Raw genomic sequence first — 58,568 nt, forward strand, 5'->3', positions numbered from 1 at the left:
GAAACTCCAGAAGATGGTGGTGGCAGTTCTCACACTGTTGATGCTGGTGGCGGGGCCACTGAGGGCTGCGGCCGTAGTGGTGCTTGTTCTTCTCCTCCTTGTTTCTACCTCTCCCTACCTGGGTGTTAGGGGAGGAGGAAATGCAGAGAAAGACAGCTAGGAGCAGAGCTTCTTGTTAAGTGAGGCTGCCTGACCGACAGGGCAAAACAAAGAGGGTGAAGTCAGTTTTTTACAGGTGGCCGCTGTTGCAGATGGTCCTTCAGTCTATCTGAATAGACCGCTGTCGGAGCCCTCCGTGCCTCCCCCAGCTCCAGGGAGTTTGGCCGGCTGAGTCAAGCTCCACCTCTTCACTGATAAGAGATGTTGTGAAAGAAATGGAGAGTGGGCCTGCCCATCCTTCCCTTGGGAGTTGCTTTTAAGTTGATGCTCTTGCCTGGTGCTGCTTGCGCTACCTTGCAGCTGTGTCTGCAGCTCCTCTCAGTCCTTCTCATTCTGACCCGGACCTTGGCACCCTGGCTTCACTTGACTCCCTGGATTGGCCTCAGACCTGCTTCATTATGACAGCCCTCCTGGCTGATAGGTGGCCTGAAGCTGGCTCTGATTGCTGCCTCCAGACCTGCTCCTGATCCGGACTCGCTGACTGAACTCCGTGACACCCTATTGGCAAGGCAGTGCTCCTGCCTGTGTCACTGTCACCCTCAGCTCCTGGCCTCCATGCCTTCCCTGGCGGAGCAGCCTGCCCATGCTGCCCCCAGCACCATTCCTGTCATCTTACAGAGCTCTGCATTTCAAATGGAGAATCTGTTAGACATGAAGTGTATTTGCATGCCAACAGTGCTTGGCAGGGAAGAGGGATTTTTGTCCTGAAGAAATTTTCCAAATTTCAAAAATATTTTATCTTGCTGTAAACATCAGAATGTTCAGAATAGTTATTTTGGTGATAAATCCAAAGTAGGTGTCTTGGCTCAGGGCTTACAGCACTATTGGGAGACCACAGCTTATGTTTTTCTACCAGTGCATGATTAGTCAGCTCTACAAAATGCAGTAGTGCCAATGAATTATACTAAAGGAATCCTACACTATATTAGCCATAGTTTGAGGCAATTGGGTTGAAGAGTGACAATGGGAAAGTTAGGGTCAAACATGGATGTGCCAGATGACCAGTAGTACTAGGAGCTGTATATCCAACAGTTTTCCCAGTGAAAGCTCTTTTACATACTTTTTCTAGGTTCATTAATCTGTGATAACAGCACATGTTATATTGCTAAGAGCAATGCCTTTTATACCAGCCATAACCAGATGGTGCATCTCTAGATCAGAACCTGGAGATGCTGTTCAAAGTGGAAGTAGATAGGGATTTGAACAAATATGAAGTGGTGAGTGTCTTCTAGGAAAGCTAAGGTACTGGAAGATAGTCCATGAGGACAGGAGAAGGCTGCTTAGAGGCTGAACTTATTTAGCAATGACTAATTTGATTTTGCTACAGATCGCTCTGCTTCTGCTCTGGGTGTCACGTAACTGATGGTGGTCAGTTTAAAGGACAGACTGGCTGAAGGAAATTATCAGTTTTGACTGAAAATATATCTATGCCTGTGACAGAACTAATTTCACTTTAATCAGGACTCCCAGAGAACTCCCATCTAAACTAATCGTAACACGTTCCTAAACCCAGTGCAGATAAATGGATGAAATGCCCATATGCACCCTGACAGCTAGCCTACATCAGACACTGTAGCAATTTAAAATGTGTCTGATTTAATTTGCCATCAGGTGAGCAATTTCCTTGCAATGTACTTGTCTTTCTCTGCTCGTTTTCTAATCCCTTTCTAATCCTTCCTCTTTTCTATAATTGGCCAACTCTCCATGTGTTTTAACCTCTCCTGGCAAAAGAGCTGTCTGCTAGGAGATGCCTGCCACCAGGGAAAGCCATTCTATAGTTTCTGCCTTGGGTGATATAGACTGTAGATTTTCCCCCTCCCTCCAGATGTCATGCAAATACAGATCATATCCGGCAACCATTCTCAGCAATGGTTCAACTCTTCATTAGCGGTAACTTTTACATCAGTCCTGGAGTTTTCTCTGCTTCTTTCCTGATGTACTTTAGCTTTGCTATTGTACATCGCACATACGTATAAAGATCTGCATATCATATTTGCTTTGTAACTAATTTTTTTCATTCTATAACCATTGTGGAACAAAACAGAACACACAGCAAGCAAAGAAAACCTGTATTGTAACATATGAGTAACCGGGAGGAAGTGGTGCTTTTGGAAACACTGGCTCATTTTGGCAGGAAGCAAATGAGCAGGAATTTCAGTGATTCAGCTTTCAGTCAGGGAGGGATGATCAGAAAGAATGTGGAACAGGAAGAAGCTAGAAAAGGAATGGAGAGTATGAGGAATATGAAAGGAAAAATAGTTCTGGTGCATGTAATATGTAGTATTGAGGATAAATGTGGTATTTCTGTTACGATATTTCCAATCCATTGCTACAGTCCAGAGATTAAAGACACCAGTTTCTGTTTCAGGCAGGACTTGAGGTTCTCCTTTGGTATCTTCATTTACAAGTCTAAGTAATGACCACTTTTTCCAAAGTGAGGGGACCTCTGCAGTTCTCATTACCTGCAAGGGGATAATGAATGGTTCAGGCCATGAACTGCCAATGATAACCCTGAGCAGCTCCCTCCAGACAATGCACTGGGACTTTAACTGTAGGTTCCTAGTGTCAAAACCTTATAACTCCAAATGCTGATGTAAGAGAATGCTAATGGTAGTGAAAATTCTGGCTTAATTAGATGGCTTTAATTAAACCAGTGGTAACCTTTATGTGGGTACTCTTAAATATCAGTAACAATGGCCCATTGAGCTCAAATTGAACAGGAGCCAGTATAAAATAAACTGAAATGCACCACACGCAAACTGGAGGGAGTGACCACACTAGGCCTTAGCATGAGTTTAATTAAATTAGTAAAAGATTAAACCACTGCCATTTCTTATTTAGAGGAGCTTTCCACAGGTAGCTGAGGGGAATGGGGATCAAATGTGGGTGATTTGTTATCTCTGATGACTTTTTCACTTTATAATGAGTTTGAGGCACTTGTATATTTTGGAAAGTATTTAATGCAATTGCTGGTTGATAGCGTTCATAAAATGTCTCTGCCTTCATGAGAATAAACACATTAATTCACTGCAGTTCTGAAAGATAAAATACCAGTAAGTGAGCTACTCATCCACCTGGAGCCACTGCAGGTTCACAGAGGATGAACTTGCCTTGAATATTACTGTCTTTTGAGGAGAGGCTTTATAATGCAGATCATGTACAGGGTCAAAACCTCATCTAGTATCAGTCACTGTGTACTGAAATGAAGAGCATCTACAGCTATGGAGAATCTTGTCTTTCATTTTTAAAGCATACAATCTAAAAGCCCAGTTCTCAAAGTATTATCAACCGATGTTCATTCTTTCTAACAGTGTTCTCGAAAATGGTCAAAATAATTAACGTGTTCAGATAAACCAGTTTAGATATTTATTATGTGCTGACATGAATTCACAATAATTTAAAATGGATTGTAAGGAATGCTATCAACCAAGTGTTACCAAACTGTAAATTATTAGAATATTTGGGGACATTGATATAAATCACAATTCAGGCATTTTGAACTAGAACTGCATTGAATAACATTTGAAATACATTTAAGGAACAGAAAATGCTACAACTGAAAGCAATATGGGCAGACTTCTAGCAGGTTTTAAGTCGGGGCAGGATCTCAGTTTAGTAAAGAACTTCAGCTCACCTTAGGTGAGCCGGCACCTCCACGGCTCCCAAAGCCAGGTCCCTTGTGCCGGCTCCCAGAGGCCACCTAACCCCCCCACCCCTCTGCAGCGGGGGCAGGGGTGTCTTAGCAAACGGAAGCAGAGATCAGGCTTTCTTCAGGCTTTTGAAGGCCACGCCTAACTCGGAGAACAAAAAGAGAGATTCAAAAGGAGGTGTTAACGCTAGCAGCCAACATCTACATAATAATTGAGTGCTTCCAGCATTCACTGAAACGGAGAGATCAGGACCGTTTTTCACCTAAGGCGTCTGAAGCTCAACACTCCTCTGTCCTGTGAAAGTGCCAGAGAGGACCTGAAAAAGGACAGGCTTCTGTCACTTTCCATTAAAGCAAAAACACAGCGGGCACTAAGGTTTGCAAGATTCGTGTGGACAAAGAGAACAAGTAAGAGCGAAGCCTGACTAAGACGTGGTCCAGTGACATGGTAAAGCTGCTCTAAGTATCCATTTAATAAAACCACATCCATATGATTTACAAAGCTGAGCTAGTATCAGCTCCCCTGCTCTATTTTTTTCAAAGCATTTTGAAAGGTAACTTTCTCTCCACGGACTTTATGCTGGACCATGTATCGTGTCCTCCCTAGGCCAGCATAAAGCATAAATCCAATATAAACATTGCATTGTATCCTGTGGCAAGTTCAACAAAAAAAATCAGTTGCATACTGCCGCTGTTCTGGAGTGAATTTTACCGTCAGCTCATCTGGTAATGCACAAATCTGGTAGGAAGGAAAATGGAAGTACAGGCTGGAGTGTATCATGAAAAGAATTCTTGAACTGACATAGTCTGCAGCAGTTGGTATCAAGAAATAAGTTTTAATTAATGTTTATTAAATAATTGCTAGTAGGCTTTAAAAATTTCTTGGTTTGAAACAAGTGAATAAAATTCACATTTGTTCTAATAGTCTTGGTACTTAATAAATAGAGTGCCTCAGGAAACTGTGATCAATATTACAAGATGACATGGTCCGTTACGTGCGAGAGCCACGTTCTGGAGCAACATATTTCCTATGTTGGAATTATATTCAGAAAGTAGCACTAGACTGATGTATTTTACACCTTTGATAACACAGAGTTTTGACTGAAAACATACCAGTTGGTCCTGTGTTGGAAAGTAGTGCAGATCATCTTTCTGTTTTACAAATGAGTATTAACATTTGAAGGATGTACAGTAGGATACACATTTTAGACAGAAAGTGTCTGAGGGAATAGGAGAAAGGGAATAGGAGAAAGAGAATGTTCCAGCATAAATTATACCAGCAGAAAATAGAATTAAAAATGAAGATAAAAAAGGAAAATAAAGAAAGGGTTTGCCTTTCCTCAATCAGTGAAATCATTGAATCACAGAATCGTGGAGGTTGGCAGGGACCTCTGCAGATCATCTAATCCAACCCCACTGTTCAAAGCAGGGTCAGATACAGCAGGCTGCTTAGGACTGTGTCCAGAAGGATTCTGAACACCTCCAAGGACTGAGACTCCACAACTAATGGCAACCTGGTCGAATATACAATCACCATTATAATAAAAACATTTTTTTCTGATATTGCTGTACAGTGTGGTGACATCTCATGGCTCCTTGACCTGGTGACACAGATTCTCAACAATGGCAGGTCTTCTGCAGGCTAACAGACCCTGCCCCTGCCCCCACGAGGGGTCCCAGGCACTCCCTGCAGCTTGAGACCTGCAAAGCTGCATCCTCCTTCTGAACTGCCATCTGGAAGTTGTCCTAGAATAAAATAGGTGGGAACAGAAAAGAAAGTGGAGTAGCTATTCTGAAATAATCTCATTTGTGGAAGCATTTATTCTACAGTAAGAGTGTTTGGTATTTTTTTTTCTCCTGGTCTAGCATATTAAGTTTCCAAAACCCGCATGCTCTATCTACACTACTTCCCCCCCATGTGTTTTTCCACCTTACTGGCTTAATTGGCGAAGACAGTACAGTGTGGCTACCACAATGTCGCTCACTTTGTACTGGCTTTCCAAAGATGGTATAGTGGTTAAAGTACTGCTACCTTGTCTATGGTAAAGTTAACATCAGTTGAACTACTCCAGAGGTAAAAAAGACAGAAGATTTGGGAGTATAATATAGTCAAAGCCAACATGGGAGGTTAAACAGATGGCTGAGGTGAAATAAGATGAAATAAAACCAGGATTAGCAATAAAAGTTTTCACTTTGGATATATAAACCAAGGACTTCTTCACAATTTTAGACTAAGGGACCATTATCGACCCTTAAGACTGTAGTGACTATCAGTATGTTTATTAATAACAGGGCAATGATGACGTAAGTGATGCACAGTTTGCATGGTTATGTGCATTGCATACAGATTACTTCCCAGAATGTGGAAAGAAATGTTAAACAGCTTCTGCTAAAATATCTTCTAGGACTGCTTGCTGTATCACAACGCATGCTCCTTTGTTTAGTTTTATTTTTACTATTGCTTCAGGGTTTTTTTGAATGTATCAAGAGTCTTCTGCTAAAATATGTTAGAGATTTTTTTCCTCTTCCAAACATCGTCAACATATGTTATTAAATAAAAGGCTTATTTTTATTTTTTTTAATAATCCTTTCTTCCTCTCTGCACAAAGTCAGTCACCATTTTGAAGGAGGGTGTATTGAGGCTACGAAGAACGTGAAAAAAGAGCATGCAACAACCAGAGCCAGTGGAATATGCTTTACCTCAGGCTCAATCCTTGCTGAGCTTCTGCCCGAGTGTGGCTCCTAGCTGCGGCTGGACTCCGTAACCTCTGTGTTTCTTTCTTTGTGTATGCTTCATTGCCTTTTAGCTCTAGAGTATGTTCTTCCAGTTGCTGCAAGCTTTTGCAACAGTAAAGCTCTGGGAAGGAAACACTACACTTTGTTGTTGGGGTTGCCCTCTTCTGCCTCCTAGCAGGTCTGTACAGCCAGTCATGACGGCCAGCTTCAGGGTCTACCTAGTCCAGTGTCCCTGACTGTTACAAGCCAGTAGAGGAGGGTTAGGGAAAGAGTGTGAGAACAGTGCATACATTGAGGGTTAACTTCCTCCATGTACTCTTCCTTCCTTTCCTAGCCCTTGGCTCACAGGCTTTCTGAGCCTAAGGTGCTACACTTAGTTTTCATGTACGACAGCCCGTGATGGATTTTTGTTTCTTCCATTCATGTCTAATAATTTTGAATGATGTGCTCTGTAATGCGTGCAACCCCTTCTTAATGAGCTCACCCCTATGTTCAGTACTGGGGTACATTTTTTCCATTTTGGGACCCACAACTTTGCTGGAAAACAAGCTCCACAGAGTAATTATGACTCATCTGAAAAAAAACCCTATGTCTTTCTGGTCTTTTAAAAAATTCTGCTTTATAGCTTCATGTGCTTCCCTGTCATTCTTGCATTATGAAAACCAAGACGTAATCACTTATCTGCCTTCTTTGTGCCATCACAGTTTTACAAACCTTTATCATATTCTCAGCCATATGTTTTTTCAAGCTCTTGCCTTAGCCTATTTAATCTCTTTTCATAGAGAGCTGTTCCAAATTTCTGCTCATCTAGTTGCCTTTCTTTGTATCATTGCTATATCCTTTTGGAGATGGTAAGACTAGAAATGCACAGTATTCAAGATTTTTGGAGGCACAATGGACTTGTATTCAGCCAAATGCTGTCTTCTGTTTTGCTTTATATCCCTTCTATAGTGATACAGTGATTCCTACCATCTTATTTCCCATTTTGACTGCAACTGTGATTCCTACACACAGCGATTCCATATGTTTGGTGTTTTTTTTTTTTCTTCTAATAACTGATTGAGAGACTATTCTTGTAAATTATTTGCTTTTGTCTCCCTTTGAAAGTATTTTCAGGAATTTTGCCAGTGCTTGTCTGGGCACTTCCCAGACCCACGAACCTGATGACTGTTGGGTAATGTGAAGTTTAGTTGCTAATGGATGTGGAGTCATGCTTGTACTCTCATGCAAACTTTCCTGAAAGTACACTAAAGACATTTAGGAAGCAAATTAACTGAAGCCGGCTGCCAGCTCATGCAACTTCTCAACAGCAGAGGTAAAGATACTAGAAGAGAGTAGTTATCTTCAGAGGTGTTGAACATTAAGAGTGTCCTTGCTAATCTGGGTAGAAGGGCATGAGTATGCTGGAGAAAAAGCCCCAGCAGCAGAAGTGGTGTGACTTAGTATCCAGGATTTTACGGTTCATCAGCAGGACTCAAACTCGATGTAATCATATGTACAGATATAATATTAATAGTTAAAATAATTAGCAGTTACAAGTGGGGTTTTGGTACTAGGCAGGAATGATTTAAAAAAATAAAGTGCCCCTGCATTAATTTGTCAGTTGATACTTTGCCCCCACCCCCCTTCTCAAGAATTCTATAAAGAAAATAAATTCTAACAAATAATTGGGAACAAAGATTACAATTTTTTTTCCTCTTCTCTGTTCCAATGTAGACATTCACTATATTTTTAGAATAATGATTGTTAGAAATTAACATCTACAGAATATTGAGTCATTGAGTCTATGTATCTTATTCAAGCCATTTTAATCCACTTCTTCATCTTAGCTATCTCATAAAGAAAGCCAATATTTACTTACATAACTCAGGAGTACCCTGAGTGATAATTAATGCTTGTAAGAAGTAGTATGATTAAAATGAAGAGCTATGCACTTCCAAAGGATTATTAGTTTTATTTTCCTCATTATTACCATACCGAGCTATTGTAAATTACTAAAAGATAGCCAATTACTGTGGATTTTCTTGAGATTAGTTTGTAAGGTATTAAAAGGAGAGCGTTACACTGCAGAAAACTCATAATGAAGTTGTAAAAGTGAAATTACATCCCATGCCTTAAAATGGTATTGGACAACCTGGAAGCAAAAAAGTAAAAATAATTAATAAATGCTGATTAACATAAAAATGCGGTTATCTGTCTTTTCACTTGTAGCTACAGTGACTCATTTACCGCTTGCTGAAAATTCCCCATCTCTGCCTCAATTATTTTCGAGTCATATGCCAGAAATGTCTGTAATTTCTGGAAAAAGGTTATGGCCAATGATTATAAGCAACTGGGTTTCTGCCATTTAATGAGGGCCCTATTTGTCAGCTGAGCTGCTGAATCTGATTGTGTGGGAGCTCTTGCCGCCAAGTACGTAAGCACAGGTCAGCTCCTCTGGTCCAGCAGGTGATGAGCCTCTTGCTAAGCTCTGGTGACCCCCATGGCTGTGACCAGGCACGCATATGCCAGAGCGTGACTAACTGCAGCATGGCTGGATCAAGAGATGGCCGGCCCTGAGCTTCTGGCTCCAGGCTCTTATCCTCTGCATTGTAGGATACCTCCCTCAGTTAAATCTATCTGACTGCACGACTGTGCTCTAAAGTACGCTGTGAAATTAATCCGATTAAAACCAGCACTAACACCATCATTTTGGGAAAGTTTTTTTTTAAAAAATGGGTCATTTATTAAGCTGGCTTAGAATATGGCTGCACCTCAAGACTGTCCCCCTGAAGATTTAAAATAGCTTTGTTACTATCCACTTTACATGGTTATTTGGATTAATATTCTTGAGCTTCCCATGAATACAAAAGCCGAATTACACTGTGAAGAAAATTCATTTATTTCCACTGGCAGTAAGGAATAATTTCTTATGCATGAATTCTGCTTCTGATTTGACTGGCTTTCTAGACACTCCAATTTAGGTTCTTGATGAGTTGAGAATAAAAGATTTCCCTATTCTAAAATGAAAGATTAATTACAGAACAAAGACTGTCTATGAAGAAAAATGTTATTCCTCGTCCTTTACTGATGCTGAGAGAAAGTAATTAGTTAGGAGTCTAATCAAACCTTGAGTAGGATTTATAGGGAAGGTTAAACCACCTCTGCCCTTGTTGACACCTTGCTGTTCTGGGTGCTGGAAAAAGCTCTGGTTTAACTGAAACAATCCAGGAACCTAACAAGATCCTCTCCCTGTGACAGCAATCTCTGAAGTATTGGAAAGCATGATCTAGAGGCACATGGGATTCCACAACAGCTGAAAAAATCGTGCTATAAAGCTGCAAGCATAGCAGTGCCATGCAGGAAGAAATCGTGCTGTGAACTCAGCATGCTGGTGACTCTCACAAAGGCTCAACCAATGCAAAGGCTTGAGGTTTTTCGACTTCATTTAGGATATGCTTTGTTGGGATACGAAGCCAAGCCCAACAATGCTGTGAGTATTTCAGTGTTGACAGGCTGGAGAAATGGGCTGTCAGGGACATCATGGAGTTCAACAAGAAGTGCAAAGTCCTGTACCTAGAGAGGAACTACCCTCCACACTGATATATGCTGGAGGCCACCCAGATGGAAAATGACTTGGCAGAAAAGAATCTGGGGGTCTTGGTGGACACCAGGTTGAACATGAGCCAGCAACGTGCCCTTGTCTCAAAGACGACTAATAATATCCTGGGTTGCATTAGGCAAAGTCTTGCCAGCAGCTCGAGGGAGGTGATCCTTTCACGTTATTCAGTGCTGCTGAGGCCACACATGGAGTGCTGGGTCCCTCAGTACAAGAGACACGTGGACGCACTGGAGAGAGTCCAATGAATGGCCACAAAGATGACAAAGGGACTGGAGTACTTCTGCAAGGAAAGGCTGAGAAAGCTGGGACTGTTGAGCCTGGAGAAGGCTCAAGAGGACCTCATCGATCTATACAAATACCTGATGGGAAGACGGAGCCAGGTTCTTCTCAGTGGTGCTCAGTGACAGGACAAGAGGCAATGGGCACAAACTGAAACACAGGATGTTCCTTCTGAATGTCAGGAAACAGCTTTTCCCTGTGAGAGTGACTGAGCATTGGCACAGGTTGTCGGGGGAAGCTGTGCAATCTCAGAATCCTAGACTATCTTGAGTTGGAAGGGACACATAACGATCATCAAGTCCAACTTCCTTCTCCTTGCAGGACTACCTAAGACTAAAGCATATGACAAAGAGCATCAGTGAGGTGTCCCTTGAGCTCTGACAGGTTCTGTGCTGTGACTGCTTCCCCGGGGAGCCTGTTCTGGTGGCTGACCACCCTCTCTGTGAACTTTTCCCTAATGTCCCATCTGAACTTCCCCCGATGCAGCTTCATTCTATTTCGTGTCCTATTGCCGGTCACCAGAGAGGAGTCTCCACCCCTGGAGATACTCAAAAGCCAGGCATGGTCTTGGGCAACCTGGTCTAGGTGGCCCAGCTTGAGCAGGGAGCTTGGACAAGAGACCTCCAGAGGTTCCTTCCAACCTCAACCCTCCCGTGATATGACGGAAATTCCCACTGCGAGAGGGCGGGTGTATGTCACATCCCATGGCGGGCCTCACGGTACCGTGTCTGTTAACCCATTCCTGCTGCTCCCCTCAGCCTTCGCGCTCCCCCGGGGCAGCCTGCCCCCGGCCAAAGCCCTACTCAAACCCCCGCCACGCAAGAAACCACCCTCGCCCGCCGCCCCGTGTGGCCCCATCCCGGCGGTGCGGCGCCGCGCCGGTCCCCGAGGGAAGGGCCACCCCCCGGGCCGCCTTCCGGGTGGCGCAGGCGGGCCCCGCCGCTCCCAGCCAGCGGGCCCCGGGCCGCCCCCGCCCCCGCGGGCCTCCCGCCGACCCCCCAGTGGCCGCCTCCGCCGCCCGGGGGCGGGGTTGGGGCCGCCCGACGCCGTTCAAACGGGCCAACCGCCAGGCGCGGAGGGAGGGCGGGCCGGCGCGCTGTCCCCGCCTGGGAGTTTAAAGCGCCATTTTGTGCCGTGCGGCGAGATATCGATCGCCGCTCCCCTCCCGGCGCGGAGGCGGCGGGGTGTGGTGGGGCGGCGAGCGTCCGGCGGCCGCCGCTGAGGTGCGGGCGGCGCCCCGGCAGCGTTCTGTGCAGCTCTCCCTTCTCGGCGTCTGTGCCGTCCCTCTGCCTCCATGACCCGCAGCTGGAAGCGGGCGGCGCTGGAGGGAAAAGCCGGGAACATGAACCAAGAGGCGGGGAGCGCCGCGGAGGCGGCCGCGGGAGCCCGGGCGGCGGTGACAGCGGCGGGGGCAGCCGGCGGCGGAGCGGAGCCCGCCGTTTGGGCGCTGGAAGGGGAGGCGGAGAAAGTTGTGTACTCGCGCTCGCAGGTCTCCTTCGCCGGCACCAAGGCGCTGGGCGACGCCCTCAAGCTGTTCATGCCCAAGTCCACGGAGTTCATGAGCTCCGACTCGGAGCTGTGGAACTTCCTCTGCAGCCTCAAGCACGAGTTCTCCCCGGTCATCCTTCGCAGCAAGGACGTCTACGGATACGCCTCCTGCCGCGCCGTCGTCCCCGACCCGCCGCCGCCCTCGGCGGAGCGGCCCCGCCGCCGCGTCGGCAAGCGGCGCGTCCTGGTCGCCGCCGCCAGGCGCCGGGCAGCGGCAGCGGGCGGCAGCGCCAAGCGGCGGCGGCGGCGCCGCAGGAGGGAACGGGGGAGGCAGCAGCAAGCGGCACCGGCGTCCGGCGGGGGCGAGGCGGAGGCGGCGGTGGCGGCGGCAGCGGCGCCGGCCGAGGAGGCGGACAGTGAGCGGGATAGCCCGGCGGTAGCCGCCTGGGAGCCCTTCGGCGGGAAGTCGCTGGAGGAGATCTGGAAGGCGGCCACCCCCCGCCTCACTACCTTCCCCACCATCCGGGTGCGGGGCAGCGTTTGGAGCCAGCGGAGCCTGGTGGCGGCGCGGCGGTGGGCGCAGCGGGTCCTCGGCGTGGACCTGTCTCCCGTGGTGCGGGTGCGCCGCTTCCCCGTGGCGCCGTCCTGAGGCTGCGGGAGCGGGGGCAGGCCGGCGCCTCACCTTCGCCGCGGTACGGACAAAGGGACCAATATCAGTCACCTGTTTACATTGCTTTTGTCTGGATCTTGTTCTGCTGCTGCACTTTATGGCTCGCTCGGGCGGGGGCCGGGCCCCCCAGCCGCACGGGGGCGGCCCACCTGGCCCCGGGCCGGGCCGCAGCGCCCCTCGGCCCATCCCGGCCCACCGGCGCGCGGGGAGGCGCCAGCGACCGTCTGGCAGGTATCGTGCGTGGGGACCAAGTTCCACTTCCACTTTTTTCCTCCCCCATTGGGCTACCTCACTGGTCCAGAAGTCCACCCAAGAAGTTATTTTCCAAAGGAACTTACTTTCATGCTTGTATAATAAAGCACCATCATTGATTCTTCCTGTCCCTGTCCCCCCCCCCCCCCCCCCCCCCGCCCCCCTTTCCGATGGATTGTGTATGCTTTGTGGTGTTGCACTAGTATGTGCTCAGGGTATTTTGAATCCCAAGCATTCCCAAGTTTCAGTTTACTCTGATCAAGGATGCGTAAAGAATGGAGGTTCAGGACTTGTGGCTGTTATTGATGGTGCAAAAACCTGTTTTTTTTCTTAATTTCATGGGCTTAGTGATATATAAAGACGTATCGCACAGTATAATTGTTACACTTTTGTATCTGAAGTAATTTTAAAAGTTTTCTAGGAACTAAGTATTTGTTTCTATTGAGCACCTAAAAATAGAATCATCCTGGTATCTTATAACCCTGTTTACTTGAGGGAAGCTCATTTGGTCAACCTAAGTGAACTTAATAAAAGTCAAAGAGCAAGTGGCGTTTCAGTTCAATGAAACTGCACAGGGATGGGTTCCTCCATGAAGTCTGCTATCTAGGCGCTTAATGCAAACAAGCTTAGAGTTTGTGAAGAATGTAAGTGCTCATTGAAACAAGTATAGGTGTCTGAAGGTGAACTATGATACAATATTGGCCCTGTCAGCCAGAAGGTAGTAGCTCGCATGACGCAAGTACCACACTTAAGTGCCTCTCTCTGCAAAAAGAGCAAGACTTGATACTTGATTGCTTTGTAACAAAATAGTGCTGGTTATCCCGCAGTTTTGAGATGATTAATGATGGATAATCATATTCAACATAATTACTTGCACATAATTATTTTTATAAACCTCTCCTGGGTTTCACAGTAGTCTGATGTAAAATTCATGCTGTAGCTTGATTATTTTGACTGAAAAAAATACTGTCATGTCATTCCATGTGATAGGTGGTCTCCCTTTAAAATGGTGTAAGGGCTTTCTTTAGATCTTACACCTTGCAGTTGGTATGTGAGGAGCAAAATGTGTGTGTTAGAGAATTTTGTTTATTTATTCTTTTTAATGCTTGGAAGAAGAATAAGAAATGCTTGGGAATATATGGTTTATGTCCCTGTTATCTCAACAAATGAGACCAACTTACCAGTTTCCATGGTGGAATGAATAGCTTCGCATCTTGCTTATAGAATTGTTTGGTGACTATTTAAAAAATCTTTTCTGATGGCTGTTGAATCCTTGTACCCTGTTGTTAGCAGGCAATAAGACAGCTTGATGTGTAGAGGCTGCTTGTAAAAACCAGCTAGTGCTAACCTAAAGCAGCCAGCTGCTTCCAAAATCTGTTTATATTTAGTAGTTCTTAGCAAAGTTCTTCTTCCAGACTAACACTTAACCTAGTCTATATCTATCGGGCTTTTGAACTTGTTTACATAACACTAGACTGCCTGGTGATCGCTGCGGTAGTGTCAAGTCACATTTCAGAAGTGAATTTGGAAATGAAAGTTCAAAGGTGCATGTTGCTGTGCTGTTTATCTGGCTATAATACCTGCTTGAATGTAAAGGCAAAATTCTGTTTATATAAAACCCAGTAAGACAAGCTGCAGTGTGACCAAATGCCAAGGCTCCAAGTATTTCAGTTTTGACATTCCACTTCAGAAATGCAAATTAAGAGTATCATCCTTCGTTCTTGAGGTGTGTAGTTGATTTCAGTGCTGCTACTGTTAGACTGAGTTATCTTTTTAGTATTCTTTTGAAAGATCCGTGTAGAAAGAATGAAATGTAAGCAGTGCATATTCTCCACTTAACTTGTAAACAGGCGCAGGACAGGATAGATTGAACGTCAAGGGCAGAGTTAAGACTGCCGCAGGTATGATATGGGAAACACTGCGTTAGATCTGTGCTGTCTTGTTTGGAGGCTTATCTTGAAATGTTCTGTGTGGGTACAACTTTAACTCTGTTGTGTGGGCTGTATGCATAAGGCTTGCTTATTTGTCTCTTGGTTGTGCTTTGACTTCCTGGTTTTGAAATGGCAGCTTTATTGGGGGCTATAGTATGCTTTGCTCTGATACCCTGTTAGCAAGTTGGATTGAAGTTTCATTGCAGTCTAAACTCTTCTGGCAGCTGCATTTCCAGAGTCTTAACTGAGCTATTTCAGTCTGTGAAGTCAGTTAAGAGGGGGACATCTTTAGTCAGGTTTTCTGGCGAATTAACATGCTGAAATAGCTTAGCAAACGATCTGAGTACAGGACTGGGTGTGAAAGCTAACAGCTTACAGGGAGAGCGACAGTTAATTTCATGACTATGTTCATGGCAGTTTGTGGCAATCCAGGACAGGGTTGCCTGTATTCCAGCTTCCCCCCCTTTTCCCTCTCAAAGCTGCAACTCCTACCTGCCTCTCTGTCTTTGTGCTCATCTGAGGAAGCTAAGCAATCAGAAGACTATTCAATTCTACGTTTGGGCGGGTTGATTCCTGCTGACTTCTGCTCCACCTTCTAGCTGTAGACCAGAGCTGAGGAAGGTAGGAAAGGAGCGCGCAGACCTGCAGCAATATTGTTAGGTGTTTTTAAGTATGGAAGCTTTAGGTTTTATTTTACATAACGGGCTAATAATACTGCTGTATTTTACCTGTATGTATGCTGTTGGAGAAAGCGTAATGGATTAGGTGGACTTGTGGTATGACTCCGTGCGTCTGTTCCTAGACGCACACACTAAGCATTGTGAGAGGTGTGATCTGCCTGATTTAACTCCATGGTTCTGTCATATGGGGCTGCTTCTGAGACTGATGAAACGCAGGCCCAGAATAAGTCCAGTGTACAATGCCCAATCTAGTTCAGTCAGCACGGATGGTTTCATATTAAACAGGAATCTTGTGGTAGCCTCTGTTGCCAGATTTCTTAGTAGCTGGTTCCCTCCCTTATAAGCTTCCTTCATACAGTGACTTGTGTATTGGAAGTTGTGCTATTTCCTTTATCAAATCCGAATTTTCATCCAGTTGCTCAAAAATTATTGAACTTCAAAATGCCACAGTACCAAAAAGAGTTGTGTGATGGCCCCAGAGGTCGGAGAGAGAGTTGAGATGACCATTGTGTCTTAACGTGTTGCCTAGTGTAGGCTTTATGTTCAAGAGACAGTGCTTTCCTCTTAGTCATTGTACAAATTTTTTGTTCAGGACTGAAGCTCATAAAAGGAGAAAGCAGTGCCTTGCAAAAATTTCCGTGTACTCTAATGTTGCTTAGAAGTTTTCACATCAAAAGGATCAAAGTGTAAACTGGTCCTTGAAACCATCTGTTGCTAGCCTGTAAACAACAAACTCTGGATATGCCCAAACCTTATGCAGAGCATTGTTGTATGTTATTTGCCAAAGACAAGACTTGTGGTATTTGGGTTTTGCTCTGAATGGGTAGGGGATGTTGTGTGTATCTGTATTTCCTTGCCTCTCAGAAGCAAAGGGCGGAGTGAGTCCAGTTTGTAGATTGCAGCTTTGATGCCAAATAATTTTTCACTCACTGCTGCTTCAGTAAGGCAGAGTCCTGGGCTCTTCATGCTGTTTGAAACAATTGACTTACACTAACTTATGATGGATCTGTGCTGTAGTTTAAGTCCAAGGTTTCCATGCACCTGAAACCAGTAGTACTGGAAGCATCTTCTTCCTTTTGGCCCAGTGGACTGAAATGAAAAACTTTCTGATTTGTGCGTATGAGTCAAAAACACTGATTTTGGGTTGAACAGAATGTTTTGTTTGACTTTGAAATGCTCCAGCTTTGCTTGTGTCTACAAATACAGGAAATGTGGAAGCAAAGGACTACATTCACAAGACCGAATTGCCTCACAGAAATGAGGCAATTTATGTCAAGATAGTTGATCAAGGTCCTGGACTTCTAGAGACCCAGATTCCAGTGCCCCCTCTGTCTCACTTGGTGGAGGAACTTTGAAGCTCTCTGTCCTGAGTAGTAGGTTACAACAGCTTGTACCATTTCACCCTGTATAATAAATATTCACTAAGCTAGAGAAAACTTGTGGATATCATGGGATTTAGGGAACACCTTGGTTCTTAATCTGTTTTTTATTTTATGTAAGCGTAACTGCCTTAACTAAAGAAAGACTGAGGCAGACCCATTGCAGAGTATTCTGTGGTAGGGGGACTGCTCAGGCACTGACCCCAAATGTGTGCTGCTCCTGATGGTTTATTCCCAAACTATCATGATGCATCCAATGTGTATTGTAGTAGGACTATGTAGGAGAATTTTGGAGTACTTCTTTTCCCTAATCAAGGCAAAGCCATTTTTCCATACTGTAAAAATAATGCATATTTCCTCCACATTAGTGCCTAAATGTAGAATTGCCAAAAAATTCTTCTGTTGTTGCTGCCATTTTCTTTTGTAAAAAGACCTGAAAATATTTTTGAGGGTTGATATCAAGTATAGTCTCATTTAATCTATTTACTGTGAAGCTCCTGAGGAAGCTAAGTAGGGCTTGACGTTATAGGAGATGGAAGAAATGAGCTTTCCTTCATGCAGTTCCTTTTTTACTCAAACGGGTTTGCAAGATACCCAGCCAAATGGAAAAGCGTGTGGTTCCCTGTACTCTCCACTGGCCTTTAAGGAAGCATCCATTCCAGTTCTTTTTCAACCTCCTTATTTCAGCTTAGAAAAGATGAGGCTTGATAGTGTCCAAGTTAAAACCCTGCCAGCAGGAAAGGCCTATCCCTTGAACTGCTCTGATCATTCTGTGTTTTTCTCCCCATTGCTGCTTCAGGAATGCAGACAGTCTGTACCCGCCCTCTTTTCCTAGGCTGGTTTTGAGGAGAGAGGCAGAGTGAATGGTCTAGAGTAGATGGGAGGTGAAATTCTTGCTCTGAAACAGTTTTTCTTCTCTTTTTTTTTTTTCTTTTGTGTGTAGCTGGTTGCTGCTTTCCACCTCCTCAGTCTTCACTCTCTTTACCTTCACCCATCTTTAATTGCCTGTTACTTTGTGTAACTGAGCAGCCTGTTTTACCTGCTTACGTTGCCCATGACAAATCAACTTCTTGGAGAGTGACATGTGAAGATGGAGAGGACATGTTCACAAGTACATGTACTTTTAATAAGTGTTATCCTAACCTCACATTTGGGCAGCAGTGGACTTTACGCAAAATACCAGGTGCTGTTTCCAAATGGATGGTATTTCTCGGATGAGAGGTAAGAAACCAGACTGAAAGAACCTGGTGTGATGATTCCTTGTGATTGAGTCTGCATGATCCAAGAAACCTGTTCAAAGACTTTGAAAAGGAAGGAAAGTTTCTTTCCATCTCCCCATGAATCCATGCATGTACATTCTAGAATGAAGATGCTATGTTACTATAGTTTTTTTTAATTTCTTTTCCAGTTGAGCAGTTGAAATAACAACCATCCACTTTGTACGTCTCGGGATTGTTAAAGTAATTTATAACTGAACTTGTCCCATGGCTCTGTAAGATAACTGGTGAATAATTAGCATGTACTTATGAATTAACTGCATGGTGTCAGGTTGTGTAGGAAGCTGACACAATGCATTTCACCCTCTCTAAAGAGATGTCTGCTCAACCACTGGGAGTTGGTGGCATAGATGGGGACTAGGGATGCAAGCTTTTTTGAAACAGATCAGGGTTATGGCATGGTCTTGAGCTGTGCTTATCCTTCACTCTACCCAAGCTTCAATGTCAGGTTCAAAATAGCAATGAATTCCTAATGATGATGGGTATAATTATGTATAGCAAAGACTAAATGTTATAGATGATGCATACAAGAATTTATGAAAGCTTGTTACTAGTATTTGTGTGTATATGTATACACACACATGTACTCGCATCCCAAAGCAGCTCTGTCTTTAATAAGATGCGTTTGTTCTAGACTTTGTCCAATGCCATTGTATCCCATGAATATTCTAGAAATGCCCCACATTTCCATGCTTTCCAGGCTCAGCAAAACTGTCCCAAGGCCACAACAGTCCTTCCTGGAATTTACCTCATGTACTATCTAACCGTTATCCCATCCAGAAACTACTTCCCAGTAAGATTTCTGTGGGCTTCTGCCTTATGTCAAATGCATGAATACAAAAGCAGAATCTTTTGGCACCTTCAGCCTTGGGAGTCTGTGATGGGGATTTAGCTCCTCCAGAAGAACGGGTATCTGATTTTTCTTTTACTCTTCTGGTGGCAGTTTGACAGAGGAAGCCACCAGAGACAGAACATTTTAAAACTGATCTTTTTTCTTAGCTGGAAGTCTGAAGTGCTGTTCCTGCTGCTGTTGAGTGGCCTTCAGCAGAAGGGGTTCAAACAGCTCGGGCACAAAATGCCTTCCACTTAAGTACGTTTTTCAGGAAGAAACACAGAGCACCTATTCCTGTGAAGGCACAGAAATAGTGCCATGCTGATCCTGAATGGGCTTTGATGTGACTGTAAATGTCGGGTACAATTTTTTTCCCATAAAAATTCTCAGTACTTTGTACCTGAGCTTGTACTAGACAGCTTTTCTTTTCATCCTTAGACCTTTTAAGGACCTCAAAGTTTAAATCTTTTAAGTGCTGCCCATACTATTTTTCTTCCCAAAGATGCATCCATTGCTCTGGGAGTTGTGTGTGTAGAACATAAAATTCCGGTTGGAAGGGACTTGCAGAGGTTAACCTGGGCAAGCACAGATGAAAGATGTCTTGAAAAGTGGTCCTTTAAAGACACCCTAAGTACTCTTCTTAAAAAGACAGAGGAAAAAATAGGGAGAGAATTAATTAAGAAACAATGGGAAGAAAATATCCTGGGTTGAAATCCATAATGAAAGAAAATAAGAGGAGGCAGTCTTTGATACTGTAAAATCTGAACATTGTGACGACAGTGTCATTTGGAGCTTTTTGTCCTTAGCTCGGATGGTTAGATTAATGCTGCTGAACAGAAACGCGCCAATACTTATTTCTGGACAAATGGGAAGAGGTAGAGGAGAAAACGGAGGAAATTTTTGTTGTCAATTTTTATTTTCTTGGAATTGTTCCATCTGCTTTTCTGCCCTTGTTTTGCATTCCAGCCTTTCACTACAGCTCCATGTAATTTGACAGAATTCCTGAGTGCAATGAGCTGTTCTACAGAGACTATACCCTAGCTGCTCTTAAAATATGTTAGGTATTTGAATACTGATTAGATTCATCAAATGTGCTCGTTTATTAGCAATAAATGATGATCCTTTGTGTAACAACTGTGCGTAAATTACTTCTGTCTGCACATAAATTTCACCTTGTTGCCCAGTATCTAATGGAAACTGTTTCATCCATCTTTCCACCAGACCAGGTGTCTTTAATAATCCCTTGATGTTTGTATTTTTCTGAATTGGCTTAACATTTTTGTTGTCTGTTTCCTCATGTCCACTTTCCTCTTCCATATTTCTGTAGTATGTAAGAATCCCCTTCCTATTAAAAAAAAAAAGGTCATAATCGCAGTGATCACTTCCTACTTGGAACAATTTGAATGAAACAAAACCTCAAGGATTTTGGAGGGCTGCCTGAAATGATTCTGAAAAATAGAAGGTTGACAGACTTAATGAAAAATGTCCTATTTAGAAGAAAAAGAAAGCACAAAGCAGCCAGTTGCTTTTGCATGATTTATTTTGTTGACACTTTAATCAAAACATCTTTTATTTTTGCAGAAAGTCTTTCATTAAATGTTTGGAAACTTCATTTTCTGCCAGAAGTAGAAAAGATAACTGAGATGGAAGCTGCTTAGACCTTTTTTTTTCATTATTTAAGTAACTTCAGTGTTTATAAATGCAGAACAACGTATCAATGAGCACTGGGAACTCAATTTATTTTCAGTAATTTTCTCCATGGTTTTCTTGCCAGTAGTGCCTAGGCCAGGGTTTTGTAGGTACCTGCTTAAAGGGGTCGTTGAACAGATGAGCCGGGCACTGGCAGAGCAGGAGGGTCCTTGTGTTGGGCGCAGCTCTTGCATGCATGGTAGGGTGTTAGGATCGCTAGTTCTCCCTGCTGATGCTTGGTGTCCCCCCTCTCACAAGGGACCCCTTCCCTGAAGGAAGGCAGTATGAAAGGCTGTTGCCCCCCTACACTGCACAGGATTTTCTCTTGGGCACAGAGTGTAAAATACCATGTCAGAATTGCAGCTCTCTTTTGCCTCATTGGAATGCCACGTAATATCAGGAGTGCCAGACAAGGACATAATATTTCATGTCAGCAGTGTTGCTAATTAACGTGTAAATCATTTTGCTGAGTTTTTCCTGTCACAAGATTGGCTTAAAAAAATCAAAAGACTTATATATATATATGCCTGCAACTTTTGCGAGTCACTAAATTGCATGCCTTTCAAGATTTTCTTTGCCTCCAAGAAGGACAGAATCTCATTTTAATTTTGAATGGTAAATAAGTTTTCTCGGTCCAGGAATGAGGACAGTAAGAAAAACATCAAATACCATGATCCTGGCAATAAAATCCCAGAGTTGGCAGTCGTGGGTCAGAGAAGACAAGGCTTGGGAGGGAGCCAGAGCCTGCGTGTGAACAGGAGCAGCAGGCTGGAGACAGCTGTCTGGAATCCGTCTGGGCAGCAGGCACCCCAGAAGATGAGGGAATCATGCAGGGAAGCAGCTTTTTGCTGCTATGGGAGCCATAACATCAGAGCTTGTTTCCACTTAAAGGGGTTTCCTGTTAGAACTGCAGCTTGCAAACCCTGCCCATGAAGGTGAAAGTTAAAGACAGCTTCCCAGAGGGGAGTTACATGGGCAGAAAGGAGTTGCTGCATGTATGAAAGCATCTGTAGGAAAGGTTTTGTTGGCATGGTTATGAGGCTTGAGAACAGGTGTTTGGTGGTTTGTTTTGTTTTGTTTTTTTTTAAAAAATTGATGAAGCGCAAGGCTATTGGAAGGGGAGAGGACACAGGTACCAATGTAGGGAGCCACAGTTTGCATATCTCTAGGCATACTTTTGAACAACTGCAGTGAGGTCAAACCAGGATTTCCCACGTGTGAGGACCTGTGAGGAGGTGCAGATGATCTTTGATAGCAAAGTAGTCTTTTGCTGCTCCCATGAAAGCTGGGAGTGTTTATGGAAAGTCATTGTAAAGCCTGTAGGTTTGCAAAGCCTGGAGCACATCCCATTCCTGGCTCTAGGCTTCTTGTGCACTGAAGTCCCATCAAACATGCTAACCATGATTTTTAGGGCTAGCTGGAACATGGATTTGAGGACATACATATTAAAGAGGTTCAACCATATTATCTGTCCATTTTCTTTTCATTTTAGTAGCTGCGGTTTAGACACAAATCATCTGGGCTGTGCTTGGGAAGACCCAAGTTTCAGGACATCTTCTGGTGGACCACTTCAGTCTGTCTGGACTAGGCAAAAGAAAGCTTGGATGCATGTGATAGCATAATGCAAGTATTCAAGCTTTCACCACTCCAGGCAGATCTGGTGTTTAGCATTCAGAAGACAAGCATGGGTGGTAGGTGGTGCTGGAATTCAGCACAAACTCAGACCTAGGAGTGATGAACAGCATAGGCATAGCCAGAGAAAGGGCTGGCTGACCGTGGAGATCAGAATAACTTTTGAGGGTGTGATAGGTTTGATGGTATGTTACACCCTCTTAGTGGCTGGTGCCTGCTGCATGTGCTGGTGCAAATTACAGAGTCAGGTCCAAAGGCAAAGACTGCTGCTTGAGTAGTGACCTACTTAGGTGGAAAGCAGCATGTGGATGTGGTTACTAATACCACAGCTGGGTGTGAGTATTTTAAGTGAAGAGCTGCTATTCCTCCATGCATCTGATGATCTGCCCACACTTCAACTAATAATTTTTACCATCTTCCCTGGTACCTGTCAGAAGGATCCACATCATCTAGCTCAGGCGCAGCTATGTAAATGGATAGCATGTCCTCCAGCAGGTCCTGAAAAGCATCAGGCTCCCTTCCTTAGCTTTGCAGAGAATGTGGGCATTTGCTTTCAGATGTTCTTAGGCATGAATTAAATGCCTAAGGCTGTGTCTGCATAAATGTTTTGGTTCAAAGCTATAGTTCTGTTTTGAAGTGAACTCCCTGATTACCACCACTGCCCACGTGTTATTTGGTATGCAAAACTGTTTTGGTGTCTGTGAGTTAGCTTCCTTTAAGAGGAGACTGAATCAGAAGCTCAGTCCCAAGTGTAACACCAAATGTGCTCCAAACACTGATGAAGATACCAGGATCTGAACCAATGAGCAGGCTGCACAACCGCAAAGTCCTCCAGCATGTATTGAACATGCACAAGCTACTTGAAATCTCTCAAAACCACTAAACGCTTCTGCAACATCCTGAATGTGTCTCCTGCTGTACAAAGGACCTGCTGCATTTTCAGATTTCCTTGCAACGGCCAGGCCTCAGTTCCTTGTGTCTCTTCTGTTCCTTCTTAGTCTCCTACCTCATCTTCTTTCTCGGAAACCTTGACCTTCTTAGCCTGACTTCTGTTGCTTTCCCCAGCCATTGCCGTTCTTCTCTATTATTTTCCTTTTCCTACTGTTGTCTTCTGCAATGGTAACATCTGTGCCATCAGCATCCCATAAATAGAGCGGGTGTGCAACCAGAGGCCCTGAGAAACTGATGTGACCCATTATCTGTGCTTTGAGAGGGCTGGAAGTCTACCCAGCAGCAATATAACTCAGTGGCTGCACCAGGAGGCGGCTAGCTGCTGAATGGTGCCTTATTTAGTTGGGAGGATGATGGCCTAGCTTTTGAAGATCCAGACAAATGCCTGGGGTTGGCATGGCCAACAGGTCTCCAATGCAGACAGCTCGAATCAATCTTTGGGTGGGAGCAGACAGCCCAGCCTGTTCAGCACAGGAGAAGAATTTGGAGGGACATGCTTCTGATACTGCTCTGGGGCCACTGGACTTGACTGCAGAGCTGTGCAAGGACATATCTTTGGTCCTCTTCCCAACCCTGACTGGAGTCAGGGGGACAGCACCAATGGACCAGCTTCCAGCCTCAGGTGTGTGCTAGGTGACCAGCTCCAGGTGCTGTCCATCTGTGTCTAACCCCTGGAGTCACCCCTTCCCAGTTTCTGTGGCGTGACCCTATCACTCAGAAAATAATTATGTCCTCCAGGTCTGTGTATCAGGGCATGTCTCTGGATGTGTGAACACCCAGGGATCTTCGTACAAGTTTAGCTCGAGCAAAGTCAATCCCACGACTTCAGCTAAAAGGAATCTCAGGCTGTACAAGGGTGTGTTAAGAGGCCCTGTGTAGCTATGGGACCCGGCAGACCACAGAACTGCAAAACCAAGACAAAGTAGTTCAAGGGAAGCTGCTGAGAGACAGGGGTAAAGACAAGAGACCTGGCTGTGCTGCCTGGCTTGCCTTGTTTATAAGGACTGAAATATTTCCTGAGCGCATGGCTGCTTTTTTGCACAGATACCTGGGAAGAGCTTTTGGAATGGGTTTGGATTTGGGATTCAAATGCGGGATGAGGGAGGGCCTGGCCCAGGTGCTCAGGGCAGCCGTACGTGTGGGAATGGGCAGGAACCAGCTCATGGGCTCGCCCCCAGGCTGGAGAAGTGGAGGGACACTTGGCTGGTCTCTCCAGCAAAAGGCAGGCTGGCACCTTCCGCACTGCCATGAAGGACGTTCCTGAGCGTTCCCGTTCTTGCCCTGTTGGCTTTGCTGGAGCGATCACAGTGCCATTCCTTCACCTGCCCACCCTTTGCTATTTCAGCTGCCTCTTCCCTCTTTCACCCTTCCCCTTTCTAGTGAGGTGGAACCCAAAATGGGGGAGGAGCTGTTAAATACAGATTGTCTCACAAAGAGCCTGGAGACAGGAGCTTTCCCTTCGCCTTTCCATATCCCACAGAACTGATGCCAGCACTGTGGCTGCGTCCCAGACAGAATATACGTCCCTTGTTACTAGTGGCAACCATTTTCTGCTAGTCTAATTTTTGTCTTTTCAAAGAGTGGGAGGGGATAAAGTAGCATTTCTTGTTTGCTTGGGAAGCTCCAGTGTCCTTTACTTTCCTGCACAGATTGGTTCCCCCCCCCGCCCCTGCTTTTGCAGACCACAGTAATGGCCACTCGTTTATCAGCTTGGCTGCCCCTGGCACAGAGGGTTTTCCAGACACCTGCTGCAACCCTGTCTTTCCCTACACCGGTCGGTACCTGCGTGTGCGGCATGAGCCCCAGCTCTCCTGCCTTCTGTTAACCGGTCACTCAGCCATCCTCATTTTCTCTCTGCAGAATTATTTTGTCTAGCTTCTAGATAAAAATAATTTGGTTTTCTGGGGACAGATCCTAGAGAGATGTTCTCAAGAGAAAAACACTGAGCAGCAGAACAAATAACCAAAAGGGTACAATTTTGTGATAAAGTAATACCTTTGAATATACCTAGATGGTCTGAGAATAAAATGGTCAGACATTAAGGCAACAATTTTTGGGTTTCCAATTGTTTTTTTTTTTGTTTGTTTGGGGTTTTTCTTTCGTTTTCGTTTTTTTGTTTTTTGTTGTTGTTCTGCCTCTCACAGAATAGGCAAATTCTCACAGTGCTTGCATCCATAAAGCACTGGGTGTAGTGCACCTTGTGGAAAGGTTTTGACCAGTTTATTGGTCACAGACCAGAAAGACCAAACGCCACCATCTGATGTGATGTGAAATCAGCTGGAAGGCCGCATTATGAAGGGATTATATTGCTGGTGTATGGCTTCCCAGGGACTTTTTAGTTCTTGCCTCCCATGGTCTGCTGCTACAAGAAAACCAGAGCCCTGTTGCTTAGGCATAGTTTCTATTAATTCAGATGATTTATAGATAGCTGTTGGAATATGTTGAGTTTCTTGCACTGCTTGAAAACCTCATAACTAAAGCAGGGCTTAAAAAATTAGGGTGACATAATTCCCATTGCAGCCTATAAAGTCAGTTACTGGGAGCTATGGATATGTTTTGTTGTCAGACTTTTACACTCACACATGAACATTTTGATCTCTCTAAGTTAGCTTTTGTGCATCTCGGTGTTGTGCAGGAGGCGTGAAGCCTTGCTACAGAAATCCCGAGATGTCCTGGTGAGCCAGGTGAGGTGCTCGGAGGCTTGCCCGGCTCATTCTCCGCTGCCATGTGCCTCTGCTGCCGGCCCCTCACCAGGGGGGTGCTGGTTGCAGCACACTCTGAGGGGTTTTCCCTCTGAGCTCAGCCAAACCTGCTCCCACCCCAGTCCTGGCAAGATGACATGAGGCACCCCACAGCGTGGATGCATGGCTTTATAGGACAAATTTCTTCCTAACATGGAGTAGGCTTCAATGTATTTCATCTTCACCGACTTCACTTCCAGCATCAGCTGAGGCTGTGGCATCTATTTTCAAGATTAGAAGAAAAATTGTTGCGTAAATGCAACTCAAAGTGCCAAACCCACACCCCCTTAGAAACCAGGGACATTTTTAGTGGCTTGATATCTCTCACCTGGGATCCTTTCTTCTTTCCTAGTTGGAGGCTCCAGTTCAAGCATTGCTCTGCTTGCCACATCTCCCTCAGAATCTGGTTCAAGGTTGAACTAATGGGTTGGCACTCAGCGCCCCTGTCCCCTCCCCAAGTCTTTCCATGATGGTGGCCGCTCCACCATCTCACTTTTGAAACTGCCAGTTCCAGTCCCCTTTGGTTTTACTTTAAATCTGATCCCTTGCTTATTACCCAAACCCAACATATTTATACTGGGGTCACCAAGTATTCTCAGGGAAACAGCTTTTCCTCCTATCCCACAGATTTTTTCCGGGCTTGTATTTTGTCTGGGATTTTAGAAACACAGTTGGAATACGTATTTTCTTCTTGTCTGCCCCTCTCAGAACATGGTCACGGGAATCACCCGCTGCTCCCCAGCTGGACAGTGGTGAGAGGGTTCAGAATACAACACAGACAGCATGTCCCACATCCTATTCCTTTTCTTTTAAAGTCCTGTCCCTCAATGCATACCATTTTTGACCTTTTCCATTTCATGCTGTGCAATTGCAGTTTGGATGAGTCCTATCTCCATAGGTTTGGAAAGAAAAAAACAAATGTAGCCTGTGGGGCCCTTTCTTGTCCTCTTTCTTGGTTTGGCTCTTGTGTGCATATGTCTCTTGAGTTCTTCAGTTGGCAGACTCCTTCCAGCCAAGGCAGCACTGGTATTTGTTCAGGAGGTTTTCTGGGTGTTACCACACTCCTAAAGACTGTTCTTCAAAAGATGTATCACTGAATGATTCATTGCTCTTGCATCCTCCTTGGTTGTCGTTCTGTAGTTACTCAGCTTTCTACATGCTTGCTTTGTGCTTTTTAAATGTCTTTTCCACACTTAGGATGAATTTAGGGGCTCTCAGTGTGATGCATTGCCTTCTGTCTGCAGAGAAATGTCAGCGTGACAGGTGGCACTGGTTCAGAGAGAGGCATGAGATGTTCACCTGATCCGACTGCTCATTTTATCTCTCTCTGAGCTAAACACGGGGAAGCCACTGTAGTCACCCACAAGCTCTGGGGTTTGGGGGCATTGCAAGGAGGTGGAGAGGAAGGGTTCATTGCTATGGCAGTGCTTTCCCATAATTTATTACTAAAAAACTTGACTACACTTCTCAGCCAGTTTAAACAAAGTAAGAGATGTGATGGATTTATGCACTGGTGACACCAAAGAGCATAATTGTTCTTTTCTGTCTCGATTCCCAGTCCTTGTCCGTCCCCATGGTGTGACCCTTGATGCCTGCTGATGCACATCATCTCCTTCTGTCCAAGGCCAAATTCCTCAGCGCTGGAGATAACGTGTCCTTGGTCACTGGCTCTTGCCCGTGCTGGCCCTTCCCTTACTGGGAAGTCATTACTAGATATGACAGAGCCAAATCTGCCCTTCAAGAATATGGTTTTGCATGCATTAAGTTGGAACAAAGAAAAAAATAATTCACGGGAAAAGAACCACAACAGTACAGTATCTGCCAGCGCTCAGGGTGGTGAAAGGCAGGCTCCGGTGATGATAATCCTATGAGACAATATTGTATTTGGCACTCAGACACTTGTGTGATCTGTGTTTTGGGATTCCTTTATCAAGATGATGAAAAAGTTTCCAATCTAAAAGTAAAAAAACCTACAGAAACTGGGAGTAAAAACTCACCTTGTTTAATTTATGGCATGTCCATGTTTACATCCTCCATAAATCTTGGAGAAGAAGGAGCCATTCCTCGCTCTCCTGCTCACCTTTAATCCACAGTGTTCCTCCTCTGCAGACTTGAAGTTCTAGAGAAACAGCATTTATCTTCAGAATTATGTGTCGGTTTGTTGGTGGGAGAATTCTGCTGTTTTCTTAACTTCAAAGAAAATGAGTCACTGTGCAGTGGGAGGCTTGGACACGAGGTTGAACAAGAATGAATTTCTTGGTTTTGTGAACTACAGAGTACAAACCCCAACACCTTTTAGTAAGCATTTGTTCACAAAGCTTTTCATAGTCTTTTGCTGTAGTTGAAACACTAATAGTTCACATTGCCAACAAGAATTTCAGGCACTTGTCAAGATTTTATTTTGTAAGTGTACAATCATCTCAAATATAACCATGTATCTCCTTCCATTTACTGTTTTGCTATTTTGCTATTTTAATTATAAAGCATTCAAAACTAAATCAAAGCCTACTCTATAATTTTTTTAAATTAAAAAGTTAGAAATTTTTCATAAATTCAAAGCCTAAAAAACTTCAATATATATTTTACATATCAGCACACAAATAAAATACATTGTAGAACCTTTGTTATGTGTGAAATATTTTGACTCACATAGGTGGTGATGAATAGTGATAGATATATATGTATGTGTGCATGTATATGTATAAAAACAGATTTGGTATGTGGTGACTGTAGCACCTCCTTAATCAAATATGATTCAATTACAAGTCATGGTGCATTTACTCTCTGGAAATGGCATACTGCTTTAATAAATTAATTCTACAAATGTGTAAAAAATTCAGATTTCAGATTTTGTACACATTTGACAAGATGTTATGCATGGTCATTTCTGCTCTTTCTTCTCTATTAGAAAGTAAGTAGTAACTTACTCTCTTATTTTTCTATATAACCAGAGAAACATTCTTACATACAGAAAATCAGATTGTGAAATTCCCAAAGTTTGCAAGGAGTCCAAAAGGCAGACATAGCACTTGTAAACATGCTGAACTGACTTTAAAAGCCAATAAATTTCAATTTGTGTGTGTCCATTGAAATCCATGTATAACCTTGCTATGGCAACAGCATCGCTGGGGAGAATTAACATAGAGATAGACTTGGTATTACTTTATGTCTTGTTTCAGACTGCTCAAATAACAATAGCAACAGAATGGAAGTGCCCTTTGTGCCAAGAACAATAAAGTGGATGCACAGAGTCTGAGAATTCTTGGCAACAAATACCTCACACAAATTAGGCTGTAATATGAAGTATTTTTAGATTTGGATTCCTGTCATTGGATGTGCAAAGGATAAGGCTCATTGGAGCACGTCCCTAGTGATCTTTTCCCCTTTCTGGAAAAGAGCGCAATTCTTGGAAGTAGGGCCTACATTTCATTCCAGGAGAAATTCTTAGTCATTTTAGTAAAAAACTTTGGTTTTTTTTTTTTATTTCAGCACAGAAACTCAAAATGCAAATTGTGATATTCTGACAAACTCCAAAATGTGGTGAGCAACCGGTGAGAGAGAAGACTTTCTTTGAAGTCTCATGAGTTATCCAGTTATCCAAGGAAATCACGGTGTTCAGCATTTTTGATGAACCTTCAACAACAGGTCTGTGTGGGTGGTCATATGTTGCTACCATCTTGTGCCTCAAAATATTTTTTCACATTGTAGCACCAAGAGTTCTATTATTACGTGACACTAAATTTTCATTAAAAGAGGAGGGGGAGAAAGTCCACGTATAACCCTCACAACTGTGGAGCATGTGAATTCCAACCTCTTAAAAAAGAAGACAATTCTAATGCTTATCTGTTTTCAGGTCTTATGGTTAGATCAAGCACAAGATTTTCAGGATCTGAGTGGGGTTTTTTTGCATGGCATATTGTGCTTTACTTCCTTAAAAATAATTGTCTGCTTCTAGAAACAAGAGCTAGACTTAAGCATGCTTTTGCAAGGATTTCATTGTCTTAATTTTCTAATTGTTATGTTAACCACAACACAGCCATGGTTCCTGGGTAAGAAGGAGGATGATTTTGGTTCTGCTCTGCACAGAATTCTGTTCTTTTGCTACTGACATTAGTGACGAAAACCCCTCTGAATTCAGTGGAAGCAGGGTTGAACTAGTGACTCCTAACAAAGGCAGTATTGTTCAGCGTTGCAGGGGTCTGGGATGCTGGTGATGCCTTTTGTCTTTGTGCTCACTTCCTCTGGCCCATTAGGGCTGTGGCTTTTGGTTTTTCAGCTCCAGGGTGTATCTTTGCTATTGGGCATCAGTGATGTTTTGTGGGCTCTGGTGTCTACTGCACTATAAGGCAGATGTTCCAGGGATCCTTTCAAATGCAACATCTATTGCAGGGGAGTGGGGTCTCTTCTCCTAATTTAAATGCATGAAATCCAAGATTGGGTTTGCATTTCACTTTAGATTAGATTTGCATGATTTGTTGATTATTTTTGCCTGTTGTTTTTTTTTTTCCCCTAATGTCATCAATGAAAGATAACTTAAACCCCAAGAGGCTGCCTTAAGTACCTGAGTTGCTCTTGTCTTTCTTGATGCATCAATCAGCAGTGCTTTCCTTCATGCAGGATGCCAGCAGGCTTCATTTTCTGTGCTGAAACAGTAGTAAAATACCATAAAGAGAGGCTGGGAAATTGGGAATTATGGGAGGTATCAAGACCTCAGTCTTGTAAAAGGTCCCTGGAGGAGCACTGATCAGTTGTTCCAGAGACTGCATAAAAGCACTAACACCCTGGTTAAGTAGGTGCAAGCAAGTCACAGAGAGTATTCAGGCAACTGCAGCGAAGAGAGTGGACAGTCAGTGTTAAGACGATGGTGGCTATTTTTTGTAAGCACATGCATAAGCTTTCAAAATGCTTATTTTAAAATTTTGATATGCAATGATACTGATTTTGCAGGCTAAACTATTGAAATTAATTACCTTCTATTTTCGTTCCTTATAATTACTGTAAAGGTTACAGAGATATATTTGTTCCAAACCAGATTTTATTCTCATGCTCAAGTACGTGTTTAGATTAATTCTACCTGAAGTGGATGAACTATTTTGGTTTTATGAAGCAATCTGGTCAAATTTCCCAACTGGGCATTTTATGAAGAGGAATCTGAAACATCAAATGTGCTAGTCATCCCTTGATGAAGAGACCTTTCCCCTGCAGGGAAATCTGCATTTATTGTTGTTCATACCACATTTCAAAAGCACTTCAGCTATGAATTGCAAAGATATAGTTGAAATACTTTTTTAATTACTACTAGCATTTCTTTCAGTCTTTCAAAGATGGCAGCTAGTTTGTTGAAGTGTCGTCGTATCTGGGTGCATCTGCTACCAGTGGAAGATAAAAAAGTCTCTCTGCTTTGGTATTTCCAGGTTAGAAATTAATTTCTATATTTCATTCCCAATTTCTTTTGTCCTCTCTTTGCAAGACTGCATGGCAGCTAAGGAGGTCTTGTCCCCAGCTTCCCCCAGCTTCCCCCAGAGCCTGTGGGGAGCCATGGCTGTGGGCTGTGCTGGCTCACTCTCCCTGGATAGGTCTGGGTGTTGCGGCTGCACAAGACCAGCCCTTCTTTTCCACCCCAACCCATGGTCCCCAGGGATGCAGGGCGAGGCTGGAGCATCTCCACAGCTTGGGAAAGAACCCTCCCTGAAGCGGTGCAACTACTACTGCCCATGCCCTGCCTCTTCTGAGCACATCTGGCTCCAGTACCCAAGGTCAACACCCACCACTCTCTCCTTTTAAGCTGCCTGTGTTACAGAGCCTGTGTATTGTATCCTGCCTTGGGAGAGTTGGAGGAAGCGGTGTGAAACCTGTGTTTATAAAAGGATGTGAGATATAAACTAACACCCCCTTTCTGATATCTGAAGATTTATCTCTCGGTAAAATTCCTCAAGGGAGTGCTGCAAAAATTCAACCTCAGTGTTAATTAAGAACCCATAAACCACATTTATCGGAATTTACATATGGAAGAGAAGGTGGTATGATAAAAGAGATTTAACTATATAGCCCTCTCTGCAAGCATAAACACAGTTTCCGCTGTGTTTGTTCTAGACTGTCTACAAATGCATTTTAATACAGAAAAGGGATGCTTGGACCCCCGAACACAGCTCTGTGCCAGGGCTGAGCACTTTGTCAAGCACAGTGGCTGTTGCACACAGAGCAGTTTGCACACAAGGGCAGGAGCTACACCCATGACATGGAAGGCAAATCCAGGGCAGGATTTTGAGTGGGAAGAGCTGTGGTCAAAGATGGGAGATGAGCAGTTGGGTAGGAGGACGTAAAATTATTCTGAATGAGAAGGAAGCACTGCCTGAGCAGCAAGGATGAGCAAACAGGATAATTACCAGGAATTTACAGAACTGTTAGTGCAATCGTGGGATGGCCTTTGTTTGAGCAGAGAGAGGGTGGTGCAGGAGCCAGAAATAAGCTTCAGGTTAAGAGCTGTAATGATGGAAATTTTACTGGAGTTTTAATAGTCGTGGAGAAAGTGGGAAGGAGAAAAAAAATATGAAGTCAGTTTTGAGATATTAGGAGACCTTGCAGGAGAAGAGAGCAAGGAAAATACATGAGTCTGTCTGCTCACTCAGAGTTGTTAGTGCAGATATGATAGTTATAACTGAGGAAAAGGATTCAAATAAGCAGGTATAAAAGGAATAGTGGGATAACACCTCCATCAAAGATAACCCTGAAGGAGAAGTCAAAAGAAAAAACAGGAAGAAAATCTCAATGAGCAAAGGATACACCTGGCTGTTGAAGGCGAGGGAGAAGTAGGGAAAAATGAAAAAGCAGCGCTTGTTCTTAAGAAAGAGGTGGAGATGCTGCTTCAGTGCCCCAGAGAGGGGGAAGCTGGTAAGAGGAAGAAAAGAAAATCAAAATACTGGAAACAAAAGCCTTGAGGTTTTGAGAATCCTGGATATGAGGGGGAGGAGGGAGAGCAAGCAGCAAGCAGAACAGGAGGTGGAGCTGGGCAGGCAGCTAAGGCCTCCTAGGCTCCCAGGGAGGAGGAAAGAAACCCAGGAAAGAACTGGTTAGTGAGAGGCTGAGTGGAAGGGCAGGGGGGGAGTGGGGACAAGAGCTACAGGATTAGGTCTGGAACCATGGATTGCACTGGGATCGTAGCAGGAGGGAGGGCTGGTAGTAACATCCTCACACAAAGCCTTCTCTCTTTGTGTCTGAATGTGTCCATTTCTGTTTATTTGATTAAACTAAGCAGTTGATCTCATTATCGAGGTGATGAGTGGGTGCTGATGCATAGCCCTCAGGAGCGCATAGAGCCTATAGGAATAATTGGGTCAGTGGCCAAATTTTTTAAAAATCTCTAAAAGAAAAAGCAATGTGGTCCCAAAGGAAACTGTTTTCCCATTTCCTTTTTTTTTATCTTTCTTTTTTTCTTACTTGGTGAAAGACCAGAGGCAGAAACAAAATTCTATGCGTCTGATGAGAAGAGATTTATATGTATCTTATATATATATATATCTTATACATATATAAAAAATATCTGATTTCAGGTCTTCATAATTAACACTGGAGGAACAAAGCAACAGATTTTTCCTCCAGCTGCTGCTGCAGGAGACAAAGCCTTGCTATCCCCCATGGGAGAGTGCAGACCACACGCTGAGGAGCCGCATTTCCCTCCTGCCAAGAGGAATTTGACCCCGCAGCTCTCTGGTGACTCCCTAAGTGCTGGGCTGGTGAGTTTTCTGCCCACCACACTCTGTGCAAGGCACAAAGTCCCACCAGCGAGAACCGGTGTGTGTCTCTCCAGAGAGAGACAGGCAGGTTCACACCCACTGGCTGCCTCGTTCAGGTCATCATTCTTAATCAAATTCCTCTATCATGCACAACCGGACCCTGCAGGGTGGTGTTTGGGGGTAGCTCTCCCTCCCTGCTGGCAACCAAAGCTGGCCCACAGAAGAGCTGCTGGGACAGAAAGCAAGTGAGAAGAAAGAGGATGACTTTGGCCTGAGCATGGTGTAATGTTTGAAGACCAGGAAAACAGGTTACATTTGTTTTAGATGGGCTGATCTTTTTTAAGACAGCATGGTTATTTGGGATGGTCTAACACAAGCAGCCTCCCTGAAAGAGGCACGGGACTCCGTCACAGCTGTCATGCTGTGTCTGGTGGGTGCTGGGAGGCAGCTGGAGTGGTGCAGTTAGCAACATACGGAGGAGATGAAACCACCTAGATGCACACCTGGTTGGTGGGGCTTGGTGTCTTCCTTTAGGAAACACCACAGGTCCATTTGCTGAGCTTATGGTACTTTGGGGCAGCAAATATATATTCTGGTGTCTAAATGTGGTGCTCAGAAAAGAAGAAATTAAAGGAGATCCTAGATATTGCCCTGTGCCCTGCCTCCCTCACCGCTTTGAAGCTGCAGTCTGCCCGCAGGGAAGCAGGAGTCACTCCTCTGCACAGCTCTTTGCTGCCAGCGGCAAAGAGCTGCTGGGTCCCAATTCTCAAAGCAAGAGCACACCAGCAGCCCCACTTGCCAAAGAACCCCTCTGGGCAGTACCAGGGACCTCACACTGTCCCTGCAAGCCTCAGCCATGTTCCCCAGTGCAGCTGTTGCTCTTCAAGCGTGGTGTATTCCATGGGTTGCTTTGGACAGGTTTATGTAGACCTGCCAAGCGTCTCACCATGTGTGTGGCCCTGGCCCTTGCTGTTCCTCTCCAGCCCTGGTGAGGTGCATGTGCTTGGTGCCAAAGCTTCCCCATCACTCACCGACTCCACCACAGGCTTCCCCTTATCCCAGCTTCAAACTCCACGCCCAGGGCTGAGGCTCTTGGTCAGTTGTTCCATTTGGTCATATGAAGGTTTGAGCTCCCTGGCTCTCCGCTCCATCCCCGTTCAGTGGAGCTCAGTGCCACCTCTCCTACTGTGTGCTGCCCTGGGCTGACGCCGAGCCTGCCCACAGCGGCACTCAGCTGGTGCTGGCTAAGAGCTCAGTGTGTCTCATTGCTGAATTGAGGTCTGTTTAATACTTCTCTGCACTCAATGTGTAAATATTATGAGAAATCTGTAAAAAAGTCTGCTGAAAGCCACTTTACGCAGATGTTACCACAAATAGATTATTGTCCATTTATGGCCGAGAGAAAGACTTTGTAATTTACAGTGCATTTTATATCTCTCTGATTTCTGTGGCACTGGGAATAGCCAGCAAAAATCTATTAATAACAAAGAGGATGAGTTAGAATCTCTGTAACAGGAGAAAGAAGGATGGTGGAAGGGTGATTTATGATCACTCAAACAAAAGAATTTTATCTGTTTGCTCAAAGGTAGATTGTCTTCTTAAGAAAAAAATACTGCTATGTAAACAGGTGATAATTTATAATGAGGCAATTTAAACAGGTGATATGAATTACTTCTTCATGAAAGTACAAATACCATTTACTGCTGTCTTGGCAACAGTCTCATTAATGGTCCCATTTAATTAGCCCTGGCATATACTGCTTTAGGCCTTCCTTTACCCAGTCCACATGCTGCATGACCTCCTCCCAACAGCTTTATCTGGGGAGGTGGTTTTTGTACAACTGAAACTCCAAAATCCTGCCAACATTTAAAAGAATTGCAGCAGAAGAAAGCCCAGAGATTTTCTGATAACCTTAAAAGCAATGGGGAATGTAGCCTCACTCCAGGCATCAAACCCAACGTGGTGCTAGATCCAAGGGAAGCTCGTGGCTCAACTTTTGCTCATAAATTTGTGTGGTAAATCCAGGCTGTTAACGCTATGTAAACTGTATGTTAACAAATATGAACGCAGAGCCATAAACTTGGGCCGCCTTGTCCCTGGGAACATTGCAGCACTCACAGAGGAGCATAAGAGTTGGAATCAGTTGTGAATTTGGAGGGCTGAGGACACAGGGGACCAGCTGGGATGTACCTGACACAGCAGAAGGCCCTGGGCTCTGGTGAGTCTCAACCCCTCTGAGGGTTATGAACGTGGCAATGGTTTGGGTTTGTTCTTTATACTTAGTAAACTCCTATTTTATGAACACTCCTGGCTCGGGAATGTGTATCCAACTAAAAATAACTTGAAATGAATGTAAGCCAAAGTCAGCCCACCTGGCGGCTGCAAACACAGTTATCTCTTGTTCCTTCCTTCCTTCCTTCCTTCCTTCCTTCCTTCCTTCCTTCCTGCCTGTCTCCCCCAGCTCAATTTAACCAGAGCACAGGTGTCTTCCTGCACACCGGCGCTGGAAAGATGAAGCAACCACTCTTCTCTTAAACCAGTGGGGGTTTGATCACTCGTGTTCATTTACTTGTGAATCAGAGCAGGGCGAAGCTAATGCTTTGCAGATGCTTCCCTTCCAACCCTCAGCAGTCCCCAGAGGGAGCCGGTGAGGTGGGGCACAGGGGATCTGCGCCCCCCGCCCCTTCCCCCCCCCCCCCCCCCCCCCCCCCCCGAACCACAAAGAAACAGATCCTCACAGTGACTGTAAACAGATCTGACAGAGGGAGGAGGCAGTACTACATTGGCCAAAGACAAATATAACCATGAGTAATGTCAGCAAAGGTAGTAGGAAGTCCCATCCTGGGGTCTCTACCTTTCCTCTACTCCCTTCAGCTTCTCTTGGACTCTCAACGGTTACTAGTTGAGACCTTCTTTCCATCATAGTTGAAGGGAGATAAGGAGACGTGGACACTTGGATGGTTTTATTGAGCTAGACCTTTTTATGTAAAACAGATCTGATTCATGTTCCTTTGGAAGAACAACTTAAAAGACAGCAATTTCTTTTGGCACAACCGTGTTGATCCAAATCTAACCTGAATGCAAGGCAGGGCAGAGCTGCTCAGCCAAGTCCTGTCCTTGGAAGCAGTTACCAGCTGTGGACACTTTTCTAGACGTGGGATTGTGTGGAAGGGAGCACTGAGCTCTTTCTCAGCTTTCCCAGCAATTCCTGTGCGGACATGAACACATCACCTAAACCTCTGCATTTCCATATATGAAACAAGAGTAAAGATCACTTTTGAGTAAGGATTCACTTTTCCAACTAGCTTTTGGATCTACAGCAGAGAGGTGGACACCATATAGAGGACTTTGGAACATATAATCAGGACCAACAGGTAGCCTGCAGGCCATCCACTGCCTTCACGTTTGAGGTGTTCACTTTAGAAATCCTCCAAGGACATGCTACTGCCCTTGCGTGTGAGCTGGTGCCTGGACCTGTGAGCAGTGTGGGGTATATGGGGGGTCCAAAACAGGGGCCACCCCACACTGCTCTGGAGGCCAGCTCACCCTGAAAACACTTTGTGTTTGCATGGAAAATGGAGCTGCACAGTGTTAGCCCCATGTTTCAACACAGGTTTTATTTTTATCTTTGCATGCGGAATGGTAATTTGAAATGTCAGGTTTAACCCTGAATGAAGGACAAAAAATATGTTGGCAAGAAATCAAAACCTACAGCTGTTCTCATGTCTTTTGCTTCCTTTCCGTAAACTTTGAGAAGAGGCAGCAGCGGTGTGTCAGCAGCAGTCCCACCCAGCCACTGGTGCAGGGAGGAGGATGGGACTGTGTCTGCTGTGGTGTCTCCTCTCCATGTCCCCACCAACTCAACTACTGCTGACCTTCCTGAAATCTCATTTCTCAGCCTGCCTTTTTGTACGGTAGGGCTACATCTACACGGGGGGCAGAGATGGCCTCTTCTGCTTATCCAGCCCAGTCCAGCGATGGGCATCTCACTGATGGGCATGGGTTTGCCCCTCAGGGACTGCCACCACCTTTCCTGAGCAAATGCATTTTCCCCCAGCCACTGAAAGAAGCAGGACCTCCTTCTCAGGCCTCCTTTTTAACCAGAAGGGATGTGGGAGAAGGAGCCCAGGAGAACTGAGCTGTCACACCTCTGGAAGATGTTTGGGAGCCACTTCGTGCCATGCATGTCTGTGTACACCCCTCTTGGCTTGGCTTGTGCTTGGCAGGCAGGCTGCTTGCACTGGCAGTTGGAAGCATCTTGGTTCAGGAGGGGTTTGCATGGCCCTTTGGGGTGAGGGCCCTGGTCCCGACCTGCCCAGCACAACAGTGTATCTGTCTGTATCAACTGCAGCCCTCTCAGCTGGGAAACGGCTTGGTTACCTACTGCCTCCCCACAGAGCCCTAACATCACTCATTAGATTTCAGAAATTGGGCCATGGTGAAGAACCACTCAGAGCTAGTCAGAAATGTTATGGGGCAGCAGGAGAAGGGTGCCAGATGAGTCAAGGCGGCAGAGGAGAGGGGTGTTCTTCAGGGGAGCTGCAGAGAAAACAAAAGGTTGGGCAAGCCAAAGGGAAAGGAATCCTCTCTGCTGTGCTGGTTTTGGCTAGGATAGAGTTAATTTTCTTCATAGTGGCTAGTGTGAGGCTGTGTTTTGGATTTGTGCTGGAGACAGTGTGATAACGCAGGGATGTTTTCGGTGCCGCTGAGCAGCGCTTGCACAGAGCCAAGGGCTTTTCTGCCCCTCACCCCACCCCACCAGCGGGTGGGCTGGGGGGGCACGAGGAGCTGGGAGGGGACACGGCCGGGACAGCTGGCCCCAGCTGACCAAGGGGATAGCCCAGACCATATGATATCACGCTCAGAACATAAAGCTGGGGGAAGAAGAAGGAAGGGGAGGACATTCAGAGTGATGGTGTTTGTCTTCCCAAGTAACCATTACACGTGATGGAGCCCTGTGTGCCTGGCAGGCTGAGCCTGCCTGCTGATGGGTAGTGGTGAATGAATCCCTCGTTTTGTTTTGCTTGTGTGTGTGGCTTTTGCTTTTGCTGTTAAACGATCTTTATTTCAACCCACAAGTTTTCTCACTTTTACCTTTCTGGTTCTTCTCCCCCAGGTCCCATGGCGGGGGCAGTGAGCGAGCAGCTGCGTGGGGCTTAGCTGGCCCAGGTTAAACCACAACAACAGCTATTGATAGAACAAATCAGAAAGGCAGAAAGAGGGAAACTCTGAAACTGCAAGATGCCATTACTTACCATTCTTCAGCTGATCTGTAAACATATTAATGCCCAGCACATTTTTTTTTCCAGACAGACATCCAGCCCTCTTGTGAATCCAGAAGAATGATGTCTGTGCTCTCATTACTCCCTCTGTTCATACTACCATAAAACATGCAATTGATTTCTTACAGCATGAGGTGCTCTTTTACAGTTCATGGCTCCCTGCTACATGGAGAGACTCTTGCTTTAGTCTTTTTCCTGTTGCTTTTCTCCTGAGTATGATTAGATTTGTCAAACACAGCGGTCACCACCACCACCACTCTTACTGTGTCTTTTGAAAGCTTATATTGCTCTCAACTTGCTTTGATTTGAGTCTTGATAGCTCATGAATTCCTCATGACTATACAAAAGAAATTATTAGCATTTTAGTTAGGGGTTCATTAACAAATTTTATTAACTCTGGAGGAGGCTAGTCACTGTGCAAGGTTCAAATCCTACATCCACACCACATCTTTCCCCATCTTTCCTTTATTATTACTTTAATGAACTGCTCTTCATTTTGTTAATGCACATAATTTTCTTACTGAGCACAGGTTGGAACAAAGGGTTCAATAATATTTAATGGGATTTTTTTGCTTTTGTCTTCACTGAGACTTTCAGCTGGGACCTGAACACTACCACAGTTAACACAGATGAGTACAGTAAATGCTGAAGCCTGCATAGGTGAAGAATAAGTTGCAGAATACATAGAAAGGGAGGTGTTTTCAATCTTCTGGGCTTGCAATTTATGCTGGAGTTGTTAGGAGCCAGCAGAAGCAACTGCAGACCCAGTAGTAACTGTCTTTGGATACTCAAGGAGGATGATGTTTAGGACTGGAAAATACATTGAAATATACTCAGAAAGCAGGGAAAGAAGCTTTCAGGGCATTATAGACCAGTTTGCCAAGCCTCAGTTCTCAGAAAAGCACTGGGAAAAACAAGAACATAGACAAAAAAATTGAAAAAGATGAGCAATAGCCAGCACATATCTGTCCAGAATATGTAATGTCAGATGCATTTAATCCATTTCTGAAAAACAGCAAGCAACTTTGTTGATAAGAAAAGAGCAGTTGACTTCACATTTCTTGGAGCGGTTGTCTACAGATCCATTCAAACTGAACAGGCACCGCATCTCATGGCCATAGTCTTTTCTAGCCTAATCATCATCAAACAAGTGCCTGCCCTGCCTTTGCTCTGTCAGGCAATGACCATGCATAATGTATAGTTTGGTTATTGCCCGTGCATCCTCAGATCACCTTGCACATCTAGATGGAACCCTTTTTATGACTGAAGCTTTCTTTGATCTAGCCTTAGATATTCAGCTTGGATGTTAGCTTGACTTACCCCTTTCATTCATTCTCCCCCTTTGGCACATTTCTCCCTGAAAAAGGAGAGGCATTTTTATTTAATCTTTGATATTCAGACCGTCAGAGCTGCTGAGCCTCCAGTCTGCCCAGAGACCTGGTGCATATGGACACAGTCTGTTTTTTGAAGTTCCATTTGAAGTCCAGATTCAGTGACCACACCCAAAGCAGGAGGATGTATGGGAACGTATGGGAATCCTCTGGGATGCATGGTTTAGACATATAACCCATTTGCTACAGGTAAAATTCCAACAGTATCAAGAGTTTAACCCTGGGATTCAAAACCAGTATGCAACAGAAAACTCTGGAGAAGAAAGTCTGCAGAAATTTCTCATTAAAATTTTCTGTGTCTTAACAGAGCCCTGGGCTTTGCAATGCCAGCCCGGTCCATATCAGCACCGAAGATGACATCTATACTAGTGTAATAAACAGGGTCTGGGTGTAGGCTGGAGCATTTGCCTGCAACTATCCCAGCTGCGCAACTGCTGGCATACTGCCTGGCATGGTTTTGACCTGTGTCAGTTGGCAGTCCCCAGACGATTCCTCAGGCTCAATGTGAAGCTGCTCCCTACAGGCAGTACAGACAGGAGTGAAGGAGTTTAGGCCGGTGGATGTGAACCATGCCACGCCATCTACCATCTGTCCTTAAGGCAAAAGAACAAGTCCTGTCCCAGTTTTATTTACCAGTATTAGCGAAGAGGCTGCCTTTTAGGATGACACAAGGACTTGCCCATTGGCCAAATGGTAAATGGATAAGAGGTCTTTGAGTTTACCTCTGGCACAATACAACCCTGCTCCACATTTCCTGGCCCCCAATGGCCACTAGTGAAGCTCAGCATTGGTATTCCAGCTCTCAGAGATGCTCACAGAACCAAAAACATTGGCTCGACAAATGAAGCTAAAGCTTAAGGACAAATAAACCCTACAACATTAAATGATGGGGAATGCAGGCAAAATGGATCCTAATGGGGAGCATATTCCCCATGCCCCTTGTCAATGTCAACTAAAACAGCTGCTTGAGTTCAGCAGGGTGGTATCCCTCCGCAGGGTCATTGTGGAGCTCTCCAGCTCCTCAGATCCTTTGGAGAACAGGCAGAAAGCTAAAGACAATCTAGTCCCTGGACTTCACAGGGGCAATCTGAATGTGATTCTGGTCAGGACTTGTCTTTCCTGAGGCTCTGTCCCTGTCCCTGTCAGGGACAGACATACTCTACAGCTCACCTGGGAGTACACTGTAAGTACACGGCTGCCTGTCTCTTGCTGGTGTGTGTTATTTAACTCTGCAAATAATACTGCACTATGCCAATTTCTCAGGAAAACACCCCATATAACAGGGTCTACTCTTCTGTATTGTCAAACTGGTTGGCATGCCATGCCAGTCTTCCTCACATTTCTCTTTATCATGACTTATTCTTCCTTCTCTGCTGGAATGGGGACACTTACTTGTAAGACCTGAAGGCCCAGAGCCTTTGGTGACCCTAGGAAAGGGCTAGCCTACAAATTCCAGTTTTTTAGCCCCCAGAACAGTGAGGAAGGTCTCTTGATGTTGCCATATCCAAGTGTTGACAAGCCTTACAATACTCTGTATGAAGCAGCTGAGGATGCTCAGTTTCCTCTATTGTGCAGAGAAGACATTTATTTTGGGTTTGTGCATGACACATGTACATGTTTTTCCTCCCAGTGCTGTAACAACCAGACACTGAATACATTGCCAACTACCGCAGCCTGTTCTGCCCAGAGTTTCAGCAACAGCTATATGCAGTTTTCCAAAATACTCAAAGCTCATCTGTTTCCTTGGACTTCTACAGAAAAAAGGCAAAAATCTGGGCCTTCTAATAAATACTTTTTGATACTTTTTGCAGGACACATGTGAATTACCTCGAACTCTCTTTAACCTCCAGTACTCTGAAAGGTGAAGGTAGCTGTGATTGTGGTCAGCACAATCTTGTGGATGCAGTTTGATCCCAGAATGTAAAGATGCTATTGGCAAGGGACCATCTTCTCTGGGAAGATAACCTATAACCTATATTTCATAGCAGGAAGACCTATTTTTTGATTCACCTGGATCAGGAGACAACTTTTGCCTGGAAGTTTGAATAGGTCTGGCTCATCTTGGTAGAAACTGATTCTGCTTATCTGAGGTGAACAGCCTGTACTGAAGGAATCAAGCTTCCCATTAGTTATGGCAACTTGGAGCCCCTTTCAGGCCTTCACAGAGCCTTGTGTCCTTTCAGAGCACTGAAAAATTATTTTTCCTTGGGAAAAGGTGTGCTGAGATCCCTGTTCATTTGAAGCAACCTGAAACAAACCACCACGCACTTGTGAATACCTGGGGCACTGTGTGTGCTCACTGAGAGTTGACAGAGTGAGTGATATTCTTCAGCGCATGTTGATCCATGTACTAATTAACTTTCTTTTCTCCTTTTCCTCATAGCAGTCTAGTAAGTGTCTCCACAAACTTAGACTGAAAGAGCTTGTGGGCTTATGAATTCATGCTATTCTTGATCTTGGCTTGGCTTGGCCTGCTCCAATAGATACTGCTAGTACTGATAAAGTCTCCAGTCTCAAGTGCTTACAAGGCACATCCATCTAGAGACTGGATATGCATATGTATGATGTTCTTAGAGAAATACCAATGAGTCAGAGAAATGACCTACCAGTGACTTCAGCAAGACTTTGGTATTGCTCCATGAAACTCTCCCATGAGCATGTTAAGAAAATATGGACTAAATAAGTCATAAATCTGCTGGAAAACTGTGCTCAAAGGGTAGTTATCAGGGGTCCATGATCAGACTTGAAGGCCTTATTGAACAGATTCCCTATGGACCAGTCCCAGGCCAAGCAGAAGCCAATGTATCCATTAATGGTCCTGACATGGGAATAAACAACGCTCTCAGTGGTGTTGTGGATGATCAAAGCTGAGAGAGGAGAGAAATGCAAACACTTCGAAAGGCAGGATTAGAATTGAAAAGTTCCTGACCAGCTACAGCAAGAACCTAACATGGGTAGTAATAGGGAACTACATAAATGCAGACTGGGTAACTGCCTAAGCAGCAGCTCTTCAGAGATGGAGCAGATGATTAAAAGTGAGCATGAGTCATAGGCTTGGTGCTGCTGTGAAAGGAGGCAGATGCCACGCTCAGATACAGGAAGAAGAGTGGAAGGTAAGATGCAGTCAGTATTTCTTTCTTCACTTTATTCATCTTTTCAAGACTTCTGAAATTTCATGCATTTTCAATTACTACATTTCACAACTCCAACTGGACAGTGCCCTGAGGAAGGCATGGAGGAGTGTTTTGCTTGGAGGCCAAAAAGAACCTGGCCTGGGAAGAAGAGAAAGAATTTGGTTTGGTTCTTCTAGAGAAGATAGGGCTGAAGGGAAGGGCAGGGTGGAGTATGCTAATGCTTTTTGGGTTATGGTAAAAGATTGCTAAGTATAGTAGGGGGCCAAACTGTGTGTGTACCAAGTGTAGAGCAGCAAGTCATGCAGAAAAACATTAGGACAAACTCAAGGATAAGTAAGCTCTGGAACAGATGGCCTAGACGACCAGCAGTATTTTAGAAACAGACTGTAAAATACCAGTAAAGGCTGATCTAGGTATAATAAGATTTAGACACAGGGCAAGATAGCCTCTCTACTTGCTGTCACTCCCATCATATATATGATTCTGTGATCCTGTGATTATTTTTTAATTCAGTATCATACCAACGTCATTACATGTTCTACCTGACTTATTAACCTATTTACCTTTTCTCTAGCATTTCTTCTGCTGGTATTGTCCCTCTCTTCCTCTCCTGCTCTCTGATGGCTTTATCTCAGTGTCTTTGTTGTCTGTTTTTTCTTTTCCCTGAAAGGCAACCTCTTTGATATCATTAGTTTTTCTCACACCACCACCTCATAAACAGTAATTTTCTTCAGTTACACATTCAAAGTAGGTGTTTTCACCCTCAGATGTTTAAGCACACAAAGGTGAATCATTGGGTTTTTTTCCCTTCTTCTTCTTCTTTACATTCACATGCATTTACATGGGTTGTGCCCTCCCAGTGACATGCAGCTTGCTTTCACACCCACAGGCCAAAATCTCTGCATTAAGGATTTAAACAAAAGTGTGGTCTACAAGCTGAGAGTCTTGCAGATGCCTGTTTTCATCTTGTGTTATACATTTAAACAAGAACCTTAAGTGGCAAGCCTACTTGGCTCTGTAAGCATTTCTGGTGGATGATTCATCCTGACTAACACCCCAAACTATTTTCAACATGTAGCTGGGACAGGCTTGCTATCTGTCAGGCAACATGCAAGTTGCAATCAGGGTACTTAAAACTTTCTAAACCAAATAAATGACTTTCTGTCTGCTCTACTAAACTTTTAAAAACTGTGTTTGTATGTATAAAGTGTATGTATGCTAACCTATGATCATTGTAACAAACTTTTTAATTTATGTCTTTACTCATGAAGATGAATGATGTAAAAAAATACAAAAGTTTATAAATACTTGTGAAGAGCTACAACCAAAAAAAAAAAAAATCCCACTGTGTACAGCTTGGTTGCAATGTACCTAATCTCTTTCAGTGTAAGGTGGAGCACTTAATGCAGGCTTCTCATCAGACTCAATTGATTTACTTTTTTATTTCCTTTTTTTACTTTGCTTTTGAGCATAATATTTTTGAATTTTCACTGAATCCACACAGGTCTGGCAAGAAATATTTGAGGCTCAATACGCATTCTATTCTTGCACCTTTATCTCTCCTTAGTGTGTCTCCATAAGCCCTACTGCAGCCTTCCCCCTTTGCCAGCCCAGGATCCCAGGCCGTGACCAGCCCCAGTAGTACCACCTGGGCTCAGACTGTAGAATAAATTCCTCAGTCTTGAGAAAGAGTTCTGAGAGGGTCTGTAAAAAGAGAAGGTAGAGGTGGGATTGGTGAGTCAGGATTGTTAGTAACTCAAGGGTTCAAGAGGAGAAATACCAACTTGGAAATGTATATAATACTAATGAAAAAAAAGTCTGCTAGAGGCTGGTTAGGAAGCTTTGGGTCAAGTCATCAGTCACCAGTATCCATGGAGCTAGGGGACAGTGGCAACTCAACAAGACTGAGAACTTGTCCCCAGAAGCTGCAAAGGCCAACCTTCCCCTCCTGCGTAGCCAGCAAAGACTTTCTGGGTGTTGTAATGGGGTACTGAGCACATGGATGCTTAGTCTAACAGCTTCTCAAATCCTCAATATTTTTTTGTGTGATAGTCAATTGAAAATTTCTTTTCATTTTCAAGTTGTATATATCCTGCCTACACAGTCTCTGCACCAACTTAAAGGTGTCCAGACAAATTGAGCCAAAACAAGGGAGGTAACATTATCCTCCTTCCATCTGCTGCTGTTCCCCCTTCACTCTCCACCTTGGAATTGCTACCTCTTTTCCTAGACAGCAGCAGCAGGTGAAACTCGGAGCTATTTGACTCCTTTCACTAACCCCTTTTGTAGTCCCATGGCAGTAACACTACAGAAATATCAGTTGGGAAGTATTTTTCCAGCCTGTCTGCTGTGGGTTTCTGTTAGGAAACAGCTGGTCCCAAACATTAAAACCCATTTCAGCCAATGTATGGAAATGTTATTCTTAATTAGGTAGCTGTTTTCTTGAAGCTGAAACCAAACCTTCTTCTGTATAGTAGTGTAAATATAAAATTTAATTCCTATGTTCCAATTGTGATTGTTTTTATATAGACTTTGTATAGATTTCAGATCAATAATGCTTGTGCAGTCAAAGTGGCATTGAAACCAGACCTTGATTTTGCTGTTAATAGCTCTAGAACGAATGAGAAACAAACAGTGAGAACAATTTAGTGAGGTTCACTGCTTCAGTAGCTAAACTTAAACTGATGCATTTAATAGAACTCTGAAGGTGTGAAGATGCTTTCCTTTAACACAGCACTTTTATTTTAAGGTTACTTGCAGTTTCTGGGTAACTTTGTCTCATCAAAGGAAGATACGGATCTGTTGCAGAGGTGCATCTGATACCTTGCAAAACTCAAAACTTCCTGCCTCGATGTTACGAACTGTAGAAAGAATCACCAACAAAGAACATAAAACTCACTTGGAGTTATTGGTTGTGGACCAGGACAACCATTTCTGAAGAGTGGAATTACAATTCTTCCTTAAATAGTGCCAGAAAATTGATTTGTGGTCATTACATCAGAGAAGTGGTGCTCTTTACCTACACTTTCTACCATTTCACATAAGATAATAATAATTTATCATTGCTTCATTTGTTCTCTGCTGCTTACAGTTCTCTACTGGAATTCAAATCTGCTTTTATGTGGCTTCAAGTGGCCCATATTTCTTAAGAAGCATGGTGATCTGTGGCAGAACTTCTGGTGGAAAAGCCATTTTGCTGCCAGTATACCAAATATACTGGAGCTATTCAAATCCTTAGTACCCTTTTTAAGGTTTTCTCGTTTCATGAGCCATTTTCCTGGCATCCGAGAATGGCTAAGTTCTGGTTTTATAAGGGGAAAGTACTGGATTTTTTCCCCCTTCTCTAATTCACTCTATCACAAAGGCGCTTTTGCATATGTAGTTTTGTTCCTCAGTGGGAACATGGTCTAAGCAGATGTTCCTGTACAATGATGATGCAAAGAAGCAGCATTTATATGGCTGGCTTTCATTAGTTTGAGATATCAGATGCAGAAATCTTAATTTTGGCTTGCAATTTCAGGTAATTGCTGTATAAAATTGTCGATTCTTTATAAACAATTGTTTTTCCAAAACAACAAAAGTCAAAAGTCAATGTTCTTACTCTGGCTTCTGTAGTAGCCTGACAATATAGGTCTGTGGATTTATCTGGGCTTTTCTTGGCCTGAGCTGATATTAGCTCATTTCAGTTGTGGCAACAACTATCTAAGAGTCAGGTTATGAATGTCTAAGGTTGTTGCAGTTTAGTTTACATTCATGACAGGTAGTGATTCTGTACGGAATGAACTGTATATGTCTAGAAAAAAATGCAGTGCAGAAGAGATGATGATCAGCTCGAGATGGTGATCAGCTCAAGATGATACCAGATATTCGAGATGGTGAACACAAATCAGACTTGTCCATCAATGACCACTGCAGGAGTGCACACATGTGAGTCAGTAAAGGAAGAGAGAGAAACAAGGAGAACAGAAGAACTGTGTAACTGGTAACCAATAAAAAGAAAGAACATTGAGCAGACAATCTTAAAAAAGTTAAAAACATAAACAGAAGTGAACCCCAAGAAAAAGGAGGAAAACAGCATCATTACTGCCATTGTCTACCTCCTGAGAAGAATGAAACCCTCATAAGAAGCATCACACTCCTCCTGGTGAAGACTTTGGGATGTTGACAACTTATGCTAAGTGCCACACCTCTTTTTTGTTGAGGAAGACAAGAACTGTCAAGATTAGGACCTGGAGGGATACTGGAAATTTGAAGATAATACCATAAGAAAGGGGTAAATGCTGGGATGGTTTTGTGCTAGAAGTTAAACAAGTTACGAGACTGTTTGTATTAACTAAGAATTTTGATTATCTGACTGTTAAAGAATGAGTTGGACTAGTAACAAATTCATAGCTTCTTATATAAGGTATTTTGCCCGGAACAACATTTTGAGAGTAGAAGTATTCTCATTGAGCCAAGCAGCAGATAGCAAACCTAATATGCCTGCTTACACACATGGGAATGAGAGAAAAGAGGAATGATCAAGAAAGTTTAACAAATTAAGTCAGAACTAATTCTTTCTGGTGAAGAGGGAGGAAAACAATTGCATTTTAACATGGAGATAGACAGAGATAGCTGTTTTCAGTAAATGTTTATAATATTACAATTATAGAGAATATGTAAAGGAATTCAAAGTTAAAACAAGGCAAATAATAAAAACTCGATCATGATTATTTTTGAGGAAACTGGAAAATAAATTAAGTGTTTCTAAGTGCAAACGGAGAAAGAAGCTCAATGGTGGACACAGGCATGATAAATGAAAGTTAGGACATAATAACTATTAGAGGCCTGGTTTCTCCCAAAGGAAGAGGCTGCATTATAGAGTTACAGGATGTTCCAGAAGAAAATGTTCAGCAGAGAAAAGCAGAAGAGGAAAGGGAGTGTATCTTTGAACTGTAGGAAAGTTAAAAGCACTCTTGAATGAAAAATAAAATCAATTTGGAAAAATTAATATGGAGCAACTGTCTAAGCACCAAAAAAATAAAGTGGTAACTTAAAGACTTCTCATTGCCAAATAAGCACAGAGTAGAGGACAGAAAAATATTTCAGCTGCTCTAAATTAGTACAACGGTATTGCTTTGAGTGGAGCTACAGTGATTTGCATCATCTAAAGATAAAATGAAAGAACAGTCTAGATTAAAAGAGAAGATGAAAGGTAACAGCAGTATTCCTAAGTAGGAAACCATGGAGGAACTTAAATGAGGACTATCATAAATGATCCCTCTTAGAGCTGAGTTTTATTAACTTTATCTGATCTGGATCCACTTAGGCTTTGGAGCTTTTAAAGCTAGATTCAAACTAAAAGCTCTTTGATTTGTTTTTCCCATAAGAAAACTTGTGAAAAGAGGAGTGGGAAAGAAATAGAGGAGAAAAATTCCAGTAAAAAGGGGCATGACATCTGGAGAAGAAAGAACAGGGCATTAAGAACTTTGCATAATACCTCAGAAAACCTATTCACTATTTTGAGCCAGGGTGACATTCCAGCCCTGATCTTGCTGTGACTTTGATCTGCTTTGTGGTCATTATTAACCAGATGGGGTATAATTCTCCATGAAACATAGCTGTGTGAAAAGGAGTATTACAAAATTTGTAAATCACCTCCTATACATAGAAACAAAAATATACATCCCATGTTCCACTCTCTTTTAATGGTGTTTGCAGGTTCAGGCTAGGATGTAACACTGTGTTTCTTAACAGTTTTATTACAGAATATGCTGTTAATTCCTATGTAATACATACTTAGTTCAAATTAACATCATTGTGATGGAAAAGGTCAAAATAAAGCAAAGAAAGCATTCAAAAATAATAGACTTTACGGGGGGGCAGTGTGTAAGTACTGAATATCATACAGACTCAGAGCTCAAATTCCCCATGTGTGTTGGAATTTACATTTGGAGATATAATGAATTTCAGATGCTGGTTAAAGTTGTACCTTTGTCCTACTCTTTGGCTCAATCCCTGCTGACAAGATAGGTTTCACTGACCTCTGGTGTCTGTACACATTTTTTCTCTGGTATGTAACCAATTTTGCTTCCAAATAAAGATTGCCCTGCAATGTTTCAGCTGTTTTTTTCCTTTCCTTTCCTCAACAGGCATAATCAAATGTAATAGAAATGCTATATTCTTATCCTAAATCCTCTGAATTCAGCAGGCTGTACTCAATAACCTTGAATTCCTATTTGATGCTTATAGTCTTAGTTGTCCTGAGTATAATAATTAAATCACCTAACATGAGACAATATGGTGAAAAAGAGAATTTGTACCAATTGCTTTCATACCCTCACATTTTACTAGGAGAAACAGTTGTTTCCATGACAGAACAGTTTTACAAACTACAGGGCGACATTTTGTCATCTTTATTGCTTTTATTGCTTTATTGCTTCTAAACATTACCTTAGTCTAGAAAGTCCTTTACAGAATTCATTGAGATATTTGTAAAATTAGATATAAATCAAGGCTTACACAGGTCAGAATCTGGATCAGGATAAGTGAATAGGGACAGAAAGATCTATGGGATCAAGCTGAAATGCAGCTTGGTTAATTTCTTGAAATTACAGATACATGCTTTAGAAAATATAACCTTCATTTTGACCTCTGTGATTTAAAGTCCATTTTCCATAATCAATCTGGGCATAAGGGTGCCATCAGCACAATGTGTCAAGATGCTTTATGATTCAATTAATAAAAATGAGGCACACTAAGATGATGTTCATGACGTTTCCTACAAGTACGATACAACTCTTAGCTCATACTTTCAGCAGATTAAAAAATCTGATTTTCAACTTGCACAATCATTTCAATGCTCTGTAATGAACATTACAACTAGATTTGTAAATGTAAAGCTGAAATAGGACCTTGACTCAAGTAGGCCAGGACTTGTGTAGTACAGCCCTGTCCTCCATCTATGGTTCTTGCTGGGACCTCTTAATGATTTTTATTTTTTTTTCCCAATTGGAAATAAGTTTTTGCTTGCTTCCTCCATCAAAATTGTTGTCCATCAGACTACTTAATGTACAGTTGGGTTTTTAGACATTTGATGTCTGTAATTTCTATAGGCAATACTATTAAACTGCAAAAAGAAGTGGTACTAATATGAATCAGAAAATGTCTGGAAACACCATTAAGCATGAATTGTTTTTCAAACCCCAAATTTGTGGAGAAGAAAAATATGGAGCAGGTTTGATGCTTTCCTGCTTTCTTAACAGGGCCTTTGCATATGGTGGAGGGCCCTGTCTTGGAAGACAATAAACAAAACAGTAAAAAATACAAGGTGGTGTATTTATGCCACACGGAGGCATTACTTAAGGTATCTCATGGCCATCACATAACTGATGTCAAGTTCCTGACAACATTGCTCTTCGTCACAGTCCAGCATAGGTGTGGGGAAGGAACTGTTGTTAGATACTCAAAACCAGCTATCTCTGTTGTCAGTGGAGAAAGACAGGTGCCTGAAGAGGACAAACCAGAGCAGCAAAGCTGTTAGGTTATAAACAGCTGGTTCTAGCGGTCATCTTTGCAGAGGTCCATTTCTCCATGCTGACCGTAGAGGGAGCCCCATCTCTTAACCTGGGTATCTGTTAGATGCCTAAAGAGCGATGTTGTAAATAACCCCCTGAAACAGCTGTCCTTTTAGTAATGAATCATGTATAGTTATGAGGTAGGCCTTTTCCTCCTATTTTCCTTTTTTAAAAAAACTATATATACCTGTCAATTAAAATCTGTAGCTATTTCCAGGCCACAAAATACCTTCCAAACTAATTTCCAGTACCTTCTCCAAAAGTTTTGTCTGGCAAGCAATAGACATTTCCAGCCTTTTAATATGTACAAGGCATAGTAAATTGGCCATATAGAAAAAGGAATTCTCCAAAGGCCTTGCAGTGAGTGGAAAGACCTGCACTAATATCTTCTCTTCACAGGCCTTGAAACATAAAGGAAGTACATACACTATTTACAGGAATTTAATCTCACTCCAGTTTATTAAGGCTCCCAGTAGCTGGTCCAACTTTGACATGTGCTTAGACAGAAAATCATAATTTTGTGTGTTGTTCTCCATTCCCCCACCCCCTTTCCTGTATGCTTATGAACAATTCCTATTTAACAACACCTAGTGGAACATTTTGTGTGCACAGGAACAAAATGCTACACTGAAATACGTGTGAGACAGGAGCGTCATAATGAGAAACCACACGCATGTGGAATGCCCACTAATTCATCCTTGCTGTGGTGGAAAATATCTGTTGAAATGTCAGAGGCTTTTAACGCTACTAAGCAGAGAGAAACAAACCATCTAAAACACCGTGTCGGCTCTCCGCTAGGCTCGGGCAGCTGTAATTGTAGTTTTCCCTTTTATATGGTTCCCCTTTTACAAGCTTGTGCATGTGATGGAGTCAGCATCATGGGCATATGATGAAAACCTCTTCAGGACACTCACAGCTTCTTTCCCAACCTGTACGTGTTTCCAGTTATTCAGTTCTTAGCAGCTGATAGTTTGCCACACACCAGAGCAAGAGAGGGGAAAATGAGAAACCTCTTCCCTCTAGCCCCTTGTCCCCCCAAAAAAAGATTTTGTTTCTGCTGTTTCATATTTAGGGTATCATTTAATCAGTTCATTTTTGGTCAAATAAGCAGAACTCATTTGTTTTGCGGATTGGTCTTCCATACAAAAAAAATTTAAAAAGATCACATTATGAATCTCAAGAGGTATTATCTGGGAAAGGCAAGTATGTTCCATTTGGAAAGAGAATCTCCTCTGCTCTTAGTCATTATTTGGTGAAAGGAATGCTCTTACCAACTGCAGATGAGACCCCTCTATTGATTTCTTTTATTCAAGAGAACATGAGACACTGGATTCTGCAAGGAAAACTGGAACTGTGGTTTTGTGTGTGGTTCAGTCTAGCTAGGACAGAGGACAGACAGGGCTGCTGCTGCCGCCTCTGTGGCCAGTTCCTGATGATTTTCACATAAATGCTCTGCGCACAGACTAACATTTGTTGGAGTCACCTTATGGGCATATGTTTTTGCAGTTCCCTTTGCTGATCCTTGTTAGAATCTGGAAACAAGATTCTCTTATTGTAACTGATCTATTTTTTCTTTGTTGTAGTATGCATGAGAATATTAAACAAGTATTTAATAGCAAAGGAAATATCAAGTATATTAGGTTAGATTGTAGATTGTCTTGGAGGTCTGTGTAAGTATCTTTATTTTGTGAAAAAAATGAACAAACCATAAAACCAGAACAAAGAAATCCAGGCTTCATCAAGAGAAGTTGTGATGAAGAACCTCTAAGATTTTGAACTCCATCCCATTTCTAGGAGCTTGTGGTTACTGCCACTTTTCAGTAGTTTGTGGTGGGACATATTAATCTCATCGAAGTCTAGTCTTTTACTAGAGAAGATTAATGAAGAAAGATTGGAACAGGGATCCAGATCCTAAATCACGGGTCTTAGGATATCACATATTGCTGAATAGTGCTTCATTTGGTAGTTGACAAAAAGGAAGTAAGAATTTGAGGGTGATAGCAATAATTCACTCAATATTATTATTTTTTAAATGTGGCATTATATACAATACTGCAGATTATTCCAAAAACAGTTACTAATTTGGAAGTAAATAGATGTCAATTTTCAAGACATTTTTCCATGTTTCTGTTAAAAAAATGAAAAAGAAACCCAGTAATGTGCTATTCCAGTTCATTAAAAGATGTTCCTTCCAGTTTTGAATTTGGAGGAAGGTATAAGGATATCTTTATAAAATAAAATGTAACTTTAATGCCTCTATTCTAGGCAGCAGAGAAATGTGCATTTTCAGAAGAAATTCTGCATTAATCTTCCTAGACTGGTAAAAATGGACAAAATTTAATTCAAATACATGCAACATTTAAACACTAAAAAGATTAGGAAAAACCAAGCGTTGTTTCCACAGCAGTTAGTTGAAATGGTTGTGTTCCCTTCTGCAACCAAGACATGGCACAGGTACATAACGTAGTAATACATCAGTGTAATGTACAGTTAAGGATGCTGAGTTAAAATAGGGCACAATTAAATATTCTTGTTACATCTTATGAACAGGGAACACACTGTATTTTGTGTTTGTGTGTGTTTCCATCAGAACCTGCTTTTAAAAAAGAGGGGAAAATTGTTATTTTTTCATGCAATTTTTGGTAAAATCTCACATAGTTTCCTGAGATTCATACACACTGTACTCACTTTCTCATGGAACAGAACCACATGAGAAGCCAACTTTTTGAAATAACACCTGGTATCTTTGCAATTTAGCCTTATTTAAACTTTCCATTCCTAATATTTCCCACAAATTTCTTTTTCCAGATGCAATGGAATGAGAGCAGCTCCACTGTTGAAGGCTTAAGATCTTGCCTGTGTACAAGGCTAAAGTATTCCTTAACATCCTAGCCTTTCTTCTGCCTGGTCTTGCTCATGTTGGGATTCAGCAAGCTTACAGTCTATCCATACTTTTCAGAGCAAGCTACTTGAACTAAAGAGCTCAAATGTGTTGGACACACTCAGATGTGTGGGAGACATAAACTGCAGCTTTTCATAGTGATGCTACCAAAAACTTTCACTAGCAAGATATATGGTGCTGTCAGCCAAAATTGGACCTGACACTGAAGATTTTCATGCTTACTGAATTTAACAGATTGTAGTGTACCCATAGTATAAGTTTTAGAAATTTATCTATCATAACCAATTTTTGGAAGAAGAGACCAGTGCTGGTGCATTAGCTGTCCTCCTTGTTCCACTGTAAGTTTTGTATATCAATGATATACTCAAGGATAAACATGAACATGGGGAAAAAGGTGGTTCAAAGCTGAGACAGGACATCTCATCAGACCTCTAGCAGGTAGACTGCTGACAAGAAAGTTTGCTGGTCTTGTCTGGCAGCTTCAGGAATTGATGGAGATCCTTATCCTCTCAAGATAGGTCCCAAACATGAACCCTCTCCTCCACAGAGGAGGTAGAACTCAGACTGGTGTAAATGCTTTATCCAAAGAAACCAAGTGGAGGAAGTTAATTTAAAGTGGCGTTTCTAGAATAAGACCATCTGAAAACAGGTTTCTTTTTTACAAGACAGTTTTTTGAGTATTTCCCATGAAAGAACAATTTGGGAATCTCAGAGAAATTGGGAATGAATTAGTGAAATATCAAAATGTTTGTTCATTAAAATTATGCAAAGAAAGGTGCCTCCTTACTTGTTTAGCTAAACACTAAAATATATCTGAAATAGAGTATTTTGGAGGAAAAGGTAGCAAACTTTTTTCTCCTGTTATTTTTTAGCAGTTGTCCACATCTATTGTAATTCTTCCCATGGTTTCACTTTACATTCCAGTGAAAAGCAAAAAAAAATAAAATCAGTGGAAGTCAGAGGTCCTGGTGCAAAAGCAAGATGAGAGATTCTACTTAACAAAAGTCTATCCTAGATTTAGATTATAAACAGAATTTAAGTATAAACCTTCAGAGAGCTCACAACAGTATTATAGAGTAATCAATAGCAAGGGTTACAAAGGCAACATCCAACTTTGAAAGAACAGACCAATGACTCCTAACTGTAGGCAGAAAGATACAAATCAGGGCAAGTTATTACTCTTTCACTCTTGGATAAGCTAAAATCTAACTAATCCCTCAAACTGCAAGACTTGACAATAAATATTTCAATCCTTGAGGTCTTTCCAGCCAGTCATAGAAGACACTTCTTCATTAATAACTAAGAATCATATTTGCTTTAGTCTCACATATGCCCTTAAAAAGCAAAGGCAAAATGAAGAGTCTAAAAGAACAGAATTAAATTTATTAAGGATGCAATTCTGTATGACGAGTCCAAGGTAATAACTTAGGCAAATATAATCCTAATATGACAGGGGAATGATTACTTAAGTAGCTGTTCTTCAGCAAATTTGGTAGTTAGAGTAGGTCCCAGTCTGAACATGATAGGTTATTTTGTAGTATAACTTGCAAAAGGCATGAAATAAACTTCTGCTTTGTTAACATTAATAAGGTCTTCAGCTATATCTAGTTTCTAGTAGGTCTTGTAGTGTACACCAGTGTAGACCAACTGGAGACAATGTAGAGAAAACCAAGGGGAAAAAAAAGAAACATCTAGAAAGCTTGACATACGAAAGGTGAAAGATGAAGGAGAGGAAGAGGCATCTAATAACAATTTTTAAATACATAAAATGTGAGAAAAAGAAACAGAACAGTATGCCCAGGTCCATGGTGGATGACATAAACTGAAGCAGGGAAAATCAGTTTAAGTACAGGATAGTTTCTTACCATAAGGAATATAAATACACTCAGGAGAGCTTGAGAAACTGGGGAATGTCATGTCTGCATCTGTGGGGCTCCTGAAGAGTAATTTTATTAGGACTGACAAAGGTATAAATGTTTCTGGTTGTAATTGAGGCATGGATTGGAAGACACCATACAACCCATTTTCTATGTTCTATAAGGCTACTTATTTATTTTTTATTTATCCTGGCTGGTGTTCAACTCCTGCCTATGATCTTCCCATGTCAGTTTCTAAAAGAAGTAAGCACTGACAATCTGAAAGAGCACATAGAGCTACCCAGATAGTCTCATCTCACTGAATGCTTAGCAGACTTTAGGAGACTATTTTGAATGTTTTGGCCATATGTACAACGGGGAAGGTGAAACAAACAAAAAAAGGAAAACTGCCAGGAAAAAAGAATAATTAGTTACAGACTGATGGAGAACTGTATTAAATACATTACTAGCTGGGAATGTTCAAAAGAAATTGCAAAGAATACTGTAATAAATATAAGAAATGAGATTTAAGCCCAAATCAAACATTTGGTTGAAATATCTTTAACTTTTGTAGGTTTTGCACATTCATATTCTTTGGATAAAGTGAAAAAGCAGCAATCTCTCAGGTCAAGGACTCTCTTAAGTTTGTTACATTGTGTTAAGACTGATCTTTTGGCTGTTTATGATGACAAACACTAGTGTCTTAACTGGTGACGAGCAAGAAGATCACTGGGCATACCAAAAAATGTGCATCACGCTGACCTTGGCTAAATCGGCACTCCTGAGCTTCCAGGGACATGACTTGCCTCACAGAGAAAAAGGAATGCTGGCAGCACTGTATTTCGTTTGAGCCAGCATACTGTTTCTTTCAAATGTACTTAAAAATGCATATATCCTTTGTGGAAAAAGTTAGGCATCCAACACCGCTGTTTGTATTCAGTGATAGAAAAGTGAAGCAGCAAAGTAAAAGCCGACGTTCAGTCTGGGCGAGGTACTGTTGCTTTATTTTTCAGTCTTTTTATAGCATCATTTTGTAGAAAGAAAACTTTTTTATCTTTGTTGTTGTTTCTTAGCCAAATACTATTTTGTAAATTACTTTCCCTCAGTAGGCTCAAGATGGCTGCAAATGTTCTGAAGAGGAAAAGCTTAAGGGCAGATTTTGTAAGAGAGTAACTGTGACTGCTTCCATCCTTTGTGAAAGTAGGACAATCAAACATGAAGAGTGCCAAGTAAAAAATGAAAAGAGTTAAAGAAAAAAGTTTCCGGTAGGAACAAAAATGTTTCCAGAAAGGAAAAAACTGGAGCAGGGAAGAGGTTCGTCTTGGTCATCATGGCTAAACTACGGTGAGCTTTACATTTCTGTGACACAGATGAAATAAGTCATATTTCAGATCTCATTTAGACACTGAGTATCAAAAACTTCAAATCCACTTCAGCTGTTTGGAAGTACCTTCCAGCTGTTCTGACTCTGTCCAGATGTGTAATTCCATACTTGATGTATTGCCCTGAAGTGAGACCAGTTAAAGCAACTTTCAAACACTGTCAGGCTCGTCAAATGCAGAGCATATATAGTTTACAGTATCAGTGTTGCTTAAAGATAATGTAGGCATGGTATCCATAGGAATCTTGATATAATTGGAATTGTCTTTCTATGAAACAAATTATTAATCTTTTACCAGAGAATTCAAAAGGAAAAAAAGTGTATGTTATTACAAAACTCTGAGATTCCTGTTACAGAACTTGCAAGCTGTTAATATCTCTAAGACAGATGCACTGTTGCAAACATAATAATTCTGTCAGAACAAGATGCATTCCTTTGATTCTTAAACCTGGAAATCCTTCCTGTAGGAAAGTATCTTTGTGCCAGAGAACAAGACAAGCTGAAAAACAATGCTGACTTTTATTGAAGCAGATTATCTTCATAAGTGCCACGAACAGAACATTTGATAGCTTCAAGAATTTATGGAGGCAGAAATGCAAACCACCTTTGCATTTACCTTTGCATTTACCTTTGCATGTACCTTGAGAAACAAATTCTTCATTGTACCAGTTTACTGTAGTTATCTTCTTTAATATGTGAACAACGAATATTACAGTCATAAAACCACTTCAGCAACATTCTTGCTTTAACAACTATTCATAAATCTTAGGGCATATTTAAATCCAATTTCTACATCATAAATAATACATACATTATTGAAAAGTAATCCTTTTATACAGCGATGCTGTATTTGGCTGCTTACAGGTGTTGAGAGCACAGACTTCCTAGGACAGACTAAGAGACACTTGCAGATGACACAGACGTGAAGGAACAGGAGTGTGGGATGGTCTTTACTCTGGCAGTCCTGTTCCTACAGTGGTGAAGGACGTCTCTGCCAACTGCCAGTGAATGGCATGCCATAGGGATGAAAGTCCCATTTCATGTCAAAATTGATCACAGTTTGGGTAGGTTTGAAGAATAAAACGCGCTGCATAATTTCAAAGTAACATCTGACAACATCACCAACTTCCACCTCTCTCTGCACAGAGAGTGAAGAGCTTATGGGCTATGCTGAAAAAGTCCATGAGAACAAAACGTCTGGTTTCTTAAGGTTTCTATGCAGTACAAGTTGTGATGAACCATATAGGGAAAAGAAAGACTTTGGGTATTGGTATGTAAATGTTGATAGCCACATTTCAATGCTCCTCTTAACATTTCAACTTTCAGACCAAGAATAAGGGAACAAATAACTTCCAAGAGATTGCAACATATCTAAGAACAACCTGGA

The 58,568-nt window shown here is 42.7% G+C and overlaps 1 protein-coding gene across 1 annotated transcript; it reads left to right on the top strand.

Moving 5' to 3' along the window:
• The first annotated feature begins 11,567 nt into the window (after positions 1 to 11,567).
• CCDC71L (coiled-coil domain containing 71 like) lies at positions 11,568 to 12,989 on the top strand. Its single transcript, XM_055712294.1, has one exon. The coding sequence runs from the start codon at positions 11,719 to 11,721 to the stop codon at positions 12,559 to 12,561; it is 843 nt and encodes a 280-aa protein (XP_055568269.1). The 5' UTR covers positions 11,568 to 11,718; the 3' UTR covers positions 12,562 to 12,989.
• The last annotated feature ends 45,579 nt before the right edge of the window (positions 12,990 to 58,568 follow it).

Source organism: Falco cherrug, chromosome 5 (assembly GCF_023634085.1).
Source record: "Falco cherrug isolate bFalChe1 chromosome 5, bFalChe1.pri, whole genome shotgun sequence".
Lineage (NCBI taxonomy): Eukaryota > Metazoa > Chordata > Aves > Falconiformes > Falconidae > Falco > Falco cherrug.

Excerpts from the sequence above, each read along its gene's own strand:
- CCDC71L (XM_055712294.1), top strand. The coding sequence starts at position 11,719 with ATGACCCGCAGCTGGAAGCGGGCGGCGCTGGAGGGAAAAGCCGGGAAC.